The sequence below is a fragment of the Olea europaea genome, chromosome 13, assembly GCF_002742605.1.
Source record: "Olea europaea var. sylvestris chromosome 13, O_europaea_v1, whole genome shotgun sequence".
Classification (NCBI taxonomy): domain Eukaryota; kingdom Viridiplantae; phylum Streptophyta; class Magnoliopsida; order Lamiales; family Oleaceae; genus Olea; species Olea europaea.
Window position 1 is genome coordinate 3,209,016 of NC_036249.1, and position 72,089 is coordinate 3,281,104.

Consider the following 72,089-nt stretch of genomic DNA (forward strand, 5'->3'; position numbering starts at 1 on the left):
TCCACTCACTGAGCTATCAACTCATATATTTTTCCACGATTTTTCGTACAGGTGAAAATTAATCATTATTAGCTGGAAGAGCCTAATGATTTCGAAATAAGAGCCACACGACATGTTGAGTGTTATAACTCATTTTGATGAAGCACAAAGTAAATATTTTGGGCCCATCGCATTATATTTTACATAAGCAATTGATTTTGTTGCATCTTTTTGAAATAACTCATAGTCAGCCTTGGTGGTAGATTTGACATCTAGTCAGCATCTATCATCGGCGCACGTCACATTTCGGGTCCACTAGGGTGATTCGGGACGGGTCGTGTCAAAATGGTATCAGAGCATGGTTTCAAAAATTTTTATAGTTCATGCATGTTCAGTTGGTATGTTCACATGTCGTGGTGGCAGAAATCACAAGCTCTCTAGCTCAAATGTGTGGAACCAAACAAATGATAGAAAATTATTTTTTTAACAGATCCAGAAGAGACTAGAATGTAAATATGATAGTTGCAATGATCCGATTGGTGGAAAAAGATTGATTAGCATATTTCATATATATGCATGTATGGCTAAAGAAATGGAATGAGACCATGGAATTAAGGAATAAGAAAAGGAGAAAAAGCAATGAATGGCAGAGTTGAAATTTATTGAGATTTGGAATTGACATATGAAATTTTGGTAGTATATTGGTTTGTGAAAGATTCACGTGATAAATATGAAGATTATTATTTTGTGATCTTAAGGAAAATTGATATAATTAAAAGTTAGAAGGCATATGATATAGCCATAAGTATGTGATGAGGTTATATGATTACAACATAATATGGTGAGTATGTAAATAAACGTAATGGTTGTCCTATAGCAAAATAATGTGATGATTGATTTGGTTATTAAATTAATTAATTTCGTTAAGGACATTCGTTAGATTATTGTGTTATATTCCATACAATTTGGAAGCGTTGAGTTAAATTTTGAAGTTAAGATGAATTTAATGAATTTTTAGTGATGTAATTTTTGGGTGATTTCAATTGTATTTTTGGATTTCACGTATAAAGTATTTCATTTTTATTGAGATCTATTTGTTATGGAATATATGGATGATATGTCGAATAGTTTGAAGTTTAGGGTGATCATTGAATGTAAATTTTATTCAATTGTGGGACAGTATCTTTGTGTTATAATCTTAGTTAAATGTCTTTATGCGATATACAAGAAGGATTATGCAGTGATGATAGATCAATGACCCATTTATGGAATAAGAGTATAGATTTTCATGAATAAATGTTATTATTTTCTCTTCATAGAAAGAAAGAACAAAATTTATATGGGTATAGAAATATCAAAAGTTTGCTAATAAGAAATTCTGAGGAAATATTTGCTCTTATATCTAAAGATGATAAGTGATTGATTCACGATAATGATTTATGTTAAGGTTTAGAAAGTATTCTGAAGTAAACTTATAAATTATATATGAAACTTTAGATTGTTGAAGAGTCATGATTAAAACATGATTTGGAGTTGGTTATATCGGGATTTTGTCATCACATTGTGAGAAATATCAATATTTATCAATCATCAGACTTTAAGGTATATTTTATTCGAAATGGTGGAAATGAAAATTGTGTATATATTATCATTTGGTGATATAGAATTAAAGGAAAAGAACACCATATTGAACTATTTCAATTGTTTTGTTGGGGATAACTAGAATTTTAGAAAATCATGAACAATTGAATTTTTGGAGATATTGTCAATTTAGAATGGAGGTAGTTACCGTTAAAGTATTCTTTTTTTTTTTTTTGGATTCCAAATACACGGAATGGAGACAAAATAGTATCTAAATCCTTGTGGATAGATTGATAAAGGTTACAAGATTCTTTTTAAATCATATAGTCAGTTCATAGGATAGACTTACAAAATTATATTTAGACAATATTGTTAATTACATGGTGGAATTGGAGTATTTATCTTTGGTTAGTTGTAAGAAGTTATGTAATTAAATTTCACTATGCATTTTCTTTTGATAGAATATCAGATATTATGAAGATAAGTTTAAAAGAGAGACTATCAACTAGTTTGTTAATCAAAGAGGACTCTGATGATTACCTATTCTTCATGGAATTGACCTATAAAAATTAGACATAAGTGACGACAATTGAGGTTATATATAATATTGAAATATTCCAAGGAAGCATGACGAAATGGCCGAAAGAATGTTGTTCGATCTTAATATGTAACCATTGTTATAGAAAAAGAATGTAAACGTGAGGTGAAGATTTGGAGAACATGAAAAGTAGTACTTGAACTTCAAATTGGAAAAATAATAGAGTTTTCCTAAGGTTTGGAAAAAATAAATAAATAAAGGCTGAGAATACCATATATTGGCTCTTACGAAGTTATTAAAACTATGATGGGAAAGATTAAATTTTGGTACTAAATGTTTGTTGGAGAAATCATTCAATAAAAGAGGCATTATGGGTAGCGAAAGTTAAATGTGAGTTCTATATCCTTACGTGTTGGACCTCTAGCTAATTGAATTTCGAGGATGAAATTCTTTTAAGGGGGTGAGTTTTTGTAATACCTTAATTTGGTTATTAAAAAAAAAGGGTCAAACATAACATGCAAAAAAAAAAAATAAAAAAAAAATAAACATATAAAACAAATGGGCAGGCGGTTAGCCCAAAACAAATCCATTTCTATTATATTATATTATATATATATATATATAGGTAATCCAAATCCATTTCACCACAAAAAACACGTAAAGAGAGAGAGAGAAAATGAACCCGAGAGAAAAGGAAGAGAAAAGAGAAAGGAAAAAGAAAAAAAAAAGGATGAAGAAGAAGAAGAAAAAAAATAGAAAATTTTAGTCAACGTGTTAGGAATTAAGTGGTCTACATTATTAGGCTTGAATTCCTCAATTTTGAAAGGTAAGTAAAAAGTTACTTATTGTTAAGTTATGTTTGATTTTATAGTTGTTAGATTGTTAAACTAAATTCAATTTTATTGAAGGGGTTAAGTATAATAAACTATGAAATTGAGTAAAGTGAAAGAAAAATTAGTTTTATTGATTAAAGAGACCGTGAAAATCGCTTAAACGTGAAATGATTAAGTTTGGGTATCGCCTATTTAATTATTGAAATTATTTAAAATAATTAATTGTTTATTTAAAAATCATATCGTATTCTAGGCGGCGATACGGATATCAGGACAACTTACCATATGGATTGATTTTGCGAACGTAGTACTGTGAGTGGAAAAATATAAATATTTTTAAAGTATTTATAAATTAAGTTTATTGTTAAAGTATGTGCAATTATATGCAATTATGTGTTCAAATTACATGGTTTTTATGAAAATATCTTTTATTATGATACATGTAGGATTTCAAAGATTATACACGTTACATTGTAAATTGGAATATGAGATATGATTTTTTGATCGACCAGAAAAGTACCCGTGATTATATATTTCTTCTAGTTCACTGAGGGGTCTTGGCCGTGTTCTATACTACACTGAGGGGTCATGGACCGGGGATGAAGGGGTCTCGACCGTGTACATATAGTTCACAGAGGGGCCTTTGCCGTGTTCTAGAATTGATTTTGATAGGTCTTTGAGACCGGCTTTCGTTCACGGAGGGGCCAAAGGCCCATGGCGAAAGTTCTTAGCCCGAGGGGCGGATTACATATTTCAGTCAGAGGGTACATTTTTGGTGGATTTTTCAGCACGTTTGATATGATGAGATTATAACATGGTTATCAGCTGATGTTATATCATGATTTTAAAATGATATTTTTATGACATTATGTGAATATTTCACTTTTTGGCTATAATTACATGATGATAGCTTGTGAATTATCAATGGTATGAATTTGATTTTCAATAAAAATGTATAAATGAAAAAGAATATTTATTTTGAACTTCTCCACTCACTGAGCTATCAACTCATATATTTTTCCACGATTTTTCATACAGGTGAAAATTAATCATTCTTAGCTGGAAGAGCCTAATGATTTCGAAATAAGAGCCACACGACATGTTGAGTGTTATAACTCATTTTGATGAAGCACAAAGTAAATATTTTGGGCCCATCGCATTATATTTTACATAAGCAATTGATTTTGTTGCATCTTTTTGAAATAACTCATAGTCAGCCTTGGTGGTAGATTTGACATCTAGTCAGCGTCTATCATCGACGCACGTCACGTTTCGGGTCCACTAGGGTGATTCGGGACGGGTCGTGTCAATTAATCCCAGATCAATCATCTTGAATGTTTTCATCATATCTTCTTTGAATTTCTCGGTCATCTTCTCATCGTTCCTTGTATAGATGAGATCATCAATATATAAAGAGATTATACAGGTACTGCTTGTACCTTGATTTTTTATGTATAGAGTTGGTTCACTTTGGCTCTTCCTGAATCCTTGCTCAGTGAAGTAATTTTCTATTCTATTATACCATGCTCATGGAGCTTGTTTTAATCCGTATAGGGCATTCTCGAGTTTGAGAACTTTATCTTATTTTCCTCATACCATGTAACCTTGAGGTTGCTCTATATAAATTTCTTCTTCAAGATAGCCATTAAAAAATGCTGATTTGACGTCTAGCTGGTAAATCTTCCACTTTTTCTGTGCAGCTAGTGTAATCAACACCTTTATAGTGTCAAGACATGCAACTGGAGCAAATGTCTCAGTGTAGTCGATGCCAAAATGTTGTGAGTATCATTTGGCGACTAGCCTTACTTTATGTTTTTGGATTGAGCCATCAGCATTGAGCTTTGTCTTGTAGACTCACTTAACTCCAATGACTTTTTTGTCTTGAGGAAGATCTACAAGTTTCCAAGTGTTGTTTTTCTCAATCATTTTTATGTCTTCATCCATAGCATTTTTCCATTTTGGTTGTTTTGAAGCTGCTTCATAGCTTTCAGGTTCAACGATCGTCAAGTTGCAGCTTTGATATATTTCTGATAATTTTCACGTCTTTCTTGATGACGATTCTGGTGTGTCAACTGGTTCTTCTATTGTTGCTTGCTGTGGGGACTCTAGTTGATTGTTTTCCTCAACGTCACCCTCCTATTTTTGTAGTTGTGTAAGGATGCTGATAGCTTTTCTCTTGACTTGACCAGTCTCTCAGTTATAGGTGGCATCTTATCAAACTTAACATCTCGACTTATAATCAACTTCTTTGTTCTTAGGTTATATACTCGATAACCTTTTGATTGGGTATTATAACCTAAGAAGATTCATTTTTATGTTTTTTCATCTAGCTTACTTCTTTTCTCCTGTGGAATGTGTGTGTAGCAAACACTGCCAAAAACTCTGAGATGTTTGGCTGATGGTTTTCGTGGCTCCATGCTTCCATTGGTGTTTTGTCTTGCACAGCTTTAGTCAAACATCGATTTAGTAGGTAGACTATAGTGCTTACTGCTTCTGCCCAGAAAATTTTTGGAAGACTTTTCTCCATTAGCATAGCTCTAGCTGCCTCCATTACTGTTTTATTCTTTCTTTCTGACACGCCATTTTGTTCAGACGCGTATCCAACTATGAGTTGATGCTCCATTCTTTCATCTTCACAAAACTTGTTGAATTCATTTGATGTATATTCTTTGGCTCTGTCGCTTCTGATAGCTTTGATTTGCAACCACTTTGCTTTTCGACGTAACTTTTGAACCTTTTAAAAATTTCAGTACTTGGAATTTTTCACGTAAGAAATATACTTATGTCATTCTAGTGTAATTATCAATGAAGAGAATGAAGTACCTGTTTTGCTCATGTGATGGAATACGCATCGGACCGCATATATATGTATGTATCAGCTCTAATGGCTTTTTAGCTCTCCAGATTTTATGGACGGAAATGGTTGGCGGTGTTGTTTCGGGAGCAAACATCCTTCCCAAACTGCATCAATCTCTTTTATGATTGGTAAGTCTCTCATCATGCTCTTTTGCTGCAGGATCTTTAACTCGTGGAAGTGGAAATGTCCAAATTTTTTATGCCACCGCCACGACTCGTCCACTTGTGCCATCAATACCGCATTGTTTTCATATCTCCATTGGATTGGAAAGCATCAGTTCTCCTGCTTTTTGACTTTTGCAATTACAAAAGATTCATCTTTCTTGTCATAGATCTTGCAAGAATCTCCTTCAAAACGTAATGTATATCATTTCTCCATCATTTGACCTACACTTAATAGATTTTGATCTATTGTAGGGACTATAAGAACTTTATTGATGTATCTCTTGCCATTTTTTGTGTCAATAGCAATAGTGCCTATACATGTCGCCTTTATAAAATTTTCATTGCCAATCTTGATTTTTGCCTTGATTTTATCAAGACTATAGAAAATACTTTCGTCTTTCGTCATATGATTACTACAACCACTATCTAGATACCATGTATCGAGTTCGTCATCAGATGCATCTTTGCTAGTGGTGTAAAATAAACTTCCTTCTATATCTTTTTTCAGAGAAATTAGCTTCATGATTTTGTTTAGAACGACAAAATTTTTCGTCATGACCAAATTTTTTACAGTGACGACACTATGGTTTTCCTTTAAACCAACAGTCCTTCTTCAAATGACTTTTTCTTTTACATATACCACATGAAGGATACTTGCTGCTTTTATCAAATTATTTTTCTTGAGTTTCTTTATTTTTACAATTTTCTCCCACCTTCTTTAAATTTCTAAAACAGCATATTAACTTTAGATTGGAATGCGTTTTCCGTGTTAATCTCATAATGCATTTCTAATCTTTTTTCATGTGATTCTAATGAACCTATTATTCTGCAGCTATCAATTTATTTATATCTTTTGACTCATCAATAACTTTCGTGCAAGTAATTAAAATTTTTCCAACGACTTTCTTTTGCCGAATATCATCTCCATAAGATCTTAATTGATTTAATATTTCATCTATTCTTGAATAATAATCTTTCGTGATTTTAGAATCTTTCATTTTTAAATTTTCAAAATTCCTTCTTAATGTTTGAAGATGGCAAGTACGTACTTTGTCACTGCTGTGAAACTCCTCCTTCAGCTTATTCCAAGCTTCTTTTGCCGTTTTGGCTCCAACGATTTGTGGAAAATAAGTGTCCGTCAAACTCATTTACAGAGCTAGTAGTGCTAGAGAATCTTTTTGTTGATTCTCTTTAAGTTCCTTCTTTTGTGTGGTAGACAGAGTGGAAATGTCATCTGGGTTAATATACCCGTCATTGACGACATCCCATAAATTTTGTGCACAAAAGTAGGTCTTAATTTTGATGGACCAAAAGTCATAGTTGTCTCCATTAAATGTTGGAATAGGGATGGGTGAACGGAAAGCGTTTGCCATAATATCTGATTACGCCCAATATCAATCGAACGTAGCTTTGATACCACTGATGGTTTTTCTTGTAGTGATGAGATTAGATTAGATGGTTTAATATGTTTTGTATGAGATAATTTTGCAGGTAGAAAATAGTTGGCTTTTTGTTGGAGCTAGTAGTATGGAAGATTTTGACAGGAAGTAATTTAACAGACAAGGTGGGTAGGAGAAATGAACTTTATTAAAATGATAATGCCTTCGTTTTGGCTTACAATGGCTTTTGCTTGCTTACAAATGAAAGACTCATGCTATATTTATAGACCATAGTTTACATCAATTTGTGGCTAATGTGATTTCTTCTAGGTAATTCTACATGTGCCTAAAATACAAACCACGCAAACCTTTTTGGTGCCCAAATTTCTCTAGTGAATTCTAGATAATTTTGATTTTTTTCTAGGATATTCTTGTCAAGCAATTCTAGGATCTTCTAGAAATTCCTAAAATATGCATCAACCATCAACAGAAGGCAGTGAATTTATAGCTGTTTTGAGGGGAAAATTGCAATATTTGTCTTCAATCTATTGCCTTATTAGCAAATCAGTCTCTAATATTTTTTCTTGACATTTAAAAACAAATTACAAAATCAAACTAAAATCGTTATTTTTAGACCATTGATTTGGGTCTACATAGACCCATGAATGTTTAGGTTTCTAAATCAACCAAACCGTTTAGAAATAGTTCGATTTAAATTTTTGATACTTAAAAATCATTTAAAATCGAAATGAACCGTTAATATAATTAGGAAAGAAGAAAACACTTTGCTTAATGATAAAGCTGCTTGAAAACTGAAAGCAATTTAAAATAAATACCACTATTTTCACTAGTTCAATTTATTTAAGACTCAAAGCCACAAAGCAAGTATTTATAAGCGATGAATTATAATTATATCGTTACACCTTCCTCACTTATTTGCTTGCTATTTGGATTCTTCTTCTTCTTCTTCGCACCAAACAATTATTAGTCAATAAATGTATAATAATTTTATCAGAAAATAAAGTTTATTGGATTTTCTTATGTTAATTGAACTCCTTCGCATGCATACGTGGTTCATTTAGAGATACAACTTTTTTGTCCTTCTCTATTAATTTCTTGAGAATTGAAGAAAAGATGAGTTGTCAAATATTATATATTGGATTTTCCTAAGTTAATTGAACTCTTCGCATGCTCACGTAGTTCTTTTATGGATATTACTTTTTTGTCCTTCACTTCTGTTAATTTCTTGAGAATTGAAGATAAGATGAGTTGTCAAATATTATATTAATATTCTAGGAAAAAATGGAAAAATGTACAATCATTGTGCATTTGGGAGGTGCTTCCATTAAGTATTGTCGTCTTGTAGTTTATTTTCACACCTCATTTTGCATTAAAATTCAATAAATTTAATGGAAAACGTGTTAACATCTGTCTCGCTACAAATTATAAATGGTAGTTAATGGCTACAAATGAAAAAAAAAGTAAAAGAGAGATATTAGTTCATTGTTGTATGAAGTAATTGCATCACTTTGTTGTATTCGAGTTAAAATTTATTGATTGTTTACTTAAGAAACTAATATAAAATATATATAATCATTTTAAATAGTTTGATATATATATATATATATATATATATATGGAAAAAAATCATTCAAATTGAACCATTTTCATTCCTTGAATCTCTCTGTGGAAGTTTAGCAACATACCCAATTTTATTTAGGTCATGTTTTGCCTTCATTTTCTAAAACTTACTTTCTTTAAATTCATTTTAAATCACAAATTCTCTCAATAAAATAATATTACACGTTAATCTATAAATTTTTCCTACTTCTTAATCACAAATTCTTCCTTATTAAAAAAAAAAAAACATTTTTACAAAATATATTCTCAAAAAATTTCTATCAAACTTGTACCTAATTGTTTTAGCGGCAATGGTTGCAAAGGTTGGGTGGTTGAAATCAGTTGCATGTGATGTGGTTCATTAGGATATGTGATATGTGAGACTTTTCTGCATTTAACTAGGAACTATGGTGTTACATAAATTTAAAAATGAGGGACTAAAATGATTGGAAAAATAGAATGGGGACTTATTTGTTATTACATGACTAGGTCGAAAGTTGTACAACTATTTTCCGCGCTCTTTGGCCTTTTGGTTGTGAAATACGTGCTTGTTTGATCCTCATAATTTTAGAAAGACTAATTACAATAATTGTAGCATGACATAATTGCACATCAGTCACTAAAGACTTGTACATCAGTCACTAAAGACTTGTGCTTCTGAGTTTATTTGATTCGGATTAAAATCTAAGTTTAATTTAAATCAAAGTCAAACAATCAATTAATAAAATCTTTTATGGGTATCACAACTTTCTAATCATGCATTTCAAAAACTTCTATTGTAATCTACTAAAAAATCTAATTTTATTCTCCACCAAACACCCTCTAAACCTTTGTTTGAACTCCATTTTCTCAAAAAACTCATTTTTTGCCAAGGATTTGAAAGAAAATAATCAAAGTGATTTCAATGTGTATATTCGGGTGAATGAACACGAATTGGACGTTTGGTATTTATAGAGGTCGACACATGGTAATGTGGAGCGTTAAATATTCGCGAGCGTTTAAAATTAGGTTTGGCTAGATAACATGGTCGCTCGAGCGAGGTCTTAGCGAGCCTCGAGCGACGTGTCTTCCGCTCGAGCGACGGTCCAGCGTCTGTCCAGCGAAGTTGTTTCTGCAATTGTGGCTCGAGCGAGGTCATGGTGTGACTCTAGTGAAATCACCGCGCCGTTTGCATCTTCGAGGCATCCCACACAACCCTAGACCAAGCCTACAAACTTTGGTTAATTGCAACTCTAGTCCCTGAACTATTGGACGTTGACAATTTGGTCCTTGACCTTACAATTTTGACAATTTCATCCTTGACTTTACAATTTTGACATTTTGGTCCTTGGTCACAGATTTTCCAATTACATATATTCCTAACAAACTCCCCCTTTGGCATTCTGTGACAAAAACACATTTGACAGTCAAGGATAAAAACAAATTGACACCAAACTACCAATCTATTCTATTACATTGGTAATATCTTGTTGAATCTGTTTCCTGAAAAACAAAACTCAAATACCACGTAAAAACGCATGTGAAATGGAAACAGTAAACAGAGACAAGATATAAATCATATATCATTAATCAGATTAAGAAGCAATAATAATGTATGTCTAAAACACCAAAAACCGACATTAAGATTGCCAAAATATCAAAAACTTAATCTAGTTATAAAATGACATATATACATCAATTTTATATCACAGTTATCAAAAACAATTATCTGCTCTAATATCTACTCAATCTACTCTAGTCAAATTAATCTATCTACTCCCCCTTTTTGTCACAAAGGGCCAAAGATACAGAAACCAACAAAACAAGCTAAGAAGCAGCATCTGCAGCATCGGACGAATCAGAGCCACTCTCAGCACTCGTGCTCGCCTCCAAATGATCTCGAATCAAGCGCAACTGACGCTGACAGACAGCAAGAGCACGACGAAACGTAGTCATCTTGACGGACTGACGCTCTGAAGCAGCACGTAACTGCGTGATCTCAACTACGGTACGAGCCTGTTGCTCGATCAGTGTAGTCATCGATCAGTGTAGTCATCGGACCCATAAGCGGCACCAAGGGGTCAATGGGCAATGTAGCCACCCCAGGCACTGATGTAGAAGTAGAAGGACCGGAGGAGCTAAGCGGAATAGCTAGATGAGGAGCGGAACGAGAAGGAAGAAAGACCCGAGAACCCCTAATAAGAATATCAAAAATAGGATCAAGGGGCTCGGATGAATCAACAACATCAAAAATCGCAGCCGCAGCTGGAGCATGAGCAGAAGAAGAAGAAGCAGGAATATGAGAACGACTCTGATGTATAGTCTGTTGTCCAATCGGACGTCCAATGCATCGAGTCAAACTCTCTGGAAATGAAGCACCTAAGGATAAAGCTACCCTATGGATCAAACAAGCATATGGTAACCCGATCTGACTCCTCGGAGTACGAAACGAAGCCAGAATCTGCTGGCAAACAAAACTAGGAAGGTCAATCGAGTCCCCGCGAAGTAGGGCATATAGAAAGCGGGCCTGTCCCATGGGTAAAGAAGAAGTATGGTCTACGGGCCATAGGTTCGTGCACACTATGCGCAACAAAACCTGGCGATCAGTGGGTAAAGAACCCGTGGCCATCGCCGTAGGCCCCCCGACAGACGGGGTGTTCAAAATTGTCGACCGAACAAGGGAGTCGGTCGGAACAAAAGAACGTAAAATATAGGGGTACGTAGGATGGGTAATCTCAGGAATACCTAAAGCAAGAGCTACAGCAGAAGGTGTAACTCTAAACGTATGACCCCGCAGAAAAACCCTAAAAGACGACCCGTCAATATCGTGGATGTTCGCATAGAACTCCTGAACTAGAAGAGGGGGTGGAGGTGATAGACCAACAAGCAAAGGCTCCCAACCCCGAGACACTAAGATGGCAGCTATCTCTACGGGAAGGTCAGACAAAATTACCTCACGCTCCATGAGAACGGGGCGTAAGGAGAACTGGGAAGTGAAAACCTCCTGAGCAGTGGCAGAAATGAATCGCGATCGACTGTAGACGTAGAACCACTAGCTGGCTGGGAAGAGGGACGTGATCGCTTACGGGCCATCTGGCACACGTAAAGAAGCAAGAAATGAGATACATGAAAAATGCACGTGAAACGATGCAATGTGACATGGCACACCGTGCACACAAATGAGACACAAAAATGAGACATCGAAAAATGCGATCGACCCTAAGACCAAAGTTATCACGACCCTGACACTCGACCAAGAATATGCACACAATTCCAATGGAGAAAAAAATGCAAAAAGAAAAAGAACCAACCATGCCAAAGAAGGACAGAAATAGTTAAGTCAATTCATCGAACATGTGGCGTGAGACACTTCGGCACGAATTTCCAAGCACACAAGAAACGTAACCATGTAACCAAATACAAAATCACAAACTAGGCAACATGCTCTTCACAAAGAAACAAACCACACGCAAAACGGAGTTACGGAATGGAAGAACCAAAGCGATGAACATGGATGAAAATCACACAAAACATAAGTAAAACACAAGCACAAATCAAGCAAAAATCACACAATGCTATGTAATACATGAATTCAACGTGCAAGAAACTTCAATCCAACGATGCTAAACATGCTAGAGGCTACGAACTCATGTAATAGAAGCAATAAATCAAACAAAATGGAAAGAGATGAGGAAAAATAAAAAAAAACGAAAAAAAATGAAAACAAATGAAAAAACCTACCTCAATTGACGTTCAAAATGGAATTTTGATGTTGAAATTGGGTGCTATAGCTTCGAAACAATCAATATAGAAGATTTGGAGAAAGCCCCGCCCTCTCTTTTCAGGTTGCACGTATCTGTCGGAGTAGCAGAAACACTAAAGGTCGTAGATAGATTCATGAGGCATTATTCCACCACCATTTCATAACGTGAGGCTTGAATCAGGGCCTTATGCTAACTTCAAATATGGGGCCCTATGAATATTAAGCTCCAGGTAGATAGAAATTAAAAATTATACTTTTAGCAGATTTTAAAGAAAAGTTGATGGAATGTGTGGCTCAAAAATTGTGGATCCTATGAAATGTGTGGTTAAACTTAATTATTGACTTTTACTTAGAAAATAGTTAAATACAATTTAAAAATAATTAAACATAATCAAGAAAATCGGAAGAGAACATACAAGATTTAAATCAAGAAAATTGGAAGAGAACATACAAGATTTAAACTCGTGTACAAACATTAAAAAAGGGTAAAATATAATAAGTGGATCGAAAAAATTCCAAAGCAAATTACATAACACATAGAAGCATCTGTTTAATTAAAACATTAATCAATACAATTACTCTGGAAAACTGGAAAAAATGGGACAAATAAGACGAAATGCAAGAACCTAGAGAGAAATGAATATCATTGCTTTTAGCAGTAGCTCCTTGAATAGGTATAAGACCCACCATGAGAAAAATTAGAAAAATTATCAACAGTAAATTTTAAAGAGAGAAAAGTGACATTTTGTTTCTTGTAAAGAGAAGGAAAAAAATAATGGTTGGGAAGATAAATAGTCAAATTTAGTATATATAAAGAAAATAATGGTTGTGATATATTTATGTGATACATAAATGTATGTGATAGGTTTTATGCCATTTATATGAATTTTATACATGTGTTTGTATTTTCAAATTTTATTAGTTTCTTGTATTTGCATATGATAATTTTAATTTAAAGAGTTTTGTAATTGTAATCTTCGCTTTTCTTCAACCAGTCAATTTTAACCTTACATAATTTGGAGCCTTCATTAAAGCTAGACCATAGTCGATTGCATATGTTGCCTATAGTCAGGGTTGGCTCTGCATTTGATCAACTTGGATCAATGTTTGATTTTCGACATGGCAAGTATGAAGTTTAAAATTCCCTTTTTGGACCAAAACATTGGACTTTTTTATGATAGGCTTTTGTTTGTAAGCTGGAGGAAAATCAATGTAAGGATTTATTTGTGATTTTATTGCTCGTGGTGATAACTGGAGCAAATTTGGTACTCAAAGTAATCATGCTGAGCAGGATTAATCTGTTGATGTTCAGTTAATGAATTTACCCTAGTTGGGCTTTGTGGAAGATGTGGAGAATTTTGTTGAAGAATTTTTTATTCTCGAACGCGCCACCTTTTGCCAGACTCTTTATTGTATTATATTCTCCTAGTGTGTCAAGGATTCTTTGATTATAATTATGTAGTGTACAACACATACTGAGATTAACCAATTGTCCAACTTATTAGTTTGGTCAGGATAGATCCCTTGTAATCCTTACTTTTGATTATAGTGAATTTTCTGTCTCTATCCATGGTTTTGTCCAGTTGGGTTTCCACATAAATCTTGTGTTCTTGTGTTTGTTTATTTTCATATTGCCTATATCTCGCCCTTAATTGATAACATAACAGAAAAATGGAAGAGGACACAGCTGCACTCCTCAATTGCATTGACACCTCATGCGGACAAATCGTGAGAATTTGGAGACAGTTACTGGAAGCATGCATTTTACTAACAGAATAGAAATGAAGCAAATATTAAGCTAATTATTTATAGGGACACCATGGTTGGGTTCTGTATTCAGGCAGGAAAGACAATTGCTTTTGATTTCTTTTTAGTAAAAGTTGCTGGTTATGTGCTTCAAGATGGTGCACCTTTTGCTAGCAGGCGTGGCTAGACATTTACCTAATGAATTATCTGAGAGATTCGGAGGATGAGAAGAGTGGCAAAACAGTGTTAATGTATTTAGGACCATGATTCTGAGGGGGTTCAATCAATATTGGAAGATGTGGGGGTGTAAGCGATGGTTCATGGAACTTGTTGCCATATTTATTTGCGACATTTATGGCATCTATGTAAAACCAATTATTTTGTGGCCCATGTAATATTAAAGAATTAATTAAAGGTGGTTAATATTACTAAAATTCTATTGGCCCAATTGAGAAGTGATAGTTTTATAATTGTATACTTTGAAGGAAAGTGGAGAGTTTTATGGCTCATAGGAGATTGCCTCTCTCTGCCTATAAATGTGAATGAAATCCATCAGTTAATTCATTCAATCACAGATAGGGAAAGTGAGAGAACAGTTTCTCTAATTTAACAGTTTCTTATTTTGCTGATCTAAAATTCTCAATTATTGCAATGGATTAATGTATGTTTCTTGATTTCATATGTGAAAATCATGAATTCTAAAGATCTTGGCATTAGGGTTAAATTTATTAATATGGTATTGAGCCAAGTTGAAGAATTTTTGATTTTCCTTAAAGATATATTGTTTTACGTATGAGATCTTTAATTTCTTATTAATTTATGGATCAGATCATTACAGCAAATCTCATTTGCTATCTGCATCGATTAATTGGTTTTTCCATGGATCCGATTTGGGGAGACTATATCGTGTTCAAATTAATTGGCTTTTCCATGCATATGAGAGAAAGAGACAGCCCTTCAAAGTCCATTATTTCGACTATGTGCTCCTGTTTGTCATTATTAATTATTCAAAGTTTAAATAAAAAAAATTAAAAGAGGGGCAAAAACGTGTAAAATTGAAATTGCAGAAACCAATTAATGCATGAAAACATTTGCAAGACACATACTGTTTCTTTCTATAATCCCATGGCCCAATTAAACCCCATCCTTGGAAAATCAAATGAGGCTGACAATTTCCTAGAATGTCGTACTGTAGGTATATGTTTCTACCATATACGTTGAGTTGTTTAAGAAAATGTCAGTCCCTCGTATTGGTTTAAGGTATAACATTGGCTGAAGTTTATGCATTTGTGTTCAATATAGGTGAAGTACATATATATTGACTGTTTTTGGCAATTGGACATTTATTGTTTCATATTTAAATTTGAATTATGAATTATATTAGATTATGTCTAGTTTAATTACTTATATTATTCACATTTTATTTATGTAAGTAATGTTCGATTGATGTTGTTTGTTAGTCACCAAAGTGGCCAAACATTATGGTATTTCGAACACTAAATTACATAATTTATTTTTCAATTACTCCTGATAGTTTGATGCTTATAAATGAAAATGACTTTATTATTGGTGTCAAGAGTATATTGACATTCATATATTATAAAATTATTATAGATCGCCCAAAGGTTGATCAGTTAATTTTATTAATCTTGAACATAATCGCGATTAATTGATTTACTTGGTCGGATGTGTTTTGTATATCCAAAGATATCATACATGTTTGATTAGAGTATATTTAATTACCAATTAAGTGAAATTAAATTAGCATCATTATATTTATTATGATGGTATAATGTAATATCACCCAAAGGAGAACTACGCTATACATTTATTGTTATCTGAATCAGAAATTAAAACTCAAAGTATTATTGTTAAAGCATTTTATATTTTACAGTATCTGTTCCCGTTTCTCTGCATTCGCATACTTCATTTGCACCACTGTTCAATGGACTCAATTTCTCTGACTAGTGTGAACAAGTCCAGTTCAACTTAGGTGTTTTGGACTTGGATTTGACATTTCAAGTTGAGAAACCTGCTGATCTTACTGATGAGAGCAGTACTGATGAAAGATCATTCCATAAAGCTTAGGAAAGATCAAACAGATTAAGCTTAATGTTTATGCGGATGACCTTAGCACAGAATATCAAGTCTACTATTCCTAAAACTAAGAATGCTAAGGAATATATGAAGTTTGTAGAAGAATGTTCCCAAACAGCTGACAAATCACTTGCTGGCACACTGATGGGTACCTTAACCACCATGAAATTTAATGGTTCTAGTACCATGCATGAGCATGTTACTAAAATGAGTAACATTACAGCAAGACTTAAGACTCTTGGGATGACTGTGGATGAGAACTTTCTGGTACAATTTATCATCAACTTCTTGCCTCCCGAGTACGGTCCATTCCATATGAACTATAATACCTTAAAGGATAAATGGAATGTGAATGAATTGCACAGTATGCTCGTGCAAGAGGAGACAAGGCTTAAGAATCAAGGAACTCATTCTATTCATCTCGTAAGTCATCAAGGAGCTCGAAAGAAATATAAGAAAATATCTGAAAAGGGCATTAAGCAAGGACCACTAAAGATAAATGAGTCTTCTACCCAAGTCCACAATAAGGAGCACAAGAAGGATATGTGCCATTTCTGTCGCAAACTTGGGCACCATAAAAAGGACTACCTGAAACGTAAGGCATAGTTTGAAAGTAAAGGTAAGATTATTTCTTATGTATGTTTCGAATCTAATTTGGCAGAAGTTCCTTATAATACTTGGTGGATTGATTCCAGATGTACCACTCATGTTACTAATATGATGCAGGGATTCCTTTCAACCCAGACCATAAATCCAAATGAAAAGTTTGTCCTCATGGGAAATCGAGTCAAAGCTCCAATTGAAGCCATTGGAACTTATCGTTTGATTTTAGATACTGGACATCATTTAGATTTATTTCAGACTCTTTATGTACCTTCTATTTCTCGTAATTTAGTTTCCTTATAGAAATTTGATCCTGTTCGATATTTCTTTGATGGTGGAAATGAATGTTTAAATTTGTTTAAACAAAATCATCTTATCGGTTCCGCTATTCTTTGTGATGGCTTATATAAATTAAAGCTTGATAACCTCTTTGTCGAGACTCTTTTGACCTTGCATCAAAATATTTGTACTAAACGTGGTTTACTGAATGAACGATCTACTAACTTGTGGCATAAATGTTTGGGTCACATATCCAAGGAAAGGATAGAAAGATTAGTAAAGAATGAAATCCTTCCTGACTTGAATTTTAGTGATCTTGAAACTTGTGTGGATTGTATTAAGGGTAAAACAACCAAACACATAAAAAAAGGAGCCACAAGAAGCACGCAGCTTCTTGGAATAATAGACACCGATATATGTGAACCTTTTGATGTTCCATCATTTGGTGGGGAAAAGTATTTTATCACCTTTATCGATGATTTTTCATGCTATGGTTACATCTATCTACTACATGAAAAGTCTCAAGCTGTAAATGCTTTAGAGATTTTTATCAATGAAGTTGAATGGCAATTAGACAGAAAGGTAAAAAATTATTAGATCTGATAGAGGTGGTGAATATTATGGAAAGTATGATGAAACTGGACAACACCCTGGTCCATTTGCTAAATTTCTTGAAAGTCATGGCATATGTTCTCAATACACTATGCCAGGCACACCACAACAAAATGATGTGGCTGAAAGGTGTAATCGTACTCTAATAGAAATGGTTAGGTGTATGTTAAGCAATTCTTCTTGACCCATATCTTTGTGGATGTTTGCATTAAAGACTGCTATGTATCTGCAAAACAGGGTTCCTAGTAAGGCAGTTCCAAAGACTCCTTTTGAACTGTGGACGGGAAGGAAACCCAGTTTAAGGCATCTGCCTATTTGGGGTTGCCCGGCAGAAGCAAGAATTTATAATCCACATGAAAAGAAACTGGACTCAAGAACAATCAGTGAATTTTTTATTAGTTATCCAGAAAAATTAAAAGGGTATAGATTTTATTGTCCTAACTGTAGTTCAAGAATTGTTGAAACTGGAAATGCTAGGTTCATTGAGAATGGGATAGTGGGAGTTTTGAACCACGAAATGTGGAAATACAAGAAGTTAGTGTTCAAGTTTCTCTACCCTCAACTTCTTCTAATGTTGTTGTTCCTCAAATTGTTGAACGACATGATAATTCTCCTGAACAACAAATAAATGATCAAACACCTCACAATGAAGTTGCCACCGATGAACCCGCTTTAAATGAACCACAAGATATAGCATTAAGAAGGTCACAAAGACAACATAGACCTGCTATTTCTAATGATTATGTGGTTTACCTGCAAGAGTCTGAATTTGACTTGGGAATTATTGATGATGGTCCAGTTTCATTTTCACAGGCCATTGAGACCGCTAATTCTAATAAGTGGTTAGATGCTATAAAAGATAAGTTGAAATCTATGGAACATAATGAAGTCTAGGATCTCGTTGAATTACCAGAATCATGTAAAAGAGTTAGGTATAAATGGGTCTTTAAGACCAAGCACGACTCTAATTGTAATGTCGAACGACATAAAGCTAGACTTGTTGCTAAAAGTTTTACTCAGAAAAGTGGCATTGATTATAAGGAGACATTTTCACCAGTCTCTGAGAAAGACTCACTCAGAATTATAATGGCTTTAGTAGCTCATTATGACTCAGAACTATATCAAATGGATGTGAAAACTGCCTTTCTAAATGGAAATTTAGATGAAGAAGTTTATATGGATTAGCCTGAAAGTTTTTCAATTAAAGGAAAGGAACACATGGTGTGTAAGTTAAAGAAATCAATATATGGACTTAAACAGGCTTCCCGTCAATGGTATCTTAAGTTCAACGATACCATTACTTCCTTTGGATTTAAGGAAAATGTTGTTGATCGATGTATATATCTAAAGGTCAATGAGAGCAAGTTTATATTACTGATTTAGTATGTTGATGATATCTTACTAACTACTAATGATTTTGGTCTGTTATACGAGACTGGGAAATTTCTCTCTAAAAATTTTGAAATGAAAGACATGGGAGAGGCAACCTATGTGATTGGAATTGAAATATTCCGTAATAGGTCACAAGGATTGTTAGGGTTGTCTCAGAAAGCATATATCAATAAAGTTTTAGAAAGATTTAATATGAAAAATTGTTCAGCGAGTGTTGTTCCAATTCAGAAAGGAGATAAGTTTAGTCTCATGCAATGTCCTAAAAATGAATCGAAACGCAAACAAATGACAGCTATTCCTTATGCATCTCTTGTTGAGAGCTTAATGTATGCTCAGACTTGCACCAGGCCAGACATCAGTTTTGCTATCGGAATGCTGGGCAGGTACCAAAGTAACCCGGGACTTGATCATTGGAAAGCTGCAAAGAAAGTACTGAGATACTTGCAAGGAACGAAAGAACATATGCTCACTTATAAGAGATCTGATAACTTGGAGGTCATTGGATATTCAGATTCGGACTTTGCTGGATGTGTGGATACTAGAAAGTCCACATTTGGCTATTTGTTCCTCTTGGCTGGAGGGGCTATATTATGGAAAAGTGCGAAGCAGTCAATCATTGCTGCATCCACTATGGAAGCCGAGTTTGTGGCATGCTTTGAGGCCACAGTTCAAGGAAGTTGGCTGTGAAACTTTATGTCAAGACATGGGATCATCGACAGTATAACCAAGCCACTGAAACTTTATTGTGATAATTCTGCAGCAATCTTCTTTTCAAAGAATGACAAGTACTCTAAAGGTGCTAAACACATGGAATTGAAGTACTTTGTCGTTAAAGAAAAAGTTCAAAAACAAGAGAAGTCAATCAAGCATATTAGCACCAATTTTATTATTGCAGATCCATTAATAAAAAAATTGTCACCAAAGACATTCAATGAACATGTCAAAAGGATGGGAATTATTGAAAATTATCTTTAACATTATTATGTGATTTATGATGCTTATGTATTGACATTTTGAGCTCATTTATATATTGTTTTTGACAAAATATTATTCCTGTCATAACTGTTGCTACATGTATGTGAATGGATTATGTGAATGCTGACAGGGATAGTCTTTTCGAAGACATTATTGAAATGTAATTATCAAACTTCTCATTATGTGTCATGTTGGGTAGGGACTAATATTGTAGTACATGGAAGGAATTATACTTATATGATGGTGTAAAACCGCCATGACTCTTATTAGTCTTTACTTAAGGATGATATATTAAGTGGCTAATGTATGATGGATTTTAGCTCATGGTATGCACATTATGTTATATACCACATAACAAAGCAATATTACATGAGCCAAGTGGGAGAATGTAAAACCAATTATTTTGGGGCCCATGTAATAATAAAGAATTAATTAAAGGTGGTTAACATTACTAAAATCCTATTGGCCTAATTGAGAAGTGGCAGTTTTATAATTGTCTAGTTTGATGGAAAGTATAGAGTTTTATGGCTCATAGGAGACTGTCTCTCTCTGCCTATAAATGCGAATGAAACCCATCAATTAATTCATTCAATCATAGAGAGGGAAAGTGAGAGAACAGTTTCTCTAATTTAATAGTTTCTTATTTTGCAGATCTAAAATTCTCAATTACTGCCATGGATCAAGGTATGTTTCTTGATTTCATATGTGAAAATCATGAATTCTAAAGATATTGGCATTAGGGTTTAATTACTTACAATCTACAATCTAGAAGACTACTGCTTTCAATGTTGACACTGGAGGATTCAGCAACAATGTAAACTGCTTGGCAAGTTACAAGTACTTGAGTAGTCTGAGAAATAAAAAAATGATTAGATACACCTGGAGATTATTTTTCCTCTTCGTTCACTGTTCTTTGCTATTGAAGTTGTGTCATACAGCCATATTTGATTATTTATGGTTACATCTAACTAAACAGTTAAGTGTTTATCTTGATTATGTTGAAATATGTGATGAAGCTTCCCACTCTACATATAAATAAACTCTCTTTTACAGTCTTACTCAAACAGGCATATCATCTTCTCTAGTTATTTTACTGACCTACCATTATCATTTTATATATTCGGAAAAGGTAGAAAACGTGTTTACTACAATCATCTTAGTTCTTTTCAGTCATAAATATTGGTCTATGATTCCTGTTTTTTAGTCCTTGGGTAGTTAATCTATCAGATATTGTCAGTGTAAAGATATGCCAACAATGGAAATATGCTCTAATATTTTTTGCTCCTCTGGCTGGTTGGTTATTGTTTTCGATATGAATTTTCTTTTGTCAAGTGCATTTGCTCAGTGATTGCAGGTAGTGGATTTGTTAGACTAGAAAGTGAGTATCAACAGAAACACAATCTCTCGAATGGCCATGTCCCTGAAACTTTTGATCCTGAGACAGAGAATAGTTTTTCAGCAGAAGCTAGTGTAAAGTCCACAATGCAGCTCTTTATCAAGTTCTCTGTCGAGATTAGTTCGGAATCTTGAAATGAAAACGATAGGTAACACAATGATATTTGCTTGGAAGTTAGATAAGTACGTTTTTACATACTTATTCGGTCTACAAAAAACGACTAATTGTTGATGAAATTGGTTGAATATGGCTTAATTCCATGCAAATTTTGTTTTGTAGGACAACATTGATGAATATGGCGGAATCTAGGTAAAACAAGTGAAAAATGATCAAAATGGAAGAAAATTAAAGTTCAAGGACCAAAATGCATATAATCAAAAGATGACCGGGAAACATAAACAAGGATGTGAAAGAGTTAAAAACAAATTTAGTAAGGATTTGAAATATTGGGAGAAGAAAAAAAGAAAAAGGATCTACAAAGAATAAAGAATTGAATTCTGGGATCAAAATGCAACATTCGAAAGTTTTTATAAGTGGACGATAGCCCAATTGTTTTGAATGGGTAACTGCCTAACATCAAGGAACAATTACTGAGGCGAAGATTTTAGCCTAGTCATCGCAGCGAAAGAATTATAGTTTTCTTATTTGACTGAAATTCTTATGGAAACAAATCTTAAGATGTATTTTAAAACCCTAGGGCCATTCCTAAACAGGGGAGGACGCATTGAGAGAGAAAATAACACATTTTGGAGGAGATTTTGCACTACAATAACGAAGAGAGACGCGAAGATCAACGAGATTACACGCCAATTCTCACACCTGTGATGTCATTTCTTAAAATTATTGTGTATTTTGTTAATTTCTCTATGCTAGGCTAGATTTTCATGTACTAGGAGATCGATGAACCTTGTGATATAACTTTTTAATTTCTAGTTTTGCAATTTTGACATCAAACACATTCTTGAATTTTGAATGATTAATACACAATTAGATGCTTCCATGATTATAGGCCCGTAATTGTGTGAGTGTATTGACTTATTTCATGCATTCGAGAGAAGGGGAATGAGGTCGACAGGGTATAAATCATCGTATGGTCCGATAGCGGATAGAGATATATCGTTATGCCATGCGTGAATCTTTAAGTGCTCACAAACTTACATGCATTCTTGTATATTTGCACCCGCCATAGAGATATAGGTTGATGGAATATTAGTATAGGTTCAACTTTATTCGAGAGGCTGTTGGATAGAATTGGGGGGCATTGATTCTTCAAAAATTCAATGTGTTGTCAATTTACGAAACTTGGGTTAAGAGTGAGCATTGCTTAGGGATTCGTGATCCTGTTGCGCTTCATATTCATTGATTACATCAAAATTGCATTCAAACATCCATTTTGCATTCTAGTTTGTTTGAGTCATACATAGTTGCATATTAGGTTAAGGTTAAATTAAGTAAATACAAATCTCGTTTGAAAATTCGGTTTCGGTTAATGTCGAGTTAGATAAAATTAAACTACTCAATCTTGTGGGACGACATTCGGACTCTATTTTTCATTTTATTACTTGTTGCGAACTGTACACTTGCGGAAACAAATCAAAAGAATAATTTTGTGAACAAAGCTTATGGTATCTCAGTAAAATGTTATGTTAAGTGGCAAACACATAATCTGGTAAGATGATAATTCTCCTTTATATGCCTAAGTAACAGTATTAATTGGTTGAAACTTTTATCAACTGATTCGGGATCATTTCCATACTCGTGCCGTTGAAAAGTCAAATGAAATGACATTTGGAAAATTGATACGTTTTGTTTCTGTCGTGAAATGCCTTTTTTTTTTTTTTTTTTTTTAATTTTTTTTTTTTTTTTTTTAATGTTTTTAGTTTTATTCATTTGCAAACGTCTCTTTTGGTTGCAAAGCTGATCTCATTTTGGCAATATATATGTCCAGTTTTGTTCATTCATAAATTGTCCTAACGTATCAATCTAAATCTTAAGTTCCATGATTAGTTTAACAAATTTAGTGTACTAAAGAAAATTCATCATCAAATAAATAAATAAAATATAAAATTTATACTAACCGAAAATTATGTCGCAAACAAAATAAAAATAATTCATAAGTCAGTAGTATTATAAGGAAAAAAAAAAAGGGAAAAAAAATTATTTTTCTTAATTCTCAATATCTCTAAAAAATACAGAAAAAATAAATTTTTCTAAGTTACAACAACAAAGCATCATCGTGATGACCATGATAAGTGTGTGCAAATGATTAACATTGATATCTTGTTGATAATTTCATCTGCATCATCAATATATATTGATTTTAATCAAAGTTATGTGTAGAAATTATGTATATATGTCCAACTATAAAATAAAGTAATATGTAAGTGTTAAGTAAGTATAAACATATTCAACACAATAACAACAAAACCCAAGCGCAAAGTCAGAAATTCAACCATCCCAATTTTCGCAACATAATGAACTTCTCTTGAATTAATTTTGAAATATAGAGTCTGAATCTGGTAAAGTTCACCGGCTTGTCTTCGTATTTGAAATGAGAATTATTCTTCTTGTACAATCGGCGTTGACTACCCCAGTCGACAATGTACTCACGGGATGGGAGACCCATGATTTTTTTATTCAGCGTGGGCCCTCCTCCCATGTGTTTAATTATAAATCCCGATTGTACACATAGCACAACTGTTGAAATGAACTATGAATATCCTTATGAAACCTGAAATCTTCGCTAAATTAACAACATTTGCTCTACAAACCCTTAAATTTTTAAGGGGAAAAAAATCTTAGAGTAAACTACATGATTACTGAGGCAAAAAATGAAATCAAACCAGCCCAGACATACAAACTGGCATTTCCTTGGAAGTTCTGAAGCTCGTCCAAATTTAGATTGAGTAGCCATTAATGTTTAGGTGGGGATAATAAGAATCCTTATAAAAGTATAGATACAAATGAAAGACTGACATTACAGTTTCAAGAAGCATAAGTACATTCTCCATGGATCAATTCAATTCAAAATTTCAAAAATATTATTATCATTGATTCAATTACAAATTTACAAGGTATGTAAAACTCCCTATCCAACGGATTGATGCATATATAATAACAATTTTAACTGAATAGTTTCACTTTCACTGTTCTTTCTCATAATCAACTTTAAACTTGGGATCTCAATAATATTTGTGTTACTTCATTCAACTGTTAATTCCACTTTTCATTTAGCGGATGTCCCAAAACTAAAGTATACTTTGATAAGTAGAATAATCTATGTACTACTTTTCTCTAACTGTATGATATCATCGACTAAATATCATAAGACATGATCTGCACATAATGTATAAAAATCTCAATTCCCTAAAAGCAACCATATTTTATGAATTGGGCAGAGTAATTAAGGATCGCATGCTGCTCGAAAATGAAATGAGTTGAAAGGAACTAGCAGAAACGTTTGTGTACTATCCAGCTTGACATTATTCACGTAAATTAGGAACTTGAATTTATCATCATCCATGAGGCTACAATCTAATATTTGAACACTATTTCTTCAGGTACAAACCAAGAGGTCTAATTTGTGGAAAAAGGAAATAAATCTTTGTTGTCTTACATGGAACATAATGGATAGTAGCAATTTCTACAGCCCCTGATGCAGCTGCAAAACAATAGGCGGTTTTTCCATGTGCATTTAGCAATGCCAAGTCATTAGATTCTTTGTCAATCTACTATTCTAAAATGTATTATTAAGAAATAATGGGGCTCAAACAAGCCAAATAGAAAAACTTCATGAAATTTCACTAATTCTAATAGAAGATGGCAACTAAGATTATTTAAGGAATATGATAAACAATAAAAACTTTGTTCATCAAATATATTCGAATAATTTAATTTTTAAAAATAAATTAATTAATTAAAAAATTTAATAACAATATTGTCTTACTTAAATGAATGGAGGCATTAAAATGAATTATCAAAAAAAAAAAATAGAAAAAAAATTAAATGGGTAAGTAAATGGGGCAATAGCCTTGCCCTGCCTTAAATGAGCACAGGGCGGGAAAATGCTAAGCTGTACGCGGGGCGGGCTGCCTCATTGCCATCCCTAATTTGTCATCATCCATGAGGTTATAATCTAATATTTGAATACTATTTCTTCAGGTACAAACAAAGAGATCTAATTTGTGGGAAAGAGAAATAAATCTTCATTGTCTTACATAGAGCATAAGGGATAGTTGCAATGATGCTTATAATTCTTTCCAAGGTCCGTCCTTCATTTCTGTCACTTTGAGCTAACAATCCTAAATGGGTAGAACCATAAGATATGAAACCATTTCCTTGTTTCCGAGCAAAGCAGCTGCCTTTTCAAGTGGGGTCATTTCTTGGCTGCCTTGAGTTGTTGGCAAAGTAGGATTTTTTTTTACGTACACGACCTTGACAATTTCTATAACCCATGATGCAACTGCAAAGCAAAAGGTTGTATTTCCATGTGCATTTGGCAATGCCAAGTCACTAGATTCTTGACAAATTCAGTTTGCTTGGTGACAGCAGCTATGCGAAGAGGCCTATTTCCTCTTTCTTTTTTCTCTATACAAGCTACAATAGTGTCCACATTAATAACAATTTCAACAGCCTTCCAATCAATCACCTCCTAGAGCAGCTGGGTATAAAAATGCAGGAACCTTCAGTGTACTTATACTATGTAGCACGTATAAAATTAGAGGACATTCCCATGTGCGAAACATATACAATGCATCAACTCTTAAAGTCTACTAGTAGAAAGGAGAACAATTTTATCACTCAATACCAAATCCATAACTCTCGAAAATACTAATGAGTCTAGAAAAATTCCAAAATCTCATCTAAAATAATTTTAAAACCATCTTTTTTTTTTTGGCGCACTTTTAAAGGATAGTAATAGATTTCATGTATCTTTTCTATGCAAATGTGATACTATACACATTTGCACTTCACTAATTTGCTCGACTTTGGCACTGGTTTATTGAACTCAAAAACTGACTGCCAAAAGCTCTTAAATATTGGGCAAGGATATTGACGTTCATATTGATATTGGATATTGGATTTTCAACTCTAATTTCAATCTGGCTAGGCGTCTGTTATAAATGTGAGTGAGATAAAAGCAATTAAAAGCACAACAAAATATTAATAGGGAAACACATTCTCATGCATGATTAGGGATAATATTTTTTTAATTAAATTAGATGGTCTAATTAGCAAGGATTTTGAACCGTCATTATATTCAAATGTACGAGAAAATTTTCAGTACTCATGGAGTATGAAAATTAGTATCTCGTGTCACTACTTAATTGACATGTATATTATTATATGTTAAGATTTGGGGTCTCACCTTAAAAGGTCAACAATAAGAGGAGTAGTTCAATTCTCTTTATAAGTTAGTCTATATTTTTCATCTTTAATCGACATGGGATTGAGCAGACCAATCATGAAATTCGTATGCTCATTTTTTTGAGCCTTAATCAGATCGAATCGATCATTGGAGTTTAGTGGGCTCTATTACCATGTTAAGATTTAGGGTTCCATCTTAAAAGGTAACCTTATTAAGAGGAGTAATCCAATCCGTTATAAGTTGATCTATGTTTTTGTCATTAATCGATATGGGATTTTTATCCCTTAACAATCTGATTCCAATCGAAAAGTGAGTCTCAATTATTTAGTACACAAGTCAATTAAATAGTAACCGAGAGTGCTAGAAATTTCTCTGCCAAGTTCTCCCAAATGCATAAACACTTTCTAAACGTTCAGTAAAAATGACACGAGTTCAATTGGCAGCAATTCATTCAATTTTCTGAAGTTTTCGCCTCTCCCTTGCTCCCAAAATTACATATATTTTCTGGTATTTGGATCTTGTAATATATAGTATTAATTTATCTTCTTTATTAGCATATTTTCTGGGTTTTGAATCTTGTTCATTGCAATTAGAACATGGGTATTGTCTAATAACCAAAGTGCATCGATGCAAGGTGAGTTTTTTTTATTAGGAATCCTAGTGATGAATATCGGACCGACAGCCAGGAAAAAATTCATAACGGAACAAGTACTACTTGTAGAAATCCCAAAATCAATTATGGGATTATTGTATGGTATAATTAGAACAAAGTTAGGAAATATTTTTTTCTTTCTTGAGTTAGAATATTATTTTCCTTTTCTTCACAATTATATTGTAGTATATATTGAGGCATAATACTGTAAGAATAATGTATGGACGAGGAAAAAGATTGTTTCCCATTGTGTCTTTATTAACTTTATGGTATTAGAGCACAGTTAAATCCAAAATCGACTCTTAATGGTGCAAAACACCACCAATAGTAAAAACTCAGCCACCTCTGAAATAGGAACCGGTGAAACTGAAGTCACCCATACCATGAATTCAATTGGAAGTGATTGATGCTACCAAAAATCGTACCTGTTGATTTTTCGAGCTAGACGACTGATAATGAGCACGAACGAGATCTTCCGGTACCTGAAATAAAGGCGTCGAGGTGTGTCCTCATCGCCCTCCGATACTTAAGTCAGAGAGAGAATTTGTGCGTAAGGCTATGAACTGAAAATTATGTTAAACGTACCTGAATAATGATTAAGGGCTTTGTATTTATAGAGGTAGGTGGTGTGTTCATATTAGGATTCCGTAGTGCACTTGTAATAGAACAGCTTGATTTTGCAATCTTATACCAATGAGTCCTACGCGAGATATGAGTTTGAATTGTGGTATAATTGGGATATCAATTATCTAATAGAGTTATTCTGGACATAGGAGACATAGGTTGAGGAGTTTAAGTCAGAATAAATTTCTTATTGGATAAGGCGTTGACGCCGGGGACATGTCGAAGACATAATCCCGAGGACACGTCGAATGACATTCCACAAACTCTTGGGTCAACAGCTCGGGCATGTGAAAGACATCCCGAGCACATATATCCCGAGCATACTGATACACAAATCGATGAAATAGAGTCCTCGGGTTTGTATACGTCGGGAACAGTATTTGGTAACATCAGTGGCCCCCGTGCACCTGTGCTCGATTATATGCATGAGGATAGGTACAAAAGATCAAAATTACAGTCCTCAGTATAATACCCCCAACAAGTCATTGCAGAGGAAGGATTCATGAGGGCTGACGTCAGATGTGGTAGTGACTCCAGCCCTAGTACAAAGGCGGTGTAACTTTTAGACCCTAGGATGTAGGACACATGGCATGATGGAACGGTTCAGGATGTGACCTTTGGCCTCCCACCCATGTTTCCCTATATAAGCCTCATTTCCTATTCATTTTTTTACTTTTTCACTATCAGTAAACCTTGTTGGAGTCGTCGGGATAAGGTGAGTCCTCTGGACTTTAAGTTGTTTGTTTTTAGAAAAGTCTAAATTTAAGATAGGATGTCGAGCAGTGATAGTGATACGTCATCCTCGAGTTCAGGAACCTCAACCGAGGACTTAGGCCAGTCAATAATATCTATGGCCATCTCCATAAGTGTTAATCCTCGAGCTCAGGATATCCCGACATCGTTAGTATACCCCGACCAACCGTGTAGGTTTAAGGAGCACTTAGCAGTGGCGACTGCTAGGGAGTTCGGCCTGATGCCGAACTGTGATATTAGATCTCCCGGGGATGAGGATAGGGTAGCTATTGCTCGGGAAGGAGAGTTTGTCGTTTTTAAAGATTCTCTGAAGGGGGGATTTAGGTGGCCGCTGCATCCTTTTTTCCTCGCACTTTTGATCGAGCATAATATGAGTCTGGGGCAATTAGTGCCGAACGGGTGGAGGATGTTGACGTATTTTTTTATTGCTTGTAGATACCTCGGGATTATCCCATATGCCGACTTATGTAGGATGGTCTTCGTCCTAAAACAACTTCCCCAGTACTCTTGTTTTGCCTATCTCTCAACCCGAGGAGGGTTTAGAATCCCGAGGATGCCTAGCTCCCTGAAAAGATAGAAGGATAAGTGGTTTTATGCTATACCTCAAGATCCCGACGTTCCCTTTAGTCCTCGGTGGGGGGTGCCCGATACTGCTAGGTTTTGTGGGGGTCAGGCGTATTTTAGTCGTTGGAGAGGCATAGGCAAATGCTAGAGGAGCTCGAGCCCTTCGTTTATGACTTGGATGATATCCTCGAGCTTGTGAACATGAACGGCATTGAGGGTAGGATATGTGATTTTAACACTTTAATTTCCCGACCTATATTTTTATTAATGCTCGTGCTAATAACATGTCATTTTTTGCAGAAATGACGTTTGACCCAAGTGCCCTTCGCCAGGCAGTTAGCAAGAAGACAAAGGCTCCCCAGGCTCGGGCTCCAGACCAGAGGATGGGCCAAAAGAGACCTCGGGATTCGAAGCTTAAAAAGCAGACCAGTGGGTCAATGAATCGTCAAGGCCCAGAGGACCATCACCGGGAATAGGGAGGACGGGAACTCAGCAAGAAGATCTTCTGGGTACTCCTCGAGGGCCTCATTCTCGAGGACCTATTGACGTGGTCTACCTTGAGGATGAATGCATGCCATCGGGCCCTGCTAATCATGAGGGATGCTCCCCGTGTCAGTCCGTGCTCAACATTGTTGACAAGTACCGGGCAGACGTCGATTTAAGCAATGGCTTGAGGCTTCTCGAGGCTATGGCCTTGAAGATAAGATCGTCGACAGTTTTTATTTTTATTTTTATTATTTTTTGCAATATTTACTTCTCGAGGTTAAGTTACCCGCGCTCTTTTTTTCCAGACATTGGGCATAGCTTGAGGTCTTTCCTTAAAGGGGAAAGACGAGTCTGCAAAGACGGCCAACCTCGAGGGTGCCGTTTCTGCTCGGGATCTAAGGATCGCCGACCTCGAGGAGGAACGTGCTCAACTAATGAGGAAGCGCGAGCAGATGAGAAACGACCTTCGATTGGCTTAGGATGAGGCCAGTACTACAAAGGACGAGTCTGAGCACCTCAAGCTCGAGCTCGAGCGCACTCAAAAAGAACTGGATGCAAAGCTAGCCGATGCTCGAGATGTTGTAGTCGAGGACTTTAAGAAGTCATACTTCCATGCCTTGAAGGAAGCTCGAGCTTTTATTCGCCTGAGGCCAGATGCTCGCCCTAAGGATCTGAAGTTGATTCCCGAGGTGGCTGATGACCTTCAGCTTTCTGAGTCTGAAGAAAATTCTGGGAATGAAGACGTCGATATTGAGGGTGACGATGTCGAGGAAGGCCAAGGCAGTCAGAACACCGACATCTAAAGTTGATCAGTCCCCGAGTATTTATTTTGATTTGTAATTTTTGATGTAAATAGTTTTTCCTTTTTACCGAGCTCATTTTGTGTTATCGACGTATTTTTATTTCATTAACATATGCCGACAACTTTTGTCAATTAATTATCCCGATGACTGAGAAGAATTAATTAACTCGACGACTAAGAATATTAATTATCTCGACGACGAATTAATTATCTCGACGATTGAGAAGAAATAATTCGATTTTAAGCAAGTCATAATGCCGAGGACAGTGATGAATGTAGGATATAGTTTTACACTTGACAGTAAAAAATATCTCGACGTCTAAGATAAATTAATTATCTCGATGATTGAGAAGAAATAATTTGATTTTAAGCATCATAATGCTGAGGACAGTGATGAATGCAGGATATAGTTTAACACTTTGACTGTAAAATTATCCCAACGTCAATATTGAATCCAATCCTATGAATACCTCGAGGACTAATTACGAGGGGTGGTAACCTCGAGGTATACGAAGAATTGTGCCCGACCTCTGCACAGGAGTATATCCCGAGCTTTCTCTTTAGAACCTCAGACAAAAATTCAAGGATAGATAGTCGGGGATGTATGTCCTCAGGATGTTTACTTGTGCTGCAAGATTTTGATATGCTGATTATGGGCTCCAAAGTTTGGGTGCTTGCGCGGGGCAAGGCTTAGGTGCTTGCGCGGGGCAACGCTTAGTTGCTTGCGCGAGGCAAGCCTTAGGTGCTTGCTCGGGACAAGGCTTTGGTGCTGAGATCACATATTTTAATGAATAGCTTAATACTTAAAAATTGACTTGGCATGCAGGCCTAACAACTAAAAACGTGAACCTTGGCACGTAGGCCTGACTACCGAAAAATAAAACTTGGCACGCAGGCCTGACAACTAAAAACATGAACCTTGGCACGTAGGTCTGACTATCGAAAAAATAAAACTTGGCACGCAGACCTAACAACTAAAAACATGAACCTTGGTATGCAGGCCTGACTACCGAAAAACAAAACTTGGCACGCAGGCCTGAAAACTAAAAACGTGAACCTTCACACGCAGATCTGACTACCAAAAAAATGAAACTTGGCACGCAGGCCTGACAACTAAAAATGTAAACCTTGGCACGCAGGCCTAACAACCGAAAAGACGATAAGAAAAAGAAAAAAAACTTAAAGCAGTGCAAATATTTACCTGCCATGTGGTAGGGCGAATTATTTGTAATAAACCTTCAAATTATCGGCATTCCAAGGCCTAGGAAGGGGTCTTCCCGAAGTGTCTCTTAGGCTGTATGCTCCTTTGCGAACCTATCGTATGACCTCAAAGGGTCCTTCCCAGATGGGCCCGAGCTTCCCTGGGGGGTGACCTGCTGCTTTGGCCCTCCTCAAGACCAAGTCACCAGCTCTGAACCTCCGAGTCTTGACTTTATTATTAAAATGCTTTGCTGTCTTAGTTTGGTAAAAGGCAACCTTTGTAGCTGCTTGCTCCCGTACTTCTTCCAAGAGATCAAGGTGTTCAGTTGTATGCCCCGAGGTTTCTGGCTCGAGTCTCTTATGGCTTGGCAGTTTAATTTCCACCGGGACCGTTGCTTCAATGCCATAGGCTAACATAAAAGGGGTTTCTCTTGTGGTTGTCCTATGAGTTGTTTTATACGTCCATAGTATAGAAGGCAGCTCGACGGACCAAGAACCCTTAGCATTACTAATTCTTGTTCGGAGGTCTTGTAATATGATTCGATTTATTACCTTGGCCAGACCATTGCTCTGAGGATGCGAAACTGAAGTCAGACAGTGACCAATCCTAAGGTTTGAGCAAAAGTCCCTAAACCGTTGATTGTCAAATTGCCTACCATTGTCGGTGATGAGGACCTTTGGTATCCCAAACCTGCAAATGATAGACCTCCAAGTGAAGGCTCTTAGCTTGGGCTCCGATATCATTGCGAGAGGTTCGGCCTCTGCCCATTTAGTGAAATACTCTACTGCTACAGCAATAAACTTTAATTGACCACTTGCCACAAGAAAGGGCCCGAGGATGTCAACTTCCCATTGTTCAAACGGGGCCGAACAGTTAATGTTGGTGAGGGCTTTGGTTGGTGAATGGATAACATTACCAAACCTCTGGCACCTATCACATCTCTTAATATATTCTGAGGCGTCTTTCTTCATAGTTGGCCAATAGTACCCATATCGTATGAGTTTAAAGGCCAGGGCCCTGGCTCCTTGATGATTCCCGCACATACCTTCATGAACTTCGGCAAGGGCTTGGGATGATTCTGATGGTCTAAGGCACCTTAGGTATGGAAGAGTAATACTTCTGCGAAAGAGGACACCGCTAATCATGTAGTACCTAGGAGCTCGAGCTCGGATGCTTCTAGCCAACCTGGCATCGCTTGGTAGATTTCCACTTGTGATGAATTCTATGATTGGGTCCATCCAAGACGGTTCGTTGTCAATGTCCATGACGTCGGGGATTTGATTGATGTTGGGTTCTGTGATGACTTTAATGTGAACTTTTCTGTCCAGGCTGTTAACCCCCATGAACACAAGCCTGGATAATGCGTCGGCTTTTTCATTGTCCTTTCAAGCAATTTTTGCAATTTCACAACTCTTGAATTTTCGTTGAAGATCCTGAACCTTCATGCAGTACAAACTCATTTTCTTGTCTTTCCTTTCAAATGATCCTTTAATCTGTCCGACCACCAGTTGTGAATCGCTGAATACCTTCACGAACTTGAGCTCAAGGCTAAGGGCTAGCTCTAGAGCAATAACGATGGCCTCGTACTTGGCCTCGTTATTGGTTGCTTCAAACTCGAACCTAAGAGCACATTGAATCTCCGTATGTTTGTCAGGGCTGATAATGATGACCCCTGCACCAGAGCCCGAGGAGTTCGATGCTCCATCTAAAAAAATTTGCCAAGTGTCCAAATTAGTGCTCATGCTCGAGCCGTCACCTGGCCCCCGAGGCCTAGGGGTTAGTTTTGCAATGAAGTCGGCTAGCGATTGGGCTTTGATAGATGGGCGTGGTTTGAATTTGATGTCAAATTCTCCAAGCTTGATCGCCCATTTCATCAGTCTTCCTGAGACATCCGGCTTCTGAAGTATATGCCTAAGTGGTTGATTTGTGAGCATCACAATAGGATGAGACTGAAAATACTGTCGGAGCTTCCGTGCTGCTATCACCAAGGCAAGGGCAAGTTGTTCTGCCAAAGTATACCTTGTTTCCGCATCTAGTAGGACCTTGCTTACATAGTAGATAGGTTGTTGGACTCTGTTAACCTCTTTCACCAAGACCCCGCTGACCGCATTTTGAGATACGGCCAAGTACAAAAATAGGGTGTCACCAGGCTCAGGCCTAGTGAGGATAGGAGGAGATGCCAATGTTTGCTTGAGCTCCTAAAAAGCTTTCTCACAGTCTTCATTCCAATCAAAGCCTTGGTTTCCTCTGAGGACTTTGAAGAAGGGATAGCACCTGTCTGATGCTCGGGTCATGAACCTGTTCAAGGCTGCTATCCTACCAGTCAACCTCTGTATCTCTTTCTTATTCCTTGGTACTTCCATAGATGCCAAGGCTTGTATTTTGTCAGGGTTAGCCTCTATCCCCCGGTGAGTGATCATAAAGCCCAAGAACTTGCCCGAGGCTACACCAAATGCACATTTTGCGGGGTTCAACTTCATTCTGTACTTTCGCAAGGTGTCCAAAACCTCTTCAAGATCTGAAATATGCTCGTCCACCCGTTTGTCTTGACCACAATGTCATCAATGTACACCTCCACATTCCTTCCTATCAAGTTAGCAAAGACTTTGTTGATGAGCCTTTGGTATGTTCTCCCTGTATTCTTCAAACCGAAAGGCATGACCTTACAACAGTATATGGCGGAATCGGCCATGAATGATGTTTTTTCTTGATCTTCCTCGACCATGAGGATTTGATGATAACCAAAAAATGCATCCAAGAAGCTGTATAGCTTATGTCCAGATGTGCTATCCACCAAGTTGTCAATCCGCGGTAGGGGATAACTATCCTTTGGACATGCCTTGTTTAGATCTATGAAGTCAATGCAGACCCTCCACTTACCATTGGCGTTCTTTACTAAAACAACATTGGCAAGCCAATCGAGATATTGGACCTCCCGAATGAATTGAGCACTGACGAGTTTGTTAATTTCTTCACGAATGACCTCCCGACGTTCTAGGGCAAACTGTCTTTTCCTCTGCTTTACTGGTCTGGCCTCTGGGCTAATGTTAAGCCTGTGGACTACAATTTTGGGGTCTATCCCTGGCATATCCTCAACCTTCCACAATGTTGCGAGATAAGCACCCAATAAGTTCTGTCTTTAGGTTGACGTCAAGATCCCGCCCAATCATCACCTTCTTATCATGCTTGAGCTCGATTTCCATCAATTCCTTGACAGGAGCAAGTCTGACTTGTTGTCCGATCTCAGGCTCTGTCCTTGAGATTTGCATGACATCGTTATTTGTTTCCTGAACACTGGCAACATAGCATTGTCTGGCAGTTGTTTGGTCTCCACGCACGACCCCAACGCCATTGCTTGTTGGAAACTTCATGGCTAGGTGGAAGGTAGACACAATGGCTTTGATTTTGTTCAAGAGTGTTCTTCCCAGAATAGCGTTATAGGCCATTGAGACATGTGCCACTTGAAAAGATGTCATCTCCGTAACCTGTTTCTGGCCAGAACCCAAAGTTAGAGGAAGCTCGATGACACCCTCTGGAGTGATGACTCCTCCCCCAAACTCCTGGAGAGGAGTTTTAACAGCTTTTGAGCTGTTGAGATGAGATTCCCATTTTGGCAAAAGCCTCTTGTGAAAGTATATTGGCTGCACTCCCGTTGTCAACCAAGATTCTCTTTACTTCAAAATTGGCCACAATCGCTAAGATGACCAAGGCATCATCATGTGGAAGTGATACACCTTCCAAGTCCATGGTTCCAAAAGTAATATCCTCCAGCTTTCCATGAGGCATCCCAAAGGCCATTTAATTGTTTTCTTCCACTGTTTGAGTCTCCTCCCGAAGCAATACCCCCAATGATGATATTGATGGTTCCAGCAGTGGGTTGACCATCCCTTTTTCCCTACCACGATCGTTCCTCGAGCGTTTGTCGTTGCCGATGTAGGAACTCAGGAGTCCTCTTTTAATAAGGACTTCAATCTCCCATTGCAGGGCCTTATAGGTTTCCATGGTATGCCCATGATCCCGATGGAACTCGCAGTACGTGTTCATGTCCCTGGATTCAGGTGGTGACCTCATTCTGGCTGGCCATTTGAGTTCCTTCATATCCTTGATCTCCATCAATATATTTATTTTTGACGCATTTAAACGCGTGAATGACGTCGGGAGAACCTCCTGTCTTTGTTTTCTACAAAGTGGTTCTTGACGGGGGTTCAGGTCATGCTGTCGTTTATGCTCGACCCTATCATGGGATGGTCCAACCTTTCTCGGGGTTCAGTATTTTCTCCATATTTATGTATTTCTCAGCTCAGGTAAGAAGCTCGGTCACTGTCTTTGGCGGAGTTTTGGATAACGATATCTTGAAAGCCTCACACTTTATGGCATATGTGAGGGCAGAAACTGCTGCAGTTATATGTAGGTCGGGAATATAAAGTCTTTCCTTGTTAAACCTGGTCATGAAGTCACGTAGGATCTCATTTTGCCCTTGTCTAAGTTGCATGAGGGAAGCCACTGTCTTCCTGATGCGTTTACTGCTTTCGAAGAAAGCAGAGAACTTGTCCGCCAAATCCAAGAATGAGGCTATGGAGTTGGGCTCCAAGGCCGAGAACCAATCCCTAGCAGCATTCGTCAAAGTTTGCGGGAATGCCTTGCACATCACCTGATCCGGTACGACCTGTAGATTCATGAAGTCTGTGTATACGTTAAGATAATTGATTGGATCGGTGGTCCCATCATACTCTTTGATTCTAGGATACTAAAATCTATCTGGCAAGGGAAATGTCAATAACTTGGGAGTAAAGAAAGTGTTGGGACTGAATCTTATTGACCCTTTGTTGCCCTGAAGTAGGCCCGTTGTAATTCCTTCTTGAATAATCCTAGCGAGTTCTTTGGACTCCATGGTCACTGATCTCGAGGTCGAGGTCACATGTGGTATGCCCAAGGCCCCTGCTCCGCCATTGTCAGGGACATGTCGCTAATCTCGAGCTCGAGCATCAGCCATAAAACCTCCCTGGGGTACCGGTGTGGGTGACGGATGCGAATTTCTTTGACTTAGCAGCTAAGTCAGTGTGGTGACCTGTTGTCTGAGCTCTTTAAAGGCTCCGGTAGTGACGACTGTCGGCTGGGGCTCTGGCACTTCTGATGATTCCTCTTGAGGAACAGGGATATCCTCAAGAGGAGGTTGGTTTGGAGCGAATGAGCTTGCTGGTGGAAGACATGAACGTGTGTTTACCATGGCTTTTGGTAGTGCTTCCCACAGACGGCACCAATGATACTACCAAAAATTGTACACGTTGATTTTTCGAGCTTGACGACTGATAATGAGCACGAACGAGATCTTCCGGTACCTGAAACAAAGGCGTCGAGATGTGTCCTCGTCGCCCCTTCGATGCTCAAGTCAGAGAGAGAATTTGTGCGTAAGGCTATGAACTGAAAATTATGTTAAACTTACCTGAATAATGATTAAGGGCTTTGTATTTATAGAGGTAGATGGTGTGTTCATACTAGGATTCAGTAGTGCACTTGTAATAGGACAGCTTGATTTTGCAATCTTATACCAATGAGTCCTACGCGAGATAGGAGTTTGAATTGTGGTACAACTGGGATATCAACTATATAATAGAGTTCTTCTGGGCATAGGAGACATAGGTTGAGGAGTTTAAGTCAGAATGAATTTCTTATTGGATAAGGCGTTGACGCCGGGGACATGTCGAGGACATAATCTCGAGGACACGTCGAATGACGTTCCACAAACTAATGCGAACCCCGTAGCAACGTTGACTATGAAACCCACAACGAGATATACGAACCCAAGAAAGCTAAATTAATCCAAGAGTTTAGAATTAACCCGAAAGAAAGTCGAACCAAAAAACCCAACAAGAACGATGCTTGAAAGACCCCTTGATCACGCAATCCAAGAATTAAATCCGGTTGTTTGAACGCCACAAGTTAACACTTGATAAGTTCGAAATTGTTCAATGAAGAACGATGAAGAGAAGACAATACGTCTCACTTTTAATTCACTATCAATAATGTCAAAGGTTTTTTTTAACAATTGAATGGAAACTCCTATTTATACTAAACCAAAAAACTAGGTAAAAATCGTGTAAAAGTTGAGTATAATCTCCAAAATATGGAAAAAAAAGTCAAAATGTAACAAAATATGGAGAATTGCCAAAATTGGAAAATTCGCCAAATTTTTGGCCTATGCGGCCACATGGTGTAAATCCATGCGGTTGCATGGTTCAACTAAAATTGCACTTTTGATTTTCGGTATGCATGTGTGCCGTATGTGGTTTTGCCTGTGCAGTCGCATGGTGTTGTCTTCAGCCTCCGCTTTCATCGCTTGATAACAAATTGATCCAAGTTGATTCGACCTTCGACCCGAACATGAAAGCTGCTCCATTTTGAGTCCCGAACATGGTTCCATCAATGGTTTCTTGAACGAGTATTTCCATTGCTTGTTTCACTTGCTTTGCCCTTGACTGCGTCATTGGTCCGTCATCAACTATCAACGGGTCTCGTCTCGCACTTGCCTTTGTCGGGCTCGACTCCTGGATCATATCATCCCCTCCCTCTTCAAAAGGATTCGTCCTCGAATCTAAACCTGCATCAAACAGAGAGAGATCAGATACATTAAAAGTAGCCGAAACATTGCACTCACCTGGAAGGCCCAACTTGTAAGCATTGTCGTTTATCTTTTCAATCACTTGAAATGGACCATCGCCCCTCGGTTGCAACTTGGACTTCCTTTGCTCCGGAAACCGCTCTTTCCTAAGGTGCACCCAAACCCAATCTCCTGGCTCGAATGTCACGCGCTTCCTACCTTTGTTCGCCTACGACGCAACCAACTTACTTTTGTTTTCAATTTGCGCTTTTACCTTTTCATGGAGTGACTTAACCAATTCCGCCTTCTTTTTGCCATCTAAACTACCACGTTCATTCACAGGTAAAGGAATTAAATCCAAAGGAGTTAGTGGATTAAAACCATATACAATTTCAAATGGAGAATATGACGTAGTGGAGTGAACAGCTCGATTCTATGCAAATTCAACAAATGGTAGACACTCCTCCCAACTCTTCAACTTTTTATTGATTACTGTGCGTAACAATTGTGTCATAGTCCTATTCACCACCTCGGTCTGCCCATCTGTTTGTGGGTGACAAGTTGTGAAAAATAGTAACTTAATGCCTAACTTACCCCACAAAACTCTCCAAAAGTGACCCAAAAATTTGACATCCCGATCCGACACTATTCTTCTAGGAATCCCATGTAAACGCACAATCTCTTTAAAGAATAAGCAGCAATGTTCGTGGCATCGTCAATTTTGTGACATGGTATAAAATGTGCCATTTTGCTGAACCTATCTACAACCACAAAAATAGAATCCCGACCTCTCTTAGTCCTAGGTAAACCCAAAACAAAGTCTATCGAGATATCAACCCAAGGCTCACTAGGTGTAGGTAAAGTTGTGTACAAACCTTATGGTAAAACCTTAGATTTAGCCTTTTTACAACCTATACATCAACTACAAATTCGCTCAACATCACTTTTCATCTTAGGCCAATAAAAATGCTCCTTCAATACATCTAAAGTCTTTTGAACCCCAAAGTGTCCCATCAATCCACCACTATGTGACTCCCTTACTAACAATTCTCGAATAGAACAATTTGGAACACATAACCTATTTTCTCGAAATAAATACCCCTCATGCCTAAAGAACCTATCGACCACCCCCTTAATGCTTGACAAATAAATATCCGAAAAATCAACATCTTTTTCATATAATTTCTTAATATGTTCAAACCCAAGTAACTTAGAATCAAGAATAGTTAGCAATACATACCTTCAAGACAACGCATCCGCCACCACATTTTCCTTACCTTGTTTATACCGAATGATGTATGGAAAGGTCTCAATGAATTTCGTCCACCGTGCATGCCTCTTGTTCAATTTACCTTGTCCCCGCAAGTGCTTTAGTGACTCATGATCGGTGTGTATTACGAACTCCTTCGGCCATAGATAATGTTGCCAAGTCTCCAAAGCTCGAACAAGTGTATAAAGTTCTTTGTCATATGTAGCATAATTTAAAGCAGCTCCACTCAATTTCTCGCTAAAGTATGCAATAGGCCTCTGATCCTGTATTAAAACTGCTCCAATCCCTATTCCTGATGCATCACACTCAATCTCGAATGTTTTATCAAAGTTAGGTAATGCCAAAATAGGTGCTTCACACAATATACCTTTAATAGTATTAAATGCAAGTTCCTGTTCATCACCCTAATGAAAACCTACACTCTTTTTAACTACTTCCGTGAGTAGTGCGGTGATAGTGCTAAAATCCTTCACAAATCGCCTATAAAAACTAGCCAAACCATGAAACTCCTAACTTCTCTTATGCTTTTAGGTGTCGGCCAATCTCTAATAGCTTTTATCTTTTCATCGTCTACTTCTAACCCATTAGCACTAACCACAAAACCAAGAAAAATAACTCTATCCATACAAAACGTGCATTTCTTAAGATTAGCATAGAGTTGTTCTTTCCTTAAAATAATTAGCACACATTTTATATGTTCAAATGCTCTCCTAGGTTTTTGCTATAGATTAAGATGTCATCGAAGTAAACCATGACAAATTTTCCTATAAAAGCACGTAAAACATGATTCATTAAACGCATAAAAGTGCTAGGTGCATTTGTGAGTCCAAACGGCATAACCAACCATTCATATAAACCATATTTAGTTTTAAAAGCCGTTTTCCATTCATCACCCTCCCACATACGAATTTGATGATACCCGCTTTTAAATCAATTTTAGAAAATATGCAAGAACCATGTAATTCATCAAGCATGTCATCTAACCTAGGTATAGGGTGACGATACTTTACCGTTATGTTGTTGATAGCCCTACAATCCATGCACATTCGCCATGTACCATCCTTTTTTGGTACAAGCAAAACCGGTACCGCACAAGGACTCATGCTTTCCCTCACGTATCCTTTGCTCATCAACTCCTCCACTTGCCTTTGAAGCTCCTTAGTCTCCTCGGGATTACTTCGATAAGCCGGTCAATTTGGAATGACAGCTCTGGGTATGAAGTCAATTTGATGTTCAATGCCTCGACTAGGCGGCAATCCATCATGCATAGCCTTCCTATCGTATTGCCATGGTCGCCCCAATAAAATATGTCCCGCTTGCATTGGTACCACATCACACACTAACTCATCCTTATAACTCTGAATTGACAAATTAATTAACACTCTTCGATTCACCCTCACCTCGCCACTCTCATTCAACCATTGCAATTTATAAGGTCTCGGGTGTCTCAACAATGTTAAACCCAATTTTTCTACAAGAGATACGCTAGCTACATTAGTACAACTATCACCATCAATTATAACACTACATACCGTATTGTTGACGTAGCATCGAGTGTGGAAAATGTTCTCCCGTTGCAACTCCAAGTCATCCGCTTTGACGTGAGTAGTGAGAGCTCGCCTTGTGACTAATAGATCCCCAACAGGCCCTTCAACTTTTTCTTCTTCACTAACACCCTCCAACGTCGGCATGTCATCAAACTCGCCATCACTATCGCTCGTAAACTCTCCATTATCCCGCAACACCATCGCCCGTTTGTTTGGGCATTGAGAAGCAATATGCCCTGTTCCCAAACACCTAAAACATTTGATGTCCCGATTGCGCGACGGTTGTGCCTTCGATTTTGATATTGGTTTGCTAGAATTTTCATCCTTGCCCTTTTGCCAATCATTTTTACCTCTAGGTGCAGCCCCATTTTTGTTGTTGTCATCCCACTTCGATTTCCATGTTAGATTAGGAGTCAAAGTACCTAATGGTTGCCTAGACGTCCCCTTCCTCTTCAATTGCCTCTCAACCTTCATTGCCACATGTAACATGTCCTCGATTTCCATATAGTGTTACAACTCTACAACATTTGCAATATCCCAATTTAACCCATTCAAGAACCGTGCCATGTTAGCTTCCCGATCTTCCTCCACATTAGCCCGAATCATAAGAATTTCCATCTCCTTGTGATAATCCTCTACGCTTTTCGATCCTTGGTACAAACCTTGCAATATTTGATGGATTTTCCTATAATAGTGACTTGGAACAAACCTCCTCCTCATCAACATCTTCAACTCATTCCAAGTGCTAATTGGTCTTTCCCGACCCCTAGGCCATGATGTCAGTACTTGATACCACCAAGATATTGCGTAATCCACAAATTCAAGCACAGCTAATTTTACCTTTTTCTCCTCCGAATAATTATAGCACACAAAATCATCTCAACCTTTCTTTCCCAATCTAAATATGCTTCCGGGTCGCTTCTCCCCTTAAATTGCGGAATATTCATTTTAATACTTCCCAAATTTCCATCTACTTCATCTTCCAAGTTATTTCTACCCCGTCTTTCCATCCTATTGTCCCTATGCCTCACTCGACCCATATCAATGTCATTTTCATCAAAATCATCCTCATCACTACGACACTCATCTCGCCTTCCTCTCCTAGATTCACGCCTACCCGGCCCCCTAGCATTAGATATCTCCACTTGTCCCCAGCTAAGATTAGCAATTGTAGTACCCATTTGTGCCATCCATTCCCCTTGCCTATCCACCTTTTCCCTAACATCACCAAGTACCCTTTCAAACCTCCTTATCATGTCCTCCGATGCATTGTTGTCATTACCATTTCGATTTGAATTAGAACCTTCTCTTTCCGACATCATATCACACAATTTTTTTTTATGCCTCACAAAGATTTCACTTGGAAAACACTCACTATGGCTTTTTCCCTCTATTAAACTCACCACTCGGCCTTTTACCACTCAAAGTCTCCCTCCAAGCACTTCAAAGAACCAAGTGAACTAAATCAATTGTTTTACCGACAATTCAAACAAATCGAATATTAATCAAAGACCACGAGACTCAAAGGACTTGAATAAGTGGAATAGATGAATGTTTTGACACGAATATGTGAATAGACTCAAAAGAAGAATGACAAACTCGAACCCAATTGAATATCCCAAAAATCAAACACAAAGTAGGTATTGTTGTTGGTAGAAAAAAACACAAAATCAAACAATGATATCAAAATTATATATATATATATATATATATATATACTTTTTTTTTTGTGAACAATACTTCGAGATGAACAGTACCTCGAATGTACAATAACCTTTTTTTTCTTTTTTTTTACTCCTTGATGAAAGAAGGTGAGTAAACTACCAACAACTCGACAAAACGATGAAAAGAAAACAAAAATGAAGAAAAACTAACAAAGAAAAAATTAATGACCCAAAGAAATAAAGAAAAGATATAACCTTCAATTAATTTGGAGCCAAAGCTCTGATATCAACTGATGCGAACCCCGTAGCAACGTTGACTACGAAATCCACAACGAGATATACGAACCCAAGAAAGCCAAATTAATCCAAGAGTTTAGGATTAACCTGAAAGAAAGTCGAACCAAAAAACCCAACAAGAACGACGCTTGAAAGATCCCTTGATCATGCAATCCAAGAATTAAATCCGATTATTTGAACGCCACAAGTTAACACTTGATAAGTTCGAAATTGTTCAATGAAGAACGATGAAGAGAAGACAATACGTCTCACTTTTAATTCAATATCAATAATGTCAAAGGTTTTTTTAACAATTGAATGGAAACTCCTATTTATACTAAACCTAAAAACTAGGTAAAAATCGTGCAAAAGTCGAGCATAATCTCCAAAATATGGAAAAGAATCAAAATCTAACAAAATATGAAAAATTGCCAAAATTAAAAAATTCGCCAAATTTTTGGCCTGTGCGGCCGCATGGTGGAAATCCATGCGGTCGCATGGTTCAACTGAAATTGCACTTTTGATTTTCGGTATGCATGTGTGCGGCCGCATGTAGTTTTGCCTGTACGGCCGCATGGTGTTGTCTTCGGCCTCTGCTTTCGTCGCTTGATAACAAATTGATCCAAATTGATTCGGCCTTCGACCCGAACATGAAAGTTGCTCCATTTTTTAGTCCCAAACATGGTTCCATCAATGATTTCTTGAACGAGCATTCCCATCGCTTGTTTCACTTGCTTTGTCATTGATCGCGTCATTGGTCCGCCATCGACTATCAACGGGTCTCGTCTCGTACGTGCCTTCGTCGGGCTCGACTCCTGGATCATATCACAAACTCTTGGGTCAACAGCTCGGGCATGTGAAAGACATCCCGAGCACGTATATCTCGAGCATACTGATACACAAATCGACGAAATAGAGTCCTCGGTTTGTATACGTCGGGAACAGTATTTGGTAACATCAGTGATAATTCCCCCTTCCAACTCACGGTGGAAAAACTCAACAATAGAAACTGCAGAGAATGGGCTTAATCAATTAAGTTAGTGATCGATGGAAAAGGAAAAATCGAATATCTTATCAGCGATACAAAGAAGCCCATGGTTGCAAAACTTCAACAAAAATGACAATCAGAGAACTCCATGGTAATGTCTCGGCTAGTCAATTCGATGAAGCAGACAATTGGCAAGATCTATCTCTTCATGTCGACTAGGAAGGATATATGGGACGCCACTCAAGAGATGTACTCTGACACAGAAGATTTTTCCTAAATCTTTAAAATTAAAACTAACATGTGGCAGACCAAGCAAGGAGAAAGGGATGTCAGTGAATATTACATGGAGATGACTACCCATTTGAAAGAATCAGACCTCAGAATTGATGAATAGTGGGATTGCGCAAATAATAGTGTTCGATACAAGAAAAGTGTGGAGACTGAACGAGTGTATGAATTCTTGGTTCGGTTGAACAGGGAACTAAATGATGTGAGAGACCAAAAACTTGGCCATCGGCCATCCCTACCACACACGACGTCTTCGTAGAAGTAAGGCGAGAGAAGAGTCGTCGAGTGATTATGCTGAAGAAGGAAACTGGGTCTGAAGATTTGGTTGATGGGTCAGCCCTTTCTTCTACCTTTATTGGGCCAACTGGGCCGATTGAACATAGGTCGAGAATGGTAGCTATAAAAATTAAAAGAAATTTAGAAGATGGGCCTAAATATATTGGGCCTGATTTGGGAGCCCAGATGTTTAGAGGAACTCCAAAAATTGGATCTGGCTCAAGAAAACAAATGGGTGTGATCACTATCGAAAACCTAGACATAAAGAATATACGTGTTGAGATTTACACAGAAAACCATCTAATTGGAAACTAAGACAGAACACCAGAAATCACGGCTATCAAACCACAATCAATTCCACTGAAACACAAATCTCTACTTCGAGTTTAATTTCGAACAACTCCACAAAATGTTTTCCAACCTACAGTCATCTGGCTCGTAAGGCACCTTAGGTCGCAGAAGTAATTTCTTAAGAGCTTACCGTACTCTCCAAAGTACTATGGATTATTGACTCCGGTGTGTTCGATCATATGACGGACTCCCACCATTTATTCCTTTTGATACTCACCTTGTGCTGGTAATCTCAAAGTTAGAATTTGAAGATGGCTCTCTCTATCCGATATTTGAAAAATGGAGTATTCGAATATCTAATTCAATCACACTAGAACATGTTCTACATGTCCTAAATCTATCCTACAATCTGCTATCCATTGGCCAATTAACAAAAAGTTCAACTTGCTTCGCTAACTTTTTTTTCTCTCACTGTATTTTTCAGGACCTATCATCGAGTAAAATGATTGGCTGTGCTGAAGAGTGTGAGGGACTGTAGTACTTTGACAAGACTGATGTGAGTAAAGAAACTCGATTTGTTAGTTGTGATTCTACCTTTATTTCTAAGAATAGTAAATTCTTTTATGGCATTATATAATGGATCATCCAAATTTTCAGTATCTAAAGAATGTATTTCCTTCAATAATTTCGAATAAAATACCTTTTGATTTTAATTGTGAAATTTGCGAACTCGTAAAACATCATCACTCTTCATTTCCAAAATCTATGTACAAACCATCTAAACATTTACTTTCATCTACAGTGATTTATGGAAACTATCACGAACCCCTAATCGCACCCACAAAAAATGGTTTCTTACATTCATCGACGATCATACTCGAATCTATTGGTCTATATACTAAAAGAAAAAATTGATGTCCATTTTGTGTTTATAAATTCTCATTCTATGGTTCAAATCCAATTCTAGACAAAAACACAAATTATACGCACAAATAATGACACAGAATATTTCAACAATACGCTAAAAACCTATTCCTAAGAAAATGGAATAATCCTCCAAAGCTCATGCGTCGATATACCCCAACGAAATGGAGTTGTTGAATGAAAAAGTAGACCTACTTGAGGTAGCCAGTGCCCTAATGTTCACTAGTAATACAAACAAGATTTTTAGGGCAATGCCATTTTAACATCAGCCTAACTCATAAATAGAATGCTTAGTCGCACCCTCAAATTTGAAACTCCCTTCTCTCCCCTAACTCCCATCTCACCTCCAATCTCCATCTAAGAGTGTTTGGATGTACAGCCTTTATCCACATACAGTTCCATCGGAGAAATAAGCTCGAACCCCATGTACTTAGTGTGTATTCATTGGATACTCACCTACAAAAACGGGTGTAAATGTTATGATCTAATCACAAAAAAAGGTGTTTATCGGTCTTGATGTCACATTCTTCAAGAACATTTACTTTAAAAAATCCTCTCTTCAGGGAGAGAACTTAGGTGAAGATCGGTTCTTGGAAATCTCTCTTCATCCCTTTGAATCTATCTCGAATGCTAAACCTACAACACTACTATGCCCCACTATGCCATCTATGGAAGGTAATTTGAACTCAAGGGGAAAGCAGAAAGAACAACATGACAGAGAGATCATAGTTTACTCAAAAAAGCCAATATCAAAGGATAAGGACAAACTCACACTCAAAGCACCAAGAGATTGAAACCAATGATAGCTCCAGATGAGCTTTCTCCAAAATCACATGACACTGATTTACCTATTGCTCTCAAAAAACAAATTAGGTCATGCACTCTTCACTCTATCTCAAATGTTGTTTCTTATAAAGCTCTATCTCTAGGATTTTGAACTTTTGTCTCTAACCTTGACGACATAGAAATTCCAAGAAATATTTAAGAAGCCTTGAAATTTCCATGTGTAGAAAGGCAGTTATGGATGAAATGAAAGCCTTGGAGACAAATGAAACTTAGGATGTGATGAACCTACCAAAAAGGAAAAGACTTGTTGGTGTAAATGGGTGTTTTATGTGAAATATAAAGCAGACGGAATAGTAGAACGGTACAAAGCTTGCTTGGTTGCAAAAGGGTGCACTCAAACGTATGGCATTTACTACAAAGAAACATTCACACCGATTACATAATTGAATACAGTTCGGGTTCTCCTATCACTAACAACAAACTTGGATTGGCCACTCTAACAACTTGACATGAATTATGCATTCCTGAATGGCGAGTTGGAAAAAGAAGTCTACATGATGTTACCACATGGATTCTCCAAGAAAAATGAAGAAAATAAAGTATGCAAAATGAAAAAAATCTCTATACGATCTCAAACAATCATCTAGGGCATGGTTTGACAGATTTACAAATGTGTTGAAAAACCAAAGATATCAACAAGGACAGTCGAATCATACTATGTTCGTCAAAGTATTTGAAGATGGGACAAAAATCATCTTGATCATATACATTGACAACATAATCCTCATTGGAGATAATGCAATCGAGATAAAGGGGTTTAGCTACAGAATTTGAAGTAAAAAAGAAAACCTAGGACAAATGTGATATATTCTAGGAATGAAAGCAGCTAGATCAAAGAAGGTATTAGTATTTAACAATGAAAATATATTCTGGACCTCTTAACTGAAATTGGCATGCTTGGGTGCAAACCAAGTAACACTCCTATGGATACTTGAGAACATTGAAGAATCAGTTGAAAAGGATATATATCGACAACTAGTTGGAAAACTAATCTACCTAGTATACACTAGGCCTGAAATTGAATTTGTGGTAAGTATGGTAAGCCAACACATGAATTCTCCAAAGAAAGCTCATCTAGAAGTAGTAAACAAGATTCTAAGATATCTCAAAGACTCTCCTCAGAAAGGACTACTGTTCCAGAAAAATGAAAAAAGGGAGATAGAAATATTCACTGATGCAGATTGGGAAGGAGCAATAAAAGATCAACTACTTGTTATTGTACTTTTGTATGTAAAAACTTGGTTAGTTGGAATAGTAAGAAACGGAATGTAATAGCCAAAAACAGTGTTGAAGCAGAATCCAGAGCAACTACTCAAAGAACATGTGAAAGACTATGGTTAAAGAAACTCGCGGAAGAATTACAAATTACAAAAAAATTCCCAATTAAACTCTATTGCGATAACAAAGTAGCTGTCAATATCTCACTCAACACCTTCAACATGATAAAACATAGAAGTGGACAAACACTTTATCAAGAAGAAAGTTGAAAATGGAAGTATCTATATGATCTACGATCCTACCAAAGAATAAACTGCAGATTTATTCACCAAAGGGCTGCAAAGACAAATTTTCAATGATTTCATCTGCAAGTTGAATATGATCAATATCTACAATCCAACTTGAGGAAGAGTGTAGAAATCCCGAAACCAATTGTGGGATTATTATATGGTATAATTACAACCAAGGAAATATTTTCTTAAGTTAGAATACTATTTCCTTTTCTTCACAATTGTATTGTAGTATGAGGCATAATACTGTATGGAAGAGAAAAACAATTATTTCTCATTGTGTCTTTATTAACTTTACTACTATTGGTAGTAGAGCACTAGACAACATTGGACCTGCAATAACTTTTGCAGGCAAATGTCTGATAGCTATTGACATTGGAATGAATGAGAAATCAATGCTCAACAAATTGTTGAAGAATCAATCCCAAAATATTCCACACAGTGGCAAGGGGCGTTGAATATGATGAGACTAACCACACACCGCCTAATGGCTTTGCGTAACATGTACAGTCGGTTCCCTTGTGCCCCTAGTATTGCAAAGCAATTCTATAGTATTTCGTGCCAATTGAAATTCAACATGCCAGCATTGATATCGTTTCACTTTTTTGATTAATAGTGGATCTATCCATGTTAACCCTGATGAACTCCTTTGTGATTTCTTTTGTCTTTTCATTTTAATACATGTGAGTTCTGATGTTTCTCGTGGAATACTCCACTTGATTTAATTTGGATCGCGATGATAGTTGTGACATTTATATATAAATATATAGAGAAGAATAAAAAAGACGAATTAATAAGAATAGAAAGCTTCCCACTTCTTTTACACTTGAAAAACGAAGCCTTTTATTGGAAAATACAACAACAATAAAGCTTCTCCACTTTTATTAGTAACGACAACTAGTATTGGAACTCCTTTTATTAGAATAGCTTGTGCTTACCCAGTCGAGACATAAACCTTGACAGTCGGATTGTTGAGTGGATTAGGGAATTTCATAACCTAAAATTTAGCATTACATATAAAGTAATCGGAAGCAAAGCAAGACCAGCAACAATTTTAGGCAATATCCGTGGCTTTTCTTCCTTGTGGGCCAAAAAGTAGGTTGTACTAAATTTTAAGACCATGCAAACGATTGAAGCGAAGAGTGTAAATAGTCCAACCATCAACTTTATCGGTAATACATATAGAAAATCATCTTCTTCATAGCGTGAAGTTAAGATAGACAAGAACGTCATTATGGAAGCTGCCGAGCTAAACATTGCAACTACATTAGATGTAACAAAAACTGTGAACCACCTATTGTGAGCTTATTTATTCCCATCTGGTACGGTAAAGGATGCATTTAGTGCAACTGTGGCAATTAAGGTCGCCACAACCATGCAAGAAGTTGCTGTGTCCTTAATCCACTTCTCACCAGCTTCCAGTAACTTCTTATGCTCCTCCGTAAACAACTCCCTAGGTGTTTTGCCCTGTTTGTTTTTATTCTGAACATCCAAAGGCCGTAGAATCTTCTCCACCTCCTTTAAAGTTTACTCAAATTAATATAATTGCATAATCATCCAAATTTTAACTCTAACATGGGGAATTAGTTTTTGTATCACGTAGAATGGTGGATTGGAGACTTCTAAGAACATGGATATATATCCATATATATATTCAAGATAATTAAGAAATTAATGATACAATTCACTGTCATGCTATGAAGTGTTCCTCTTCTCTTTAAGGGGAAAAGGAAAAGGGATTTGGTAGTCATGTCAATTTCTCACCTTAAACCACCGTAACTCGCTCTACATTTGAAGTGCTACTCCAGATACACTATTGAGTCTGCTCGAAGGTGGTAATTTCACAGCCAAGTGCAAAATGTTGTTTTTCTCTTTATCTATTTTGAGAATCAATCAATCTTTAATAGCTTTTGTGTGGTTAATGAGACTAAAGACTTTCTCTTGTCGGTAAATAATAGCAACATGAAATATGGAGTGCTTAGCTGAGTCGATTCTCCATACAAGTTCAGGAAATGAGCTAATAAGTAGAGCCATAAACTCAACATTCCCAATTTTTGCAGCATCAGTAAGTATAGGAGTTTCGTTAAATAGGTTGGAAATTTTCGAGCCTTCTAAAGTCAGAATCTGTTCCCAGAGCTTCTCTACCAATTGAATGGATTGTCTCCGCTTCTGAATTGAACCATATATCCTTTTGAAACCTACAAATCATTGATAAATTATTCCTAAAATTCATGTTAACTACAAGCCCCCCCCCCCCCGACCCAAAAAAAAACACTAAGAAAAAAGTGAAATGGATCTATATGTGGATCATTCACATATAATGCTGAAGCTTGAGACTAGCATTTGCTAGGCCTTATTTTTAAAAATATAATAATCTGTATTCTGATAATTTTGTGATTGTATAACCAGCTTAATTAATCATCAAAAGACAATAAAACAAAAGAGAAACACTAGGAAGTACATAGATGAGTTGAAAGGTGTAGATACATAAAGGTTGACGATTCTAACAAGTCTTTCGCATGACCATTCTCGACTTGTAGCATAGTGTGATAAAGGTTTTCGAGCTAACGCATGTAAGGCACTTCCTTTCGTCGATTTTGGAGTTCTTCTGACTATATATCTATCTGCTTCCAATATTTTTAATGCAATATCTGCATATAAGAAAAGCAATATTGAAACTATTGCAAACATAATTTTCATCGTCATCTTGCCCATAGTCATGAACAGAGATTCCATACCATACATGTCACTATCGATCAACGCAATAAGAATGTCCATGCGCTCCTTGGCCTTGAAATCTTTATTAAGAGGTGTAATGTCGTAAAGATATTGAACCATTTTTTTCTTTCCCATCAAAGCTGCCCTTTCAATTGGGCTCAATTGGTTTTTGTCTCTAATTGTCTGAACGCTCGAGCGATACCATCAAATTGTTCAATAGAATGTTTGCCAGCCTATCGCCTACTATTCGCTCAAGCGATATATTGTTGCTCGTTTAAGTGTTTCCCGAGTTTTCGTGCTTTAAAGCGTTTTGAACTCCTATTCATCTACAACTTAGTTTTTCTCTATATATGTATGAAAAGACATGTATTATTCATATAACATAACTTACAAAGTTTTGAGAGTTTTAGATCTTAGTTGAGAGCAATGGGATCTTGTAAACACAAATCCTATTAATTATAGTGATTTTTTCTTCTCTGCCCATGGTTTTTTCTCGTCTTGGGTTTTCAAGTAAATCTTTGTTTTCTTGTTTTTGTTCTACATAATTTCATTATTGTAATAATCTTTCGGGCAATTCACAACAAAAAAAAAAAGGATGGAACGCAGCCTAGTGCAGCGCATCTGAGCTGCCAATCAGCCTGATTCCAGTTGCTATCCCGTGTGTTTGGCTCAGGTTTTGGTGTCTTCTTATAAACCATTGTACCCATCCGTGTATTAGGTGTTTCTATCTATATGAATAAATTTTATTGGATAGAGAATGTAAGGGGTTAACTGTAGTATAATTTATTGCTTTAAATCATTGGATCTTTCATGTTAAATCACCATGAAATACATAAATATGGCGAAGGCGTACCTGAATCAGATATGGTTAATGTAATAATAAATTACGCAGTATAGTCTTCCAAATCTACATGCAGACTCCTTTTTTCTCTCTGTGACGGGATGCAGAAGAGAATGAATAATACGTATGTGTGATTTGGGGACCATAACCGTATTTATATAGCAACTCCCTCTGACCTAATTCGGCCCATCATAGAATTAGGACTTGGGCCCAATTTCTACACATATGTAAAATCACACTTTAATTGGATACATTAAAGCCCAAAACTGAATCCTTATTAGATCACTTTAATTGGGCTCAATCGAATTCGATAGTCTTTAATTTAACACACAATTATTCACACATATAAGCCCATCGATGGATTAAAGATCATTACAATCTCTCACTTGGGCTATATGTGTCACCTTATAATTATGCATTAAACATAACTTTATGAGTACTCAGAATTTTGCTATCTCTCGTCCATCAATCATATCAACATAGGATCAAAGCGTCTTTCGCTACCTTCATTGTAGCTAAACCCATCAATGGTCACGTATATCGATATAACCGAATGACATGGATCAAGCATAGATGTGTAACATGGAAATTACATGTGATGTGATCTGTAACATGTCTATTTCCAACTGGTCTACCTTAATGTCTTAGTGAGATCATTTTAAACAAGTTTAGAGATAATAAACCAAATAACTTTATAACTGAAAATAACTTTAACATTAAACCGTATCCAAAATAACAGTACATGTGTCCAATATGAAAAGCAAAAATACAAACTCCCACTGAAACTAGATATCCTCAAGAGATACTATACCCATATGAACAGTGTGCTCATGAAAGACCTTGGGTATCAATCCCTTAGTAAGCGGATCCGTAGCCATGGAGTTTGTCCCAATATGCTCTATTGACACCTGTCCACTTTGAACTCTTTATTTAACAGCCAGGAACTTGATCTCTATATGTTTTGACTTTGTCGAACTCCTGTTGTTATTGGAATACAGCACTGCTGATTTATTGTCACAAAATATCTTAAGTGGTCTTTTTATATTGTCCACAATGTGTAGCCCAGTGACAAAATTACGCAGTCATGTTCCATGATTTGATGCCTCATAACACGCTATAAACTCCGCTGCCATGGTGGAAGTAGCTATGAGTGTCTGCTTAGCACTCTTCCAGGAAATAGAACTCCAGCAAGCAGGTAAACATAGCCTGAAGTGGATCTCCTACTATCTTGGCATCCTACGAAATCGGAATCAGAATAACCGATGATCTCCAACTGATCCGATCTCCTGTATGGGAGCATGTAGTCTTTTGTTCTCTGTAAATATCGCATGACCTATTTGGTTGCTTTCCAATGATCCTTTCTCGGGTTACTTAAATATCTCCCTAGCATCCCAACAATGGACGCTATATCTAGATGCGTACAAACCTTAGCATACATCAGACTCCCTATAGCTGATGAATAAGGAATTTTCTGCATTTCTTTAATTTCCAAGTCATTTTTAGGCAACTGACTTAAACTGAACTTGTCTCCTTTAGCCACAGGGGTGTCACCTGGTTTACAATCTTGCATGCCATGTCTTTTAAGAACTGCAGGGATGATTTCCAGCAAACACCAAGTTCAAACCGGGCTCAGTTTCACCTATTTCATCGACACCACCAAGGTTGAGACAACTCCAAAACCACCACCAAGGCCGCCCCACTTCCGACTGCTATAGGCTGGGAAGATGAAGTCCAATGATATGCCCACTAAGGATTAACCACAAAGGTCACAGTGAAGTGATGAAAGAAACCAAGAGGAAAGTCTCACAAAGAGAGAAATTAGGCACACGCATATGGAGGCCGAGAGAGAGACGGGAATATAAGCCAAGTAAATATCCAAAATAGGTAAGTCAGGTTAGGTTTAATTTGTGGACCAAACAAAGATCGACTCAATATTAATGCGCTTCAAATTAATAATATAGCCTTCCAAGGAAATGGGGCGTACCGCGAGCAACACGTTGCTTCGAATGATCCATACGAATGTGGATAGTGTTGTCTCGATAATTGTGTCGATTTACTAGTCAATCATATGGCCAAGGCCAATTGATAATAAAATCGAGTTTACATCATAGCACAGGGAGGTCGTTTGACAACAAATTGCCTAACAACCTCCACCTTGGTGTCAAAGGACCTGCAAAAGAAAATTGTCTTCCATTAGTGACACCTCTAATAGAAAACCAATAAAATTAGAAATCATTTACCTGTACCAATGTTTAGAAGTTCCTTGCAACTTCTAAGCTTTGCCAGTGGCAATACCTTTGTCCCCATATCAGAGGGGTTGTAGTGGGTGTGGACTTTCTCAAGTCTTACCACCTCTTGAGATACTATATCTCTAATGAAGTGGAGTCTAACATCAATGTGTTTAGTGCGCTCGTGAAAAATAGGGTTCTTGCATAAATGTATAGATGACTGATTATCAGAATACACTACCACATAATCATTCAATACACATAGTTCATGAAGCAGACCTCTAAGCCATAGAGCTTCTTTAATAGCTTCAATGGTAGTAATATATTCTGATTCTGTAGTGGATAGTGCAACAATATGTTGTAACTGTGATTTTCAACTAACACATGACTTAGATAAGGTAAACACGTAAGATGAAGTATATTTCCTACCATCCCTATCTCCCGCGTAGTCTGCATCTACAAAACCCTTTAATTTTATGTCTTCTTTATTAGCACTAAACTTTAAACCCACGTTACTTGTACCCTTCAAGTACTTTAACAGCCACTTTAGCGCTTCCCAATGTTCAGGGCTCGGATTCACCATATATCTACTGAGAGTACTAACATCAAAACCTAAATCAGGTCTAGTGCAAACCATCAAATACATTATGGAACCAATCACATTAGAGTAAGGCACTCTACTCATGTATTCAACTTCACGCTCATTGTAAGGAGATTGTTCCTTCGATAAAACAAAATGATTAGCTAGAGGAAACATGATAGGTTCGCAATCACTCATATTAAATTTCTTCAATACTTTGGATATGTATGGAGACTGATGCAAAAACAAAACAGAGTTTGACCTATCTCTTTCGATTTCAATACCTAAGATTCTCTTAGCCTTACCTAGATCTTTCATGTCAAATTCACCACTTAGTTTTGCTTTTATGTTATTTATCCACTTAGAGGATGATCCAATCAAAAGCATGTCATCCACATAGAGCAACAAAAACAAATAATTATCATCAGTCTCATTGTGTTGAAAATACAGGCAGTGATCAAATTTACTTCTTTGGAACCCTATAGTGAGTACAAAGGAATCAAACCTCTTGTACCACTGTCTAGGAGATTGTTTTAACCCATACAAGGATCTTCTCAGAAAACACACATAATCAGGTTTTGACTTATCCTTAAAATCTTTTGGTTCATTCATGAAAATTTGTTTATCAAGATCACCATGTAAGAAAGCAGTTTTTACGTCAAGTTGTTCAAGTTCCCAGTCAAAATGTGCAACCAATGCAAGCATGACCCTAATAGTGGTGTACTTAACAACTGGTGAGAAAATTTCATTATAATCAACGCCCTCCTTCTGTGTGTAGCCTTTAGCCACTAACCTAGCTTTAAACCTTAGGGGTTCCAAGCTGCTAGCTCCTTTCTCAACCTTAAAAACCCATTTGCAATCAACAATTGATTTGTTCTTAGGCTTAGGTACTAGCTCCCAAGTATGATTCTTTTCTAGAGAACTCATCTCTTCTTTCATTGCCTTAAGTCATTCATTAGATTGATCACTAGCTATTGCTTCTTCAAAGGTCTTTGGCTCTTTATCAGCTAGTTCTTCATAACTAGCCTGGGCGAAAGCTAATTCAGATTCAAAACCGAACCTTCTTAGTTCTCTCGTCTGTCTCCTCTCTCTATCCCTAACTAAGTTATAGTTAGCTAATGGATTTTCTTCCTCATAGTGCTCTTCTGTCACTATTTCGTTACTATTCTCCACCTCGGGTTCCTGAGTTTGAGTCTCCACCTCATTTGAAGCAGTAGGGGTAGGTGGACTGAGTTTTCCTAACTCCACCTTAAACTGGTCTCTCTTTTCCCCTGATTCAACTTCACTCTCAGGTTCAGTTTCCCCTTTAATACACGACATCTCATTTTTGTTAAACATGATATCTCTACTTATGATGATTTTAACCCCTTTTTGGCTTCTATCCCATAACATATAACCCTTAACACCCTCGAGGTATCCTAGGAAGACACACTTCCTAGCTCTAGGTTCCATCTTACCCTCACTTTGATGAGAAAAAGTTGTACAGACAAAAGTTCTAAGTATCGAGTAATCACTCAGTTTACCCGACCATCTCTCATGCAGAGTGTCACCATTCAATGCAGCAGAAGGAGTCAGATTAATCAAATAGCAAGCGGTCATAATAGCCTCACCCCAAAATGACTTGGGAACACCAGAACTAATCATCATGCAACGTACTTTATCAAGTATAGTCCTATTCATCCTTTCTACTACCCCATTTTGCTAAGGAGTGTAGAGAACGGTCTTATGTCTAGTTATGCCTCTTTCTTTATATATACTATCAAATTCTTTATTGCAGAATTCTAGGCTGTTATCTGTCCTTAAAAATTTAATTTTCTTGCCAGTTTGGTTTTCCACTTGTCTCTTCCAATTATTAAAACTATTGAAGGTCTCTGATTTATCCTTCAAAAGATAGACCCACGCTTTCCTAGTGTAGTCATCAATAATAGATAGAAAAAACCTATTTCCACCCGATGTGGGATTACTAGCAGACCCCATAGATCAAAGTGCACATATTCGAGCATGCCTTTAGCTCTATTAACACTCGTGGAGAAAGAAGTTTTATGATGCTTACCAAGCACACAATGATCACAAAATGGCAAATCTGACACACAGTCATTACCAAAGGCACCCTTTTCATTAAGTAGCTTAAGTCTCTTGACCCCTACGTGAGCAAGTCTATTATGCCATGTGTATGTGTGATCAATCTTGGCAGAGGAGATAGAGGAATTCACACCTCTAATCACTTCCCCAGTAGTAGTATCTTTATATCATTTTTCTTAATTCCCTTAATGAAAACTAAAGCACCCTTGATCATTTTTAGCATACCATTTCCAATTTTACCAGTAAAGTCATCCTTCTCAAGTCTCCCTACTGAAATCAGATTCCTAGACAACTCAGGAATATATCTAACGTCCTTTAACGTATACACAAAACCTGTGTCAAACTTTATGTTTATGTCACCAATTCCAGCAATAGTATAGGCAAAGTTATCACACAGTACAACATACCCAACATTAGATTCATGCAACTTATAAAACCAATTCTTTTCAAACGTCCCATGAAAAGATGCACCAGAGTCAAGTATCCACTCATGCATGCGGGAATTAGCAGTTAGATTTAATTCAGTAGTGTATGCAACTGAACTTGTAATCATAAAGACCTCACCACCATTTATATCGGAAGTAGATGCTAACACATTTACCTCATCTCTCTCTTTAACCTTTAGCTTACCCTTCTCCTTATGACAATCTTTTATAAAATGCCCTGTGTTTCCACAACCATAGCATTTTCTGGCCTTAGTCCTAGATTTTGATCTAGACCCACCTTCACTCTTCTTTTTCCATCCATTACCACTTGACTCGCCACTAGTTTGATATCCCTCATGACTATTTTGCCTAAATTGAGTTCTAACCCGTATCATATGTACCTCACGGTTCCTCTTATCATGTTTTTCAGCCCTAATTTCATTTCTTTACTTCCAAGGGAATCTATAACAATTTTAGGTGTTAACGTGTCTCTACCATACTTAATGGCGTTCTTAACTTTCTTATAGGAATTAGGAATTGCATTGAGCAAAATTATAGCCTTATAAGTTTCGGACACAATCTCATCACAATTAACTATATCTTGCACCAATTTGTTAAATATGTCTAGATTGTCATCAAGATCCTTTGAAAAATCCATTTAGAACTGAAAAAACGTTCAAGCAGGTAAAGTTTATTCGATGTAGACTTAAGCAAATACAAGTCTTCTAATTTCTTCCAAAGTTCTTTAGTGGTTTTCAGTTTCCCCACCTTTCTTAAAATGACGTCAGACAAGTGTAAAATAATTGAGGTATAAGCAAGCTCATCGGCTTCTTCTCTTTGTTCTTGTGAAAAATCAATTGAAAAATTGCCTTCAATGGCTTTTGAAACCTTTTGTTGGACTAAAATACCCTTCATTTTTTGTTGCCAAATAGCAAAGTCACCCTTTTCATTAAAAATTTCCAAATCAAAACTGTGAGTTGTCATCTTTACACAACAGTCAAAAATGCACAAACCACAATAAAACCACACAAAGTAGTCCTAGGGTCACAGACAGTATACACCGTTCTAGATTCCCAGGATTTCGTAAGACTCGGTCTTAGATCAAGGGAATGTTCGAACGGGTAAGGTCACAGTATTTCTAACGGAATAAGTAAGCAGCGAAAATAACAATGCAGCAAAAATACGTCTAGCAGATAACTAGTCCCACAGTAATTAGATTACTAAGAATTACAAAACTGATTTTAACCCAAAAAACAAATACTCAATCAAAAGATCAATCAAGAGCACGTAACTTTAATTCTAGCACAAGCAATGACAACCCCCAACCTATTGTTACCCCACACGGTGATGCGCTAATGCTGAAAAATTAATGGGTTAAGCCAATTTACCAGAGCGGACGTGTCTGAGTTCGTATAATCGAGAGAGATGCGAATCTACTGCTTTAGAGCCCCAATCTTGGCCTAAAGTAATTCAGTAGAAATATGCAGTTTCAACCGTCGATCCACCAGGGGCAAAATTGTCCAACTTTTTCTGTGTAACCTGAAACAGAAAATAAACAGTATCAGTACGTTTAGGGGATTGAAAAGAGCAAACTGCCTGAAGGAAGTTCGTCCGGAATCGCCACCACGCGCCGCCGTTGGATGTCACCACTGGCGCTACGTGCCGCACTAGAAAGGGCGCTTCAGCCTACTGGTTTCGGATATGGGATTGGTTTCACCAGAAAGTCACTGGTTTGGCCGAAAAATGGGACTGCAGGTTCGATTTCCTATAGAAATCGCGCACACCATCGCCAATTTTGGGTAATTTTCTGATCGGAGAAGGTTACTCCGGCTCTAATACCAGATGTAGGGATGATTTCCAGCAAATACCAAGTTCAAACCGGGCTCAGTTTTACCTATTTCATCGACACCACCAAGGTTGAGACAACTCCAAAACCACCACCAAGGCCGCCCCACTTCCGATTGCTATAGGTTGGGAAGATGAATTTGTGGACCAAACAAGGCTCGACTCAATATTAATGAGCTTCAAATTAATAATATAGCCTTCAAAGGAAATGGGGTGAACCGCGAGCAACACTATTAACAATAGGTTGCATCGAACGGTCCATACGAATGTGGATTGTGTTGTCTCGATAATTGTGTCATGTACTAGTCAATCATATGGCCAAGACCGATTGATAATAAAACCAAGGTTACATCATAGCCAGGGGAGGTCGTTTGACAACAAATTGCCTAACAAGAACCTTTTTCGATATAGCTCTTTTTTGATAAGCTAAGAATACCCCGAGAACGATCTCTGTGTATATGAATTCCTAATACAAAAGAGGCGTCACCAAGATCTTTCATCTCAAAATTCTTTGCTATAAATCTCTTGGTTTTGTGCAATAAGCCTATATCGTTGCTAGCAAGCAATATGTCATTGACATATAAAATCTGAAAAATATACATGCTCCCACTGAACTTGTGGTATATACAATCATCGACCAAATTCATCTCAAAACCAAATGAGATGATCACTTGATGAAACTTGTAATACCATTGACGAGACGCATGTTTGAGACCATAGATGGATTTCTTTAATTTACAAACCATTTGTTTTGCATCGTCCGATATAAAATTTTATGGTTGTACCATATAAATTGTTTCATCAAGTCACCATTGAGAAATGCTGTTTTAACATCCATCTGATGTAACTCAAGATCGAAATGCACTACCAATGCCATTATAGTCCTGAAAGAGTCTTTCGAAGAAATCGGAGAGAAAGTCTCTTTATAATCGATGCCTTCTTTCTGTGTAAAGCCCTTTGTGACAAGATGAGACTTATACCTCTCTACATCACGTTTCAAATCCATCTTGGTCTTAAATATCCATTTGCAACCAATGGATTTTGCACCTTCAGGCAATGGAACGAGGTCCCATATATCATTGTCCTTCATGGACTTTATCTCTTCATTCATGGCATCGAGCCACTTTTGAGAGTTAGAACTTTCCATGCCTTGACGAGAGTTGGTCGGATCATCTTCCACCATTCCAATGTCAACTTCATGTTCTTGGAGAAATACGATGTAATCATTCGAAACCGCATTTCCCCTCTGTCTAGTGGATCTTCTTAATGGCATCGGTTCTTGAGGTTAGAGTTTATTCTTCTAGAACAATTTGTTGATATTGAGAGGGAGGTATGACATTGTCTTAATCCAGAGTTGCTTCTTGAACAATATCAGGGATAGAAACATGTTCATTGTCAATGGCAATTGGAGGAATTTCAACATATTCCTCCTCAAAGACAAAGCCTGTAACCCTTTCTCTCCCCATAAACTCAACATCCTCAAAGAACCGAGCATTTTCTGTCTCAAAAATTGCCTTAGTTGTGGGATCATAAAACTTGTAACCCCTGGACCTTTCAGAATATCCAATAAAATAGCAACTGATGGTCCTTGCGTCCAGTTTCTTTTCATTTGGGTATAGGGCCATGCCTCAGCTGGACACCCCCAAATATGTATATGCTTCAAACTAGGCTTCTTGCCCGTCCAAAGCTCATATGGGGTTTTATCAGTGGCCTTAGTTGGAACTCTGTTGAGTATATAAGCTGCGGTCTTTAATGCTTCACCCCAGAGAGATTCTGATAAGGTAGAATGATTAATCATACTCCTCATCATGTCCTTAAGCATTCTATTTCATCTCTCAGCAACATCATTCATAGTGGGCGAACCCGGCATAGTGTACCGTGGGACGATACCGCATTCCTCTAGGAATTTAGCAAATGGTCCTGGACGTTGTTCACCTGAACCATCATATCTGCCATAGTATTCACCCCTAGGATCAGATCTGACGCTTTTAATCCTTTTGCCGAGTTGGTTCTCAACTTCAGCTTTATAGTTTTTGAATACATCTCGTGACTGTGATTTTTCATGAACGAGATATATGTAGCCATATCTAGAATAGTCATCTATGAATGTTATAAAATATTGTTGACCATTCCAAGAACCCGAAGGGAATGGTCCACAAATATCCGTATGTATAAGTTCTAAGACGTCCGAAATCCTATTGGCTTGAAATCTCCTTTTATTGATTTGTTTTCCCTTTATACAATTGACACACAAATCATAATCTATGAAGTCAAGAGGGTGGAGAATCCCGTCAGACACAAGTCTCTCAATTCTCCTTTTGGAGATGTGACCTAATCTCTTGTGCCACAACGAAACAGAATTCTTGTCGTTTAATTTTCGCTTTACACTCCGAGTACTTACATGCAGGGATTCATTAAAAGAAGCAATTGTATCAATTGAATAAAGATTATCGTAGCCTGATAAAGAACCGGAGCCAACCAATTTTGAATTATGAAATAAACTAAATTTTCCATTTCCAAATGAACAAGGATAACCAAATTTGTCCAAAACAGAAATAGAAATCAAACTCCATCTAAAAGACGGTACAATAAATGTCTCAACAAGATCCAAATAAAATCCAGTCTTTAACTGTAATCTAAATTTTCCTATTGCCTCTACTTCCACCTTCTTGTCGTCCCCAGAATAGATGTATCTTTCACCATCACTTGGTTTTCGGCAACTCAGGCAACCCTGCATAGACATACTGATGTGAATTGTTACACCAGAATCTACCCACCACGTATGTCTAGGTACCGAAGTTAAATTAACCTCAGAACAAACCAAATGAAAAAGAATACCTTTCTTTACACGCCATGCGTGGTAATTGGTGCAATTCTTCTTCTTATGACCAGCAGTTCCACAAAAGAAACAACTATCTTCAGTTAGTTACTTATGCTGTTTCTTTTGCGGTGCCGTACCCGCAGCTTCCTTATTAATCTTCCTTTTCTTGTTCCTTTTATCCTTAGAGGTGGTGGCCAAATGAGCACTTTCTGTCTTCTCATGCTTCAATCTTTCCTCTTCCTGGACACAGTGTGAGATGAGCTCATTAGGCGACCATGAGTCATTTTGACCGAAAGGGATATCAGAACCAAATGCACCAACAAGTCTTCAGATAAATCCAACTTGAGTGCCTTTAGTTTTGAAGCAATATGAGACATTTCCATAATGTACTCCTGAATATTTCATTTCCCTTTATACCTCATTGAGACAAGGTTTACCAAAAGTGTATTTGTTTCAGCCTTTTTCATTCTTGGCAAATCTCTTCTCAAGATCCTTAAGGAAACCCTTAGCCTAGTTACCTTTTCGGACATAGTGCCTCGGAATGCTTCTGGAATAGCACGCTTCATGACCATTAAACTTATGCGGTTCGATCTTTCTCACTTTTTCATCTCCCTCTTGTCATCAGAGGTACTCTTATCAGTAAGTGCAGCATGTTGATCGACCCGCAAAGCAAGGTCTAGGTCCATAACTCCGAGAACAATCATCACGTTCTCTTGCCATGCCCTGCCATTTAGCATTGGAATTGAATTGATGCTAGCAGAGATATTTGTAATAGAACCTGAAACTGAACTAGAGAACATTTATTATGAATAGCTCACATGAATATCTTTAATATACAAATAATAATAATCTCAAATAGTGATGGGGCCCATCACAAGATACCAAGCACAATATCAATATCCAGTCTTTGGACAGAGATATTGATTTGTAAGTAGTACTCTTGGCGTAGTGATCAAACATTGACGATAAAAAAATGTATCAATCAATAAACCTTTCTTTGGACCGATTTATTGATCACACATTAAACCAAATAATCATCACACGTTTACCACCACAGGCACACATGTATTCGGCTAAATATTGACCTTCCTTTGGGCCGACCAATATTCCCATGAATAACACATGCACAAATACTTTTTAATATTCTAAATTAGTCAATTTTCAAAAGAGAAGCAACTTTCGAAAATTATATCTCTTAAAAGAGTCCTTAGTACCAAAATTTGAGAAAGAAAATTGCCAATTTTGCATAGTTTGTTTAGTTTTAAACTTTAGGAGCCTTAGAATTAATCATTCAAAACTTTAAGGGGGCTGAATTAATTAATTCCAAACTTTACGGGTTGAAATTAATAAATTTGAAACTTTAGGGACCATAATTAATTAATTCAAAACTTTAGAGGATCAATTAGGACAAAATTAAAACTTTAGGGGCCAAAAATTGACCCAATTCAAAACTTTAAGGATCAAATTTTGAAAATTTGAAAATTTGGGGGCCAATTTGAATTAATAATTAAAGTTTGAGGGCTTTAATTATAAATTTCAGAACTTTAATGGCCTGAATTAATTAATTTTTAAACCTTAGGGACTAAATTATTAAATCCAAAACTTAAAGGCCCAAATCTGAATATAACTTAAATGTTAAGGACTGAAACTTTAATTTTATAACCCTAACTGTAATTGTAAGCAAGGGCCTCAAGTAGTCTAATTTACAAGACAAGCCCCACCCCCAAAATCTCAAAAAAATAAAAAAATTGAAAACCCTAAGAAAAAAATTTTCTTTTTCTTCTCTCCCTTGTGGCGGCGCACTCTGACACCGCCCTGAGTAAGGGCGCCAATCACGCCGGCGCTAGCACTAGCAGCGCGAAGCGCGCTGCAGCACCTCACGCTGCTGGCAGAAGCGTCAGCAGCACGGTGCTGTTCGTAGCAGCCGAGCTGCTACATCTTTGCAGCCACCGGAATTTAATTTAATTTTTTTTTAAACCCAAAATTTGTAATTTTAAATCCAAAAAATCTGTAATTCTTCAAGAAAATTCAGAATCTGAATTCCAAAGTCTTTAATCCAAATATGAAAAATAATAACAAAAAATATACCACAAAAGCTTTCAAATTCAACAAAATAAAGATCTAAACTTGTTAAATTTGAAAACTTCAAAAGAATATTGCAAGAACCAAAAAAATTATTCGATTCTCAATGATTCAACATGAAAAGGTTCTGATACCAGTTGTAGTATAATTTAGTGATTTAAATCACCGGATCCTTCATGTTAAATCATCAAGAAATACATAAATATGGCGGAAGCATACCTGAATCAGACATAGTTAATGCAATAATGAATTACGCGGTATAGTCTTCCAAATCTACACGCAGCTTCCTTTTTTCTCTCTGTGATAGGATGCAGAAGAGAATGAATAATACGTACGTGTGATTTGGGGACCATAACCGTATTTATATAGCGACGCCCTTTGACCTAATTCGGCTCATCATAGAATTAGGACTTTGGCCCGATCTCTACATATATATAAATGAGGAAATTACACCAAAGCAAGTTTTTAAATTTTCCAATTCAAAAATGAAGTTTAAGGATTTTTTATTCAAAAATCAGGTGAAATTTAAATTTTAATATTAATAATAATATTAAAAAATAAATTAATCTAAATATTCATCTCACCCCATTCAATTCCAACCATCCTATTGAATTTAACTTCCAAACCCTAAGTATCTTCGTCTCTCCTCTTTCTCTCACTTTTCACCCCTCTCCCCCTCTCTCTCTCTCTCTCACACTTCTTTCTTCTCTCTTCAGTCGCTAGCCACCTCCGCCACCAAACAGCCTTCTTCTCCATCTCTCTTCGGTGATGACACCTTGTCTTTTTTGTGCTGGTCAATGCCTCTCTTGTTCTGAGCGCAGGTGCAGCGGCTGCCGCAACTGCAAGTCTAGATCTCTTGGACTCGCTAAGAAATCCCTCGAAGAAGCCAATGAGGGTTGATAGACCTCATCCACAGAAAATTGGATTTTCTCAATCGGTATCTCTAAAGCAGGTGCTAAAGGGGCTTTGCATTTCTCAGGTTGCAGTGAAGAGGATAGGGACAGATCTGTTTTAATTGAAGTTGGGGAATCTGGCTTCTCTCTAACTGATGGTGTATTCGATTTTGATCGATTATGTGAGGTGACTATATGGTGTGTGGTTGTCGAATTTTTGGGGCAATGTTGTTGCAATTGTTTGATGACGTCGCTGCAGTTTGGTATTGCTGTTTGATGTTGTGGTGGTTATGGTGGTGAGGTGGTGGTGCTGGGGATAGGGACTCTTTTCAGATCAGTGATTTGAGATAGTGGTATAGTTGGATGCCGTGGAGTTAGGTGGTGGTCCTCGTTGTAGTCATCGCTTCAGATTTTTTAGGATGGTTTCGAGTCTATCTGGCTGGTCAAAGTTTTTGGTGGTTTTTGCAGGCGAGGTTGCAAATGGTGATAGTGGTGATGGTGTAGAGGCGGTGGTGGTGTAGCTATTTTGATCCGTGGGTGGTGTTATCTGATGTGCAGGAGTCGATGCAGTGGTGGCTCAGGTGGTGTTGACTAATTGTTGTGACATGATAGGGGTGCAATGGTGGAGATTGATAGTGTTTGTGACCAAGTACTGTGGTGGAATTGGATCGGGATCGAGTGTGGTGTTGCGGTGGTAGTGCAATCGACGATTGGATGGTGGTGGTTTGTGACCAAGATTGGTGCTGGATAGGACCGGTGGAAGTGGTGACCATAAAGTTTGGTCTGTGACCTTAAAATTTGACGATTTGTGACTAAAACAATAATATGTGACCTTAACGATTTGGTCCGTGACCTTAAAATTTGATAATCTGTGAGTAAAAAAGTTCATGACCTATAAAATTTTTGATTTGTGACTTCGAAATAATCCGTGACCAATTAATTTAATGATATGTGACTAGTAAATAAATATGTGAAATTTGTGACCATTAATTGTTTAACTGTGACTTTAATATATTTATTTAATAAATAATTTTAATTAATTAAATACAAACCTGAATTTTGAATTTTCAAACTTCTTACCTGGCTTTTGAAATGGTGTAAAGAATACACCTTAAATATGATTTTTTTTCCCTATGTAAATCCACACTTTAATTGAATATATTAAAGCCCAAAATCGTAGCCTTATTAGATCACTTTAATTGGTCTCAACTGAATTCGATAGCCTTTAATTTAACACACAATTATTCACACATATAAGTTCATTGATGGATTAAAAATCCTTACATTAACATCTCTACTGAATGCTTGTTTGGTAGGGATTTTGTTAATTGATTTTTTGACCGTTAGAGATAAATTGGGTCTTACCTGTGAGAGAAGAATTCAAAAATGATGGCGGAATAGTGAAATAACGGTCAAAAAATTAATGTTAATTTGATTAAAATAACTACCAAACATGCTTTGAATTACAGAACTGAACTACTAACTAATTTCGTAAACTCTTTTCTTTTTCTTTTTTTTTTCTTTCTTCTTCATCAAGTAGCTTGTCAAATAATTCGAATAATTACATTGAATAAAATGAAGGTCTCTCGAAACCACGGTAACAGGATTTCCAGCTGGAAAATCATATCATTTGTAGTTGTTTAACGTGAATGCCTACATAAATAACTTAGGCACAGTCATACATTATGTCTCAACACCCATTACGGATTTGTGGCTCGCCACAGGAATGAGGTATGCACTTACTATATATTTGATCAACTCTAGAAATGGTAAACATACGTTGTCGGGCATTGGCATTGGAAATTGGACTTTCAACTTGGCTAGGCATGCTTGTTTGCTCAACAACGGATGCCTCGACAACCTCTGGTGCTGTAATATAGAAAAATTAGTTGTAGAAACCTTTTTAAAACAGCTATTAAAATTCAAAAAGTGTTTGTAATCGGCCACATTAAAATTACCTTTTGGGAAGTTCTGTTTTATATCCAAAAACTGCTCAACAATAGTCAGACAAGTAGGGAAAGTTTGGGTAAAACCGGATCTAAGCGTTGACTAAGTAAGTGTCCTATAGTAAGAGGAATAATTATGAGCCCTGTAGAAACAGAATTTCCACAAAATTGGCTGACGGATGGTATTCAGATAAAAATCTTATTTCCTTTCTGTCTGAAACCTTGGAATAGATCTAAACTCCGATTCTCTCAATATATATATATATATATATAAAGAAAATCAGAAACTTACCCTGTTGGGCATTGACATTGGAAATTGGAATTTCAACTTTGACTTCAACTTGGCTAGGCGTGCTTGGCAGCTCAATGGATGCCTCAACAACCTCTGGTGTTGTAATTGTAGAAAAATTAGTCGCAATTACCTTTTTAGAATAATGATTAAAAAAAAAAAAAAAAAAAAAATTATCAATCGATAGTGATTTCATTCATGACAGTACGACATTTTAAACTTAAATTGTTCATTGTTAACTATTGTGATTTATTTGGACAAAATCTCTCAATGATTTTGTTTTACTGGATATAACTGCCTCTAAATATTTTATTTTGCTGACTAGTTTTTAACAGATATAAATTTGGAATAACTAAAATAAATAATAACCATAAGATAATTGTAATACAAAATAAAAGAAGTCCTCGGTCCAATCAAAAACTTATAAATGCTTACTTGAAGTATGCCGTTCTGAAGTATTGACCCCTCACATAAATTTCATATATCGGCCAGCTATCTCAATTTAATTATTTTCTCCAAATTAAATACATGATCTATTTTCAACAGTGGCTGGCTTGTTTATAAACATGAGTGTCCAAGAATACGCACGAACCTTGTTGTCGATTTTATCCCACAAGTGGACGGATCGTAACAAGTAGTAAAGTGGACCTTTTGAGTTCGGATTATCGTTCCCACGAGGACTATATTTTAGTGGTTAATTTATTATTCCTAATTTCTATTTAATGAAAATAAATAAATAAATAGAAATTGAATGTGATTTTTAAATCAATCTAAATACTAAAAAAAATGCAAATGGATGCAACAGAAAATAAGCGAGAATTCAAATAATAAACGGGCATTAGGGCGGAACAATTTCACCTAATGGTTACCTTTATTTCATAAATCAAGATTCATACAACCTAAAGTAGTGTTCGGTCAAATCCTTCTATGGTATTCAACTTACCCCTCTCGAGTTCTCGTTGAACCTATTTAATTAGTTCAATTTCATGTCTCTATGCAAATTAAATTTAATTAAACGCAACATTAGTTCTAAGAATTCACACACGACCGCAGCAATCAATAAAAGTATCTCTACACGTTATATCAATTTACCGGATTTTAACATGTAGTCTAAACAAATAATCCGTATCTCTACGCAATCATTGTTCACAAATCATCTAATTAGTTATCAAGTAATTAAAAGCATTAAGCACGACATTAAAATCAACACATCAAAAATTAAAGCACTAGAATCTTAATTCAACGAAATAAAGGAATCCAATTAAGTTAGATTGTTCGTCCTAAATCAAATTTAGCTATTCATAATAATGGAAGAAACACAAGATAAAATAATGGAAGATATCACCGGGATTAATTGACGAAACGTGAATGAAATTTCAATTTTACTCCAGTCGACAGCTTCAATGTTTGGAGTCCAATTCTTCCTCGGTTTCCTGTATGTATAAGTGATAAATTCCAGCAATTTCTGAGCTTCTCTGTGTGCCTTTCCTCAATTTCTGTGAGTGCCTCCAATATTTAATTGTAATCCCAGCTGGAACTTCTCAATTCTGCCCCCTCAAGCTGCCGTCTATTGGTGTGTATGTAAATATAATAATTGCCGGCAGCTTCAATTCTTGCCTCCAAATCTGCTTTCGACTTCCCTCTATGCTTTACACGTTTCTCAATTGATTTATCCAATTGTGTGTCGGGCCTTCTTCCAATTAATCCTAGCAGTCCGCAATTGAATTTTTGTCCAGCCGTTAGAAATTCTTTCGAAGTGTTGTATTTGGCCGGCTGCAGTTCTCCTTCCAGAAAGTGCGTTCTGCTGGCTGCAAGGGGTAAATATATATGTATGTAATTCCAATTTCCAGCAACCAATTCCCCCAGGTTGTCTCCCCAATTCCACCTCTCCAATTCGTCTTTTTTTTTATGTGGCTGTTTCCACCGATTTTTTTGTCTTCAGAAAACTCCCCTCCGTTCTCCTAGTTGGTATGTATATATATATTATATATAAAAAACCTAGGGCCACCCTAGTTGACTAAGAAAAGGATTCTCTCTCCTCTCTTTACTTGGCTTGTACGTGCTTATATATATAAAATAACCTAGCCACAATATGACTTCAAAATAGATTCTAGTAATGCCAATTGCCTGCCACCTTTGTTGACTAAAGAAAACTCTAATTCATGCATGCATGTAGGGGTTAAATCAACACCAATTGATACCATAATTATTCTTCAAGTCATTCCACTTTTTAAGTTAATGCAATGTAGTCCTTGAGTTCCTTCATTGTGCAATCAACATCCTCTTTAATTTTTCAAGTGTTGAATTTGATCTTCAATATTGCATCCACTAGCCAATTTGTTCTTCATCCTTTTCCATTTCCTCCAAACGAGTCCATCACTAAAAACAAACTAAAATTAACTCAAGTTAAATAGAAATTAATAATTTGACGACATAAAAGCTTAATAAAATGGTCTAAATAAGTGCATAATTTGTACTCATCAAACCTCCACGAGACAACTCCGACTGATCAGCCCTTGCTGGTTCTAGATCTGGATACGATTCATAACTTCTCGAGCTCATTGCTTTATCCGTCCTTAGTCTTCTTCTACCCGTTGACCTGGAAAGATATCAAGAAAACCAGTATTCTGTAGATAATTGGTATCAGTTGTGTTAATTTCTACATAAATGGTAAATTTTTTATAACATTTCAACATTGTGCACGTGACAGCTGATCAGCTATAGTAGTTTCAGTACTTGATCATATATAGAAATGCTGTGAATGCTGATTATTCCGTGCAGGCTCGGGTGATACTGCCCAAAAGTACTTTTAAAATGCTTTTAAGAACACCCAAACAAGCCCTCTCAATTAGTTCTGTGCTATGCTGCATGGAAAGTGTTAGCGAAGGCAGTGAATTTATAGCTGAAGTCCTCAATTATTATTCTATTTTTTTATTTTTATTTTTTGGAGAAAATTGCAGTATTTGTCTTCAATCTATTGCCTTATTAGCAAATCAGTCTCTAATATATTTTCTTGACATTTAAAAACCTCAAATTACAAAATCAAACTGAAATCGTTATTTTCAGACCATTGATTTGGATCTACATAGACCCATGAATGTTTAGGTTTATCATTTAAAATCGAGTTGAACCATTAATATAATTAGGAAAGAAGAAAACAAATCCTAAGTTTGAGAGTTCAGGAAGCTGCCTGAAAAGTGAAAGCAATTTAAACTAAACACCACTATTTTCACTATTTCAATCTATTAAAAAAGTGTTTGATGGAAATTAAAATTAGATTTTTTAGTAGATTGTGATAGAAATTTTTAAAATGTGTGGTTGAATTAATATGAATTGTTTGACTTTGATTTATATTAAAATCACATTTTAATCTAAATCAAACAGGCACTAAGATTCATAGCCACAAAGCAATTATTTTATAAGCGATGAATTATAATTATATCGTTACACCTTCCCCACTTATTTGCTTGCTATTTTGATTCGTCATTTTTTCCCCATCCCGAACAATTATTAGTCAATAATGCATAATAATTTTATCAGAAAATAAAGTTTATTGGATTTTCTTTAGTTAATTGAACTTCTTCGCATGCTCACGTGGTTCTTTTATTGATATTACTTTTTTGTCCTTCTTTTCTATTAATTTCTTGAGAAGTGAAGAACATATGAGTTTCAAATGTTATATTAATATTCTAGGAAAAAATGGAAAAATGTACTATCCTTGTGCATTTGGGGAGGCGCTTTCATTAAGTATTGTCATCTTGTAGTTTATTTTCACACCTCATTTTGCATTTAAATTCAAAACCAAGGAATTGTTTTTCCACAAAACCAAGGAAAATGGGTCACGTGAGGGGTGAGGAAAATGAGTTGCCAGGAAAATTTTTGCAATCAAATAATGAAAAGGTGGAAAAAAAAATTTCCATTTTCCATGAAAAATTGACCGAATCAAACAGGCCCTTAATAGTTAATGCCTACAAATGAAAAAGAAAGTGAAAGAGAGATATTAGTTCATTGTTCTATGAAGTAATTGCTTCACTTTGTTGTATTTGAGTGAAAATTTATTGATTGCTTACTTGACAGACAAATAAAAAATATATAATCGTTTTAAATAGTTTGATTTATATATGGCAAAAATCATTCAAATTCAACCATTTTTTCCTTAATCTTCATGTGAAAGAGTGGCAACATACCTAATATTATTTAGGTCATGTTTTGTCTTCATTTTCTAAGATTTATTTTTCTTCAAATTCTTTCAATAAAACAATATTTCAGGTTGATCCGTAGCTGTTTCCTACTTTTTAATCACACATTCTTTAAAAAAAAATCATGTTTACAAAATATATTCTCAAAAAATCTCTATCAAACATGTACTTAATTGTTTTAGCAGCAATGGTTGCAAAGGTTCGGTGGTTGAAATCAGTTGCATGTGGTGTGGTCCATTAGGAAATGTGATATATGAGATTTTCTGCATTTTTGTTAACTAGGAAATACGGTGTTACATAACTTTAAATATGTGCTTATTAAACCTTTGTTTGAGGAACCGTGCTGCACTTACCAAAAGGAAAGTCATAGAATTTTTTCAGACAACTCACATGGGCATGGGTGGGTGATATTTTTTGGCCT

The 72,089-nt window shown here is 36.6% G+C and overlaps 1 protein-coding gene and 1 long non-coding RNA gene across 3 annotated transcripts; both read right to left on the minus strand.

Moving 5' to 3' along the window:
• Positions 1 to 50,024: 50,024 nt before the first annotated feature.
• On the minus strand, positions 50,025 to 53,755 carry LOC111408307. The gene is made up of 7 exons (XM_023038081.1): positions 53,705 to 53,755; positions 52,270 to 52,290; positions 52,040 to 52,165; positions 51,458 to 51,620; positions 51,158 to 51,370; positions 50,682 to 50,917; positions 50,025 to 50,237 (listed from the first exon to the last, which is right to left on the minus strand). Exons 1-7 carry the CDS (start codon positions 53,753 to 53,755, stop codon positions 50,025 to 50,027), a joined length of 1,023 nt encoding a protein of 340 aa, XP_022893849.1.
• A 12,990-nt stretch (positions 53,756 to 66,745) lies between these two features.
• On the minus strand, positions 66,746 to 68,127 carry LOC111408184. Of its 2 annotated transcripts, none has more exons than XR_002705291.1 (3): positions 67,473 to 68,127; positions 67,193 to 67,296; positions 66,746 to 67,103 (listed from the first exon to the last, which is right to left on the minus strand). It is a non-coding gene; the product is annotated as an uncharacterized LOC111408184 (long non-coding RNA). The 2 variants fall into 2 exon arrangements; XR_002705292.1 differs by having other exon boundaries at positions 67,193 to 67,323.
• Positions 68,128 to 72,089: the final 3,962 nt, after the last annotated feature.

Bases quoted from the DNA above. Each gene is read 5' to 3' on its own strand.
- LOC111408307 (XM_023038081.1), bottom strand. From the start codon at position 53,755: ATGCAGAAAATTCCTTATTCATCAGCTATAGGGAGTCTGATGTATGCT. The intron at 51,621-52,039 runs GTTCCATCCTTT...TCGAGCGTTCAG, and splicing joins GATGCGCTGCACTAGGCTGC to ACAATTAGAGACAAAAACCA. The intron at 50,238-50,681 runs GTTGCTATTATT...TAAACTTTAAAG, and splicing joins CTAAGCACTCCATATTTCAT to GAGGTGGAGAAGATTCTACG.